Here is a 72089-nt window from a genome sequence, read left to right as displayed (position 1 = left end):
TTTTGAATGAGTCATTGAATAATTTACTTGATTCATTCAAAACACTGGTTCATTCAGGAACAAAACAACTTTTTCCCCTAAAAACATTGAGGCTGCATCTGAAATTGCATACTTCCCTACTATATAGTAAGTGAAAAACAGTATGTGACAAAATAAGTACACAGTACTCATAAAAAAGTAGGCAAAAAGCACCCGGATGACCAACTACTTTGACATGATTCTGAAGTGTGCACCTAATGGATACTTTACTATCCCATGAGGCCACAGAAGTGGACTTATGAATGGCAGAGACGCGACACAACTGACACTGGTAGGTCATGTGATGAATGTAGTACATCCAGATCATACTACACAAATTCATAGATTTTTTTTTGCGGTTGTGAAATAATGCAATTTCAGATGCAGCCTGATTCACTTTGGAATGAAACAAAAGTCACTGAATCATTTATTCAAACTATTCATTCAAAAACACTAATTTGTTCAAAAATTGAATTATTAGTATTTTTTAACAAAACATAGCTAGAAATATTGTGTCTAAAATGTAAGTTACTCTTTATTAAATATTATACTGTGTGAGAAAAAGTGTTAAATAACTGGCATATTATTCAAGTAATTCTAAATATCTAAACCTAAAGAAAAACATTTTGAAATGTATTAATACAGTGCTTTTCACAATTAATGTCTTTCTAGAGCAGTTTAACATTTAGCTTTGACAGTGAGAGTTCTACAAATACTTAGTAAAATCATTGTTTTTTTTTCTCAGAAATTTTCAACAGAACCCTGAAAAGTCATTTCTAGTTCAAGTTTGAAAAACCCTGCATATAGTAAATGTTTTACTATTTTTCCCAATTGTATTTAGATGGTACTTCACTGTGTTCAGTGGACATTTGTGACCCTGGACCACAAAACCAATCATAATTGTCAATTTTGTTAGGTTAGGTTTGTTAGGATCGGACAATATTTGGCAGAGATACAATTATTTGAAAATCTGGAATCTGAGGGTGCAAAAAAATCTAAATATTGAGAAAATCGCCTTTAAAGTTGTCCAAATTAAGTTTTTTGCAATGCATATTACTAATCAAAAATTATGTTTTGATATATTTAAAGAAAAAAGAAAAATTGATAATTGATCATTTTGACCCTTACACACATTTTTGGTTATTGCTACAAATATACCCGCACTACTTAAGACTTAAGTGGTCCAGGGCAGTCTAGGTTACTTTAACGATGTTGCAGGGAGTTGTTTTCATGTCCGCAGGTCAAAGTGACACCAATAATGTCATATTTAGCCCCTGGAATACTAATTTTACCAGGGAACCCAGCGAAAAAAACATTTTACCCCCCAGAATGCAATTTTTACAGTAGGACCCCCTCGAAACGCGATTGGGCTTGTTTTGACTAACAATTAGGCTGGTTTTGTTGTGAAAACCTGGCAACCCTGGTTTAGGGTCACATTTAGCTTTGATGGTCCTACAAATACATTTAGTAAAATCATTGGGGTTTTTTTTCACTCTGAAATTTTCCACAGAACCCAGAGAAGTCTCTTCTGGTTTGAGTTTGAAAAAACCCTGCATATTATAAATGTTTTAATTTTTTTTTTACCATTTGTATTCAGTTAGGCTTAACTGTGTGAAGTGGACATTTATGCTTTCATCCTCTGCTTTTTATAATTTGCTAGTAAAGCACTTCATCAACCAATCAGAGCTGTCATAATGTCATTTTCAGCTCAGGTGATTGGCTCAAAACAACCTGAGCACCTATGAGAAAAGATGAATGATTTCAAATCACATAACCAGCAAGCAGCACTGTTAAATAAATAGGAATGAAAATGGTTAGCTTTAGCGTAGTACAGTATTATGGCTTTTTCTAACCCCAACTTAAGGCTTTCTCATTTAGATTTCAGGCCTGGCATTTCAAAAAGCTGCATTCATGAAAACAACGTCAGTTTATAAAAAAAGAAGAAAGAAACGAATCAGCTGTGGTTGACATTTGAAACTCTGACTTGTCAGACGGTGAATTATGTTCAAGCCGTGTTAGAAGAAGCGCACAGGTATGTTTTTCCAGAACGAGAAGCAGGAATAAGGAGGACCACTACAGCTCTCTGGATAAATTTCTTCCCCTCTCCGTCTCTCCTTGCCTCCCCCCACCCCAGTGTCCCCTGTTCTCCGTGGACCACTGACAGCATGCCTGCACAGAAATGCGGCGTTACCTTCAAATTATGCAGGAGCGACTCGTGCTCGTCCGTGGGTTGGCTGCACGCCGCTCGACATGTGTCAGGGCCGCCACGTCTCCGCTGAGCTAATGATGCTACACCGGACAGCCCACTGTCCTTCTGAGCGTGCGTGCGTGTGTGAGCCCAGACGTGACATCGTCAGTAGAGACCCTCCATCTGATTAAAACAAAACCAAACCAGAAAAAGCAGGCGAAAAAAAAAAAACACAGCGCAGACGCGTGTCAGGTTAAGCTGGCGATGGGGTGGACATGCTCGCGTTGTTTGTAAAGGTGGGAAGGTGGATGGTGTGGAACACAGTTTTGAGTGTCTGACTCTCAATAAAACAAGGGAGAAAAAAAAAAAAAACACTGGACATCTTGTAAGGCAGGACATTGTGTAAACTTTTCTGGATTTTGTCAAAAAAAAAAAAAAAAAAAGACTGGACTGAACAGATGAATGAAAGAAATGGTTGTTTTGTGCGTTTAGACACACTTAAAGGTACAATTCACAATTTTCAAACAGCCTACTTTAACCAAATTAGCTAACAGCTTAAGTAAAAGTAAAAAACATAACAGTAAAAGCACTACTAATTTAGGATTACTACTTCCAAAATAAAACTTTCCTGATAATTGACTCACCCCCATGTCAATCCATGTCTTTCTTCAGGTGCAAAGAAATTCGCGTTTTTTTTTTTTTTTTTTTAGGAATACATAACAGGATTTTTCACCATGGACTACAATGGTGCTCAACGGATTGAAGATTGAAAATACAGTTTCTTAAACCCTCTCAGATCGAGGTTTTATCGTATGGAAGGGCAAAGGTCTGAGGTCTATTGGGGATCTGTACATAGATGGAATCTGCATTTAATCTCCCAGGCTCCGATTTCTTTTTTTTCGGTACTTGCAAGTGAGACATTATGCTCAAACGGTCATTTCATGCTTTATTGACAAACCAAAATCTAATACATTTGAGCAATGTTTTTTGGTAAATCTAAGCTCTAGACATCTGGTTTCACGCTGTGTTACTGCTTTTCAACTGCCTGTGAATACAAACTATATAAAAGGTCTGGACTAAGGAATTTGATGAAGAAGTGCCCGATGAAACCTGGAATGAAAGTCTCAAAAGAATTCAAGACTGCTCAATAAATGCGAGGCACAGGTTGATTCAGTTTAAAGTAATTCATAGGTTGTATAATTCCAAAACTAAATTAAGTAAAATATTAAATTCTATCTCCCCAGTTTGAGACAGAATCAAAATAAACGAAGGTTACTTGTCACACATGTTTTGGTTTTGTCCTAAACTGTTTCATTTTTGGACTGCCATACTTTTATTTTATTTTTCAAAGGTTTTTCAAAAGGAGGTTAAGCCAAACCACTGTCTTGCAATTCTTGGATATTCTGAGACATTAAACACTTTTCCAGCAATGACCTTTATTGATGGGCATGATTCTTGCAAAAAAAAAAAAAAAAAAAAAAAAAGCAATATTTGAGCAAAACGGGACTCTCTATTTTTCAAAGCTTGGTTTGGTAAATTGTTTCATATCATACAACTGGAGAGGATACGTTCCTTGGAGCCCAAGTCTCATCGCCAATTTCAAACTGTATGGCAACACTTTGTGGATTTCCTCAAAACTGAATAGTGTAGCATTGTTCTCACTGTAACGACTGAATTTACTCTAACTGAATTTAATTTACGATTTTGCCTTATGTTAAATATCATTCACTTGTTGTTTTTTGCTTTATGTTTAGTTAAAATTACAATTTAAATACTTTTTAACCTCAAATGCGCATCTTGTCTAGCTCTGTGATGCACATGCATACTCTGTGCACTCTGGTTCAATACAGTTAGGGTATGTCAAAAAACTCCCATCTCATTTTCTCCCCTAGCTTCAAAATCATCGTACATCGCTGCAGAAATACCGACCCAGTGTTTACAAAGTGAACGCGCAAGGAGGGGGGTTTTTTTACAAAAAAAAAGGAAAACAGCGATGTAGGACGATTTTGAAGTTGGAGGAGAAAATAAGATGGGAGTTTTTCCAACATACCCTAACTGTCCTTAACAGGAGTGCACAGATTACGCATGTGTATCGCAGAGCTAGACGAGACAAGCATTTGTGGTCAAAAAGTGAATAAATATTTATTTATTTAGATAAGACACTTATTCTTTAGCTAGGATCGTTTAGAGCCCTTTGTGAAGCTGCATTGAAACTGCATTTTTAACCTTCAATCTGTTGAGCACCATTGAAGTCCACTATATGGAGAAAAATCCTGGAATGTTTTCCTTAAAAAACTTAATTTCTTTGCGACTGAAGAAAGAAAGACATGAATATCTTGGATGACTGGAGTGAGTAAATTTTCAAGAAATTTTTATTCTGAAAGTGGAGTAATCCTTTAACCGTTTTGGCATGAATGTATGTGCTGCTTCCAAAACACAAGCTTTTCCAGTAACAAGCTACTTTTTCCAAGAGTCAATAATCAAACAATCTTTCCTAAACTATTCTTTTGCATTTGTAGCGTTCAAAAGTCAATTCTAATCTTTCGGTGTACCTATTCAAAAAACGATTCAGTAATTTGAGTCCCTACAAGCTGTTTTTTTTTCTTTTATGCCCTTTTATAAATAGCAAAACTGTAAATAGATAAATGCTAGTACTATTATAGTATTTAATTGTTTTACAGTCAAATTAATTAAATTAAAGTTAAATACTGTCACTCCAATCAAGTTTATTTAAATTTATTTAAAATGTCGGTTTTGAGAAAGAAAAAATACAGTAAAATAAAGACATCTCTGGATTTATTTGATCAAAAATACAATAAAACTGTAACCAGTGTTGGGAAAAGTTACTTTTAAAAATAATGCATTACAATATTGCGTTACTTACTTAAAAAGTAACTAAAGTAACTACGTTAGTTACTTTTTATGGAAAGTAATGTGTTACATTACTTTTTCCATTTTTAAATGTGGGCTGGCTTGCTTGTTTTTATTATAAAAAGTAATATTTTTGTCAAATGTAAAAGCCCTTTCACACCAAAAGCGCCAGGCTGAAAGAAAAGTAAATTCACGTCTATACAGTAAAACACAGAAGAAAGTCAATACACTTCAGCAATAAAAAGAAGAACAAATGTTAGTTTATCTTGAGTAATTTTTGCTTATTAGTATGGTTGAATTGGATCATTGAAGATCAGAAGCAATATACATAAAAGAAATACATAAAAGATAGATGTATTATTTTACATATTTAATTATTGCAGGTTTGCATCATATTCTGAGTTGCATTTCACTGTTTTTATTCATTTTGAAGAATACTGAATCCGGTTTTTTTTAGATAAATTAATGCATGTTTACATTCATTCTAAAACTAAAGTAACATCTTACTCCCAATTTCTCTCAACATGGGGTAAATGGGGAAAAAGTAACTTAAAAAGTAATGCATTACTTTACTAGTTACTTAAGTAATCTGATTACATAACTTGCATTTCTTGTAATGCGTTACCCCCAACACTGACTGTAATATTGTGAACTTATATTACAATTGAAAACATCTGTTTCTATTTGAATGTATTTTAAGATGTAATTTATTCCTGTGATGGCAAAGCTGAATTTTCAGCAGCCATTACTCTATATATATTTAAAAATATATTGCACATGCAGCTTCAATGTAGCTTACTGTCTAGCTATTGTACCTTATAATTAGTTTGTAGCTTGCCATAAAAGTAACTTCTCCACATTGAAAACTACTAGTAGAGATATTTGTTGTAGGGTGTACTTTTAAAATAAATCAAAGATGCAGACATGACAAGCCATTTCAGCAATGATAATACCCATCTGCCATTTAAGTCTTTCAGTTGTTCTTGATGAATACTGTGTAGTAAAGAAAAGAAACGCTTTACACTTACTGTACCTGTACGGCACGCAGATAAACAAATGCGTTCAGCCAGTCGAAAGCCTCTGAGAGGAAACTCAGCTGAATCTGAAAGAACAATCACAGAAACTTAACAACAAAGTCAGTTACTTTCTCTCAGCTGCTCGGGCCGTCAGGGAGTAAGAATACACATTTTTCACCGACGAATAATAATGGCATGGAAGCATATTTGTGCTCATTAATTCACACAGATCTTTCTCGTTCCCTCCCTTCTTTTTCTCACTCTGCATCACTCGCTGACTTTTCCCTACATCAATTTAATCTGAAATTGCATACAAATCCCACAGCAACATTTGCAGAAGCTTTTGTCTCATCAAGCAGTCTAGCAAAAATTCAAAATTCAATCATTCACTGTTGAGTGAATGGCAAAAAAATGGCTTCCAGCTGCACACAGACATCTTCATAGCAGGTCAGACATGGGATGAAAACACTGCTCATGATGATACAATAAGATAAAGCCAATTTAAAGTCTTAATTATAGTATTTTAGTGTATATCCTTGATTATTATAATTAGATTTTTCCGTTTATATTCAGAATAAGCTTTCCAAGGCAGTGTCGATATCATCTGAAAATGCTTGACTCTTACTATGCTCACTAAATCATAACATCAAACAAAACGTTACAAAATGTAACACCAGTAATATTTATAAATGAACTATATAGATTATTAATTACCTTTTTTAACAAAACTGGTGCAGAAAATCACCAAGAAAAGCATTTCCTTACTCTGAACTTTGACCATGGAAGGACTTTTCCACAAGTTCTTATATTTTCAAAATACTACTTTTTAACCTTGATAACACCAATTGTAAAATAAACAAATACATATCACATCATATGTGACCCTGGACCACAAAACTAGTCTTAAGTAGCTAAGCTATATTTGTAGCAATAGCCAAAAATACAATGTATGGGATAAAATGATCAATTTTTCTTTCATGCCAAAAATCTTTAGGATAAGTAAAGATCATGTTTCATTAAGATATTTAGTAAATTTCTTACTGTAAATATATCAAAATGTTTGATTAGTAACGTGCGCAATTTTCTCAATATTTGGAATTTTTTTTTTTTTTTTTTTGCACCCTCAGATTCTAGATTTTCAGTATCTGATGTATCAATTTCGAAAAGTTAACCCTTATGACTGATTTTGTGGTCCAGGGTCACATATATGAATGTCATAAAAGTGGGGACTAGAGGCACTTGACAAATATGTAAAAAAATGTGCAAAACACTATAGAGTCAAACTAATTCATTAGTGATGGGAAGTTCGGTTCTTTTCCACGAACCGGTTCTTCCGGACAGTTCGTTTCAAAGAACCGGTTCAAAAAGCCGGTTCACCAGTTCTTTTACGCTATAACGTAATGACATCATTAACGTAAGAAACACGATCAGCTTACTATGCACATGCACAATACATAAAGATTTATTTGTTATAAACATACGTTTCACCAGATCCCCTCATTCAAGTCCTCAGTTAACCGCGCTCATAGCATTAGCACAGAGACAGTGGTAAAAAAAAGAACTAGTTCGGTTCAGATAGAGTCAGTCGTAGCAGGAGCTTGTTTACGTTTGGCAGCTGCACCAGTCATGCGCACAGTATCAGCTCATCGATTCTCAAATCGGATGCGTCTGAAGGAAACCGGTTCTCGTTCAGTGTACTGGTGATCCGAAAGAAAACGGTTCTCGTTCAGTGTACTGGTGATCCGAAAGAAAACGGTTCTCGTTCAGTGTACTGGTGATCCGAAAGAAAACGGTTCTCGTTCAGTGTACTGGTGATCCGAAAGAAAACGGTTCTCGTTCAGTGTACTGGTGATCCGAAAGAAAACGGTTCTCGTTCAGTGTACTGGTGATCCGAAAGAAAACGGTTCTCGTTCAGTGTACTGGTGATCCGAAAGAAAACGGTTCTCGTTCAGTGTACTGGTGATCCGAAAGAAAACGGTTCTCGTTCAGTGTACTGGTGATCCGAAAGAAACCGGTTCTCGTTCAGTGTACTGGTGATCCGAAAGAAACCGGTTCTCGTTCAGTGTACTGGTGATCCGAAAGAAAACGGTTCTCGTTCAGTGTACTGGTGATCCGAAAGAAAACGGTTCTCGTTCAGTGTACTGGTGATCCGAAAGAAAACGGTTCTCGTTCAGTGTACTGGTGATCCGAAAGAAAACGGTTCTCGTTCAGTGTACTGGTGATCCGAAAGAAAACGGTTCTCGTTCAGTGTACTGGTGATCCGGAAGAAAACGGTTCTCGTTCAGTGTACTGGTGATCCGAAAGAAAACGGTTCTCGTTCAGTGAACTGGTGATCCGAAAGAAACCGGTTCTCGTTCAGTGTACTGGTGATCCGAAAGAAACCGGTTCTCGTTCAGTGTACTGGTGATCCGAAAGAAACCGGTTCTCGTTCAGTGAACTGGTGATCCGAAAGAAACCGGTTCTCGTTCAGTGAACTGGTGATCCGACAACCGCTGCAACCGATTCATGACTCGAGAACGACAACCGCTGCTCTGCTCGTGCGCATCATCAGCTCTCTTTTCACAGCCGTTCAAACACTGTTTGAGTAAGTTAACTGAATAACTCGGGAAATTGGTTTATTTAGAATCAGAAGGAGTGTCGGCCACTTTAAAAAGTAAAAACCTTTAAGTTATTTGTGGATTAGTGCTTACTGGAGACGCGAACCGAAACGATTCAGTTCGATTTGGTGAACTGGTTCGACCGGTTCACTAAGAAGATCCGGTTAAATAGAACGATTCGTTCGCGAACCAGACATCACTATATTTCGTATTGATCTTACGCTAAGTTTCTTGACTATATATAATCCTTTTCATGAATGATCTGAAGGTCTTTCCTCTGAAATCCAGCAGTTTATCTGCAGCTTGAAAGCATGTTCCTGACTAAGCTGACTTGCTCTTCGTCCTGTCATACCAAACTTGATGTATTCTGTTCAACATTGGACTTGACTCCTTTAACCTCTATATAAAGACACCAGAAGCGTTGTGGGCGGATTTCAGCTTGGGTTTTGGTGCCACTCCCCTCCGCTTTGCTATCGAGTCCAATACAGCGGCTGAGCGGATGAGGCTGAAGTGAAGCTGGTCGTTTCTGCTCGGCATGAGTGATGAGCAGTAGAATAGACAGGCTGTCACAGCACACCTGTAGGCCTGGCAGCCGAGTCCATCACCGAGCTGAGCCTTCACAGAGATTAAAAACACTGCATCCATTAGGCCTCGTGTCAGCCGTCATTATTCTATAAAGAAGCGATTTTGTCACATCTCCATTCTTCAGGCCGCTATCCGCACGCAGATGAATAAGCGGGACGTTCCATCTCCAAACACGGCTCACTTTTGACAGGAACACAACCATTTGTGATGCCGTCTCCCCAACACTTCACACATCCGTTGGGAAGGAAGCATCAAATAAGTCTTAATGCAATGATCCCGCAGTCCATCACCTGATGGGACTCGAAGTTTTCCAGCCATATTTATTCTCGGAAATGTACGTTTCGTCCTAGAGCTGCCAATCAAACGGGCTCACAATTTATTCTGCCGTGTGCATTTATCTGACAGGCCTTTGTTTTCTGCAATGTTCAACTGTGATTCAATTTTACACATTCTGCCTTGTAGTTTGACAGCTGTCGTTTGACAGGAACACAGGCCTCATTGCGGACAGCTTAAGAATAACAAATTCAGACTAGAAATAGTCAGCGCACAGGGTGTCAAATGAGTTTTTAAAGGCTTAAAACATTTATAATTTAATGGAGGAACACTTTAAGGTGTCACCGCTGGTGCATTTCAAACTGCATGTTTTTAAAGTTGCGTATTTGACTCAACAAATCCAGGCTTTCGGTGAAGGTGAACGCAATAATGAAAAATTCTGCCATCATTTACATCATTTCATTTTCACTTGCTTTCATGTCGCTCCAAACCTGTATGACTTTTTTTCATCCGAAGAACACAAAAGAAGACATTTAGCAGAATGGTTTATACAACGAATGGTGAGGTTCATTATTGGCTTTTGCACCGCAGGAACCTTTTCATGGTTCCTAGAACTACTCTTTTTAGCACGAGGAACTACATATTTAGTTCTAGGAACTCCGTTTGGGGGAACTAAATTAGATCCTACTTCAGAGTAGCTTTTAAAACAAATCTATAGAGGGTTTGCACTGAAGTCAGGATTTGGTCAGTTACCTGGATGCCCAGCCATACTGGCGATACTCGGATGTAAAGGACAGCATTGATTGCATGGTTAATGTACTACTAAACACGTTGATGGATTGTTTTGCTAATGCTGTCTAAACCACGGGGAAAAAAACGTGTGGAAGTTGCTAAATCATATAGAGAAGGACTTAGTAAGCAGGAAAGGGCATATTTTAATAAACTAAAGTTAATAGGTGGTAAAGATACGTACAAGCAGTATTAATTAAGATATTAACTTAATGTTTCACCTACCTGACTGGAAATAAGCACTCTTCTCTTTAATACGTTATAACTTTTGGCAGTCTGTAGTCAATAAACCAACAATAATTAATTTTCACAGCAATAGTCAACAAAATATGCCAGTTTCGATCGATTCCCTGGCATTGTTTACTTTCAGTGTCGCCAATATGAACGATTGATGACGCGTCATGAAAACACTCTATTGGAACTAACTATAGTGACATACGCATATGAAACACCGGCTTCCAGGCATTTTTAAAAAGCCATGTTAAAAATATTTACTCCACGAACATGGTATGCAGCCATAACGGCATTTAGGTGTTGTCTGCAGCGTTGTGTTCTTTTCTCAGCCTTGATGATATGCAACACTGCAAATTGGCATTTAGTCAGATTTTCATAATCTTTCAATCGCGTAAATTGTGCGTTTACATTCCATCTCCTTTATCACAAAAAAAAAAAAACGACACACAACAAAAACAGTTCAGAACATGGCGTCCTCAGCTCACAGCTCCGACCGGAAACTAACAATGAAATAAATTTTTCTACCTATAGTAATGAGATCGGTCTCCCTTCTAGTCTAAACCTGTTGCCAGTGCGAATGCAACCAGAAAAACGGCCCGAGAAGGAAATTGGTTCTCTGGGAACCACCATGCTGGATAGTTCTAGAACTATGCAGTGCGAAAGCCCCTTATGGTTCCATTAAGAACCTCGAACATCCATTCCACAAAAGGTTTATTATTTAAAATATTTTTAATAGAACAGACCTGTTCACAGAAATGTTCTTTGGGGAACCAAAAAATGGTTATTCTATAATATCACTGCAAAAACTCCCTTTTGGAAATTCACACACTCTTAAAAGTAAAGGTCCTTTATTAGCATTGATGTTTCAATGAAAACCTTGAACATCCATGGAACATCCATTTCAAATGCAGAAAAGGTTCTGTATTTTAAATGTTCTTTAAAATGGTTATTTTAAGAACTGTTCACTGTAAGGTTCTTTGAGGAACCAAACAATTATTTTATTGCATCACCGCAAAAACACCCCTTTGGACCCTTTATTTTTAAGAGTTTACCAGCATCAACATTCTGCTAAACATCTCCTTTTTTTTCGATTTCTTCCATTTTTTTTTTAAAGATATCAATGTTTTGTTTTGTTTTTTGTCGAACAAGCAGTCCGTGTTGACTAAAGTTTTCTTTTTCATTTTCTATTCAAAAATTCTGTCATTCACAGACCACAATGTGTCATTTTCCAGATTTCATTATTTTCAATCTGTCAACTTATTCCTCTCAGGATAGAGTGTGCAATTTCGATAGGGAGCATTTAAATTACGTTGAGGTCTCACTGCTTTTCCTTTTGAAAACTGCAAATTGTAACCAGTTAAAATTCATCATAGTCCCACTATCAATGAATTCTTTTGTGTGGCATCATATTTATGCTTCGCCGTCTGTCTGTGAGGTCGAGCAGCAAAGGAACAGGCCGAGATGATTTATTTCCTGTTTGCTTGAAGTGAAATAACAAAACGTGAGACACAAGGTTAAGCTGATGAATTCACAGTGATGAGTTGCATCAGTAATGACACTGATGTTTGACGTGCAAAGACTTATTCAAAATTCTGCTTTCCTTCAAGCCTTCATCCTGTCTCGATATGAAACATCTTAGTACTTTAGGCTGTTGGGGATGTTTTGGTGTTTTGAATTACGTATTTGTTTGATTAATCAATCATTTTGTTCATTAATCAATAAACATGTTACTAGACTTATGAATTTCATTTCAAATACGTACTTTCATCATGATTAATGTACTTGGCAAGGCAAATACAGACAGATGAAAAGTGCTTGTTTACTGCTAAAAATGTTACTGCCACTTCTGACACACAAAGTTGCAAGGCATCCAGGAGTTTCTTTACCTAAAGCTTTGTGTTTGCATTTGCATTTAACTGGAGCTTTAAGGCACAAACATATGCCGTGAAACGCTTCTACAACCTTTTGTTTCTCATAGCATGTGATATCTGCGGATAGGCAGCGAGTCAATTCTTTAAGAGAGACCTGGCACGGCCCCTTTATCTCCATGCGCGTCGGGACCCCAGATGTGGAAGGAAATGGAAGGCTTAATTTTATAATACACTTAAGTCTGCTCCATACTCGAAAGGTTTGATTTCAATAACAATATTGCTTTCAGGTTATTATATTGAGGATCTTCCAACGCGTGGAAAAGTTGCGCCAGAACCATGACTTGAATAAATTAATAGTTTTAAATCTACTCCCGAACATGCTCAAAGCCTAAACCTGCTTCCTTCATGTGTAGAAATAATTCTCTGGATGACAAATTTGGCTATTTATGCAAAAGCAGTTGGATACTTTTGGATTTATATGGCTTAATATTTCCAATAGTTTGCACAGATATCCAGCCTTTTGAATGAAAATGAAAAAGAATTGCAGTAATTGAGGAAAGCAAAACTAGCAGATGGAGGCTCAGAATATTCAGTATGGGACCACTGGGAAATCAAAACATGCCAATTTGAGTGAGAGGATACTCTCAAATAGGGCAACTAACAAGGGGTTTGATACTGCAACTCCCCAAAGCGGCTTCAAATGGAGATTGAGATTATTGTGCAAACACTGCATATTTCAGTCCTTTCCCTTCTTGTTTCGTTTCCCCTCAAGCCCCCTGTGTCCACACGTATAATCACTCAGTAATTGAGCTGAAAAGAGTAAATCTTTGATTCCCACTAGAAATTGGACATTTATTTCTAAGTCTGAAAACCCCCGTGAAATGCTTGGAGAGCGCTCGTGTGAACAGGGGAGAGGAAAAAAATATGCAAATCTGCTTAAACTGCGTCTATCTGCCGATGTTTCACTCTGCTCTGCAGGTACTCACAATGTCGCAGTTGTCATGATTGCTGTAATTTACATAGAATACGTACAGGGACTGCACTAAGATCCTCCAAAAAAAGAGAGGAAGGGCTGGATCAATGCTACAGAATCGGTCCTGAGAAGCCAGATATACAGGCTTTACGGAAAAGCGTTAAATCCACAAGTTCTTTGCCCGTTTTGGCTCCGACGCGAGAGACTGCTTCCTGTTTACCAGCGGGTTTTGTGTCTGGAAACATCTCTCTCATTTACATACAGCACAGAAAAGGCGCTGCATTCAAAGAACAAACAAAGGCAAAAATGGACAATGAACATCCGAATATTACAACTGGTGGAAGTAGAAAGTTTGTTCAAATCCAATTTGTTGATCATAGGGTAAAAAAAAGTAGAAGAGAAAAACACACGAATAACCAAATAGAGAACAGCATTAATCAAGAAATGCTTCAGGTTTTATTTTACAATTAAGGGACAAAAACATTTTTTTTCCTTTTTTTTAATTAAGGGAATTGATGAGACTTTTCACAATGGCATGATAAAACATTGAAATGTACTGTATTTCATGTTTTGCATTGCTTGGTTCCCTCTCATACTCCATGCATCGACAGCGATGCAACTCCTTCAGTCAATTCATATTTACCACATCAGAGAACTTAGTTCAACTTAAGGATGAATCGTGGTTCTACAGCACATATACTGCATATACATCTCTGTACATATTATTTCCTTTTCGTTTACTATATATAAAATGACAATATAAAAGAATGCACACCATACAAACAATGTTGAGCTGCGGCAATTGGCAAGATATGATGATGGAAATTTACACATCTTCGCTGATCATTTAAATATATGTGCTGTATATAAGATTTCAATTAAGTCTTTACAGGTCGAAACCGAAGCGAAACCATAGAAAGAGAAATAGTGGTACCAAAGCATACGTTTCAAATTGCTACTGTATAAAATGATACTTAACAACAAAAAAACAAACAATGATTATTAAAAACAAAAATGCCTTTGAAAAACCAAAGTGTATAATCATAGGCAGCCCGTCAAAATCTTCAATATCCTTCGAGGTTTAGAAGACTCAACAAAATCTACAATGCATTGTTTTCACTTCAAAGGGGTTGCAGTTTTGATTTATGTCAAGCCAATATCTGAAAATCGGAGCTCAAATTAACAAAATAGCTCTGTCTCGTTTTATACATATTCTCATAACATTCAACACTACGGAGTGCTTTAATGAAGTCAGTCTTTTTTGACGTGTAGCAAGAGTTCAGTACAACGCAACTCGTTCTATTCAGAAGTTCTTTTGCCACTTTGTTTTAGACCATGCCCATGGATACCATGTTTGTTTCATTCCCAATTCAACAGAGTACAAATTGTAAATTCTGTTTGAATGAAGTCACTCGGAAAGAAAATAAAGGAAAAACATGCACATAACCGACACATATCAGATAAATACAGTACAAAGCAAGAGATAGAAATCAAGAGACTGAAAAACAAGGGGGGAGAAAAAAAATTCGAAACAGATCATGGTCCAATCAGGCAGTTTCACGACAAGAAGTTGGACTGATTTTGAAGGCTCAGTTCAGGCGCAGTGCAGTACAGTGATGTAGTGCAATGATTCTCAATCCAGTCACTTCACTGCCACCAGCCTGCTTTCCTTAGGCTTTTTCTAACTTTTCCAGCTCAGTAACAAAGATCAGGTGGTCCTCCGGTGACTTTCCGTGCGTTTTGCTGAGGTGCAGTTTCACTGCGTGCTTGCTGACAAAAGTCCTATTGCACAGTTTGCACTGAAATATGGAATTAGAGTCCTCTTCAGTCAAGCCAAGGGCACTGAAAGTCTTATCTGTGATCATTTTAGTGACTGCTTGCTGGTCTCTTATGAGGTCTATTGATAACTTGGAGAGGTCCTTCAAGCTAAAGCCCAAGTGGGACTCTAAGTGGTTAATGTATGTGGAGGGAGTTCTGAACTGGGAGGCACAATCACTACACAGAAACAGTGGCTGGCCTGAGTCTATGTTCTTCAGAAACTTGGTTCCACCTGTCCGCCTGAGTTGGTACTTGACGTTGGCCAACCAGTGGGAGATGGTGGTCATGGAGAGACCTGTAAACTTACAAATATGTACACGCTCCTGAGGACCTAGGTCTGTAATGATGTACTTCCCGTCAGGGGTTTCCCGAAGGCTAGATGCAAACTGAGCCTGAAGGATCAGCAGATGCTGAGGGTTCCAGTTTGATTGCCTGCCTTTCCTCTTCTGAACAGGCGAAAGATCCTCCAGGCCATCCTCGAAAGCACAGCCATCTGCATCCGACTTTTCGGATATGGAGGAAGGGGTTGACGACTTTGGCGTCAGGCGACCTGTGAGGTTCTTCACCATGTCGGAGATGTCCATCAGGGCATTCTCCCGAAGAGGAGACGAGACAGATTCAGCCAGCGTGGACAAGATGGGTCGGGTGCTGTTTGTGATGTTGCTGTTGTTGATAACAGTGGATGAACAATTGTTTGTGGGTCCATGGCCACTTTTGGACTTTGTCAAGTCCATGGGCTGATCGTCGTCATTGTCAAAGTATCTGTTGATGGGCTCAACTTGCTTGACCTGAGCTGGATTGTACATGGGCTTTTCCATCATGTTGTTGCTGATCTTGTACAGCATTGCTAGTGGGTCTAGGAGTGGACTGACTGTTTTGGAGGCCTTGCCCAGATGAGTGTTCATGATAGACTGCAATGCACTGAGGGGGTTGACTAAAGGCTGTTCCGGTGAGTGGTCGGTGATGATTCCTAAATTGCCGCAACCATTGCTGACTTGCGTTTTGAGGACATCCGTTCCGTTCTTTACTGGATTATCTGCATGGCTTTCCTTGTAGTCTCCTTCCCGAACCGGAACGTGCTCTAGGTCTTTATCTATTGTGCCATTTTTTGTTGGCTTGCTAAGATCATCCGGCCTTGGCAGGTCCTTTCGTTCTTTGAGGACAGGAGATGGCAATTCAGCAGTGAGATGTTTGGAGCCACGTTCAGTAGATTTTTCATCCCTGTCTTTCTTTGAAGGGATTTTTCCTGTTACTTTCTCCACCAGCTCTTCCATGGCTAGGACATTGCTTTTATGATTTGGAGGTGGAGATGGGCTGCTTGGAGAGTGGATCAGAGTGCTGGAGTCAGAGGTCAAAGATTTCAAGCTGCTGGCGTTGAAAGTTGGTTGCATCTGGACACTCTGAACAGCAGGTATAGATGGTTTCATAGACCCTTGGAGCTGGTAGGCGGCGTGAATGCTGGGATATCCACCCCAGGTGGGCGTACCAGTCTGAGCCTTGCTGATTGCACTGGAGACAGTGTTTTCTAATGACTTGAGAATATCTAGTCCGCCTTTAGGAGACTCTTCAAGATCCTCTTCTCTTAAATACTTGTAATGGCTGGGTTTCTCAGACTTTTCCACCTTCTCAACAGGATCCTCTTTCTCTTGCTTGATTTTCTTCTCCTCAGGTTCCTCCAGTTTCTCCTCTTCTGACTCCCTTCTTTCATCCATAATAGATGGGTGTACTGGTGATTCGGGCTGGGACTTGATAGTGGGAGCCGGCAGACGTGTTGTCGTGGGTGGAAGAGGGATGGATTGGATTTTCTCTTCCACCACAGGGTCAAACACTAACTGCTTACCCTTTTTAGAGGCGGAGTTTGTGACTTTGAGAAAATGTCCAGTCACCATCATATGGGCTGTCAACTGCTGCAAAGTGTCATGAGAACTCCCGCACTCCATACACTTCAGAATTTGAGCTTTTCGGGCCTCGAACTGCCAGGTGTAACTTGCACCGTTTTGGTAGCCATATCGGTTATTCGCTGTGACGTATGGGTTGGAAATCTTCTGATCTTTGGTGGGTGCAGTCTCTGCCAGTGGAATGCCAGGGGTGCTAGAGAGTGACTCAGGTGAGCATGGAGACATGAGTTCCTGGAACGCTCGCTTTTTGGTGGAGGGCACCAGCTTTGAGGCGAGAGCTGGCATTGGTTCTTTGAGAGGCACTTTCTGGTAGTGTTTAGTTTTGATCATGTGGACACTCAAGTCCTGCAGGGATTCGAACGAGTGGCCACAATACATGCATTTCAGGACTTTCTGAGCATCTTCTTTGCCCTCCATCTCCATTAAGGAACGTTTCCGTGGCTTGGACCACTTCTTACCCCTGTCCTCCTCCTTGTCCTTGTTGTCATCACGGTAATGGCCTGTTTCGTTCATGTGCACCGTGAGACCTACAAGCGTGTCATAGGCTGCACTACAGTCCTTGCATCTGAACTTGCTGGCGCCCGTAAACACAGGCCCATACAGCTTATTGTTTTGCCGGTACAGCTGCACTGTGCTGAAGAGACTTGGTTCAGGCATGAGGTGGTAGGGCGTATGCTGTAAGGTTTTAGCAAGAGCTGCTTGGTGCCAGTCATATGCAACACCACCACTGTTAGCACCATTGATGGGTCCATTGTTGGCATTGTTTAATGGGGTGGCTTTTGTAGAATTGCTGCTTGGCGTCACATTTGTCTTCGTGCTAGCACTAGCGTTGCTGCTGCTGCTAGCTCCGCTGCTTGCATGGCTGTTTGCAACACCGTTGTTCCCCTTGTGGCTGCTTGGAGTACTGTTAGTGCTACTAGCACTAACCTGCTTGCTTTTCATAATGTCCTTTGTGATACTTGACCAGGAAGCATCTGAAATCAGGTTTGCATAGACTGCTTTCATCTGCGCCAGGCTGTCCTGCAAAGACAGTCCAGCGTCTGTGTCCATGTCTTCAACCTCCTCTTTATCCTGGCCTTCCTTGGAGGAGGTGCTTTTGAAGTCAGCCAGGTGATCGCTGGTGTCGCTGAGGGGCGAGGCGTAGCCGGCGTCTGGGTTGGTGCCATTGCTGAGTGGGGAGTTCTGGTAGCTCAGCTGTTCACGGCCATCGTCTTCTTCATTGCACAGGTACTCTGCGTCCTGACCGTCTAAGGAGAGTCCGTCGTCCTGCAGGTGCTCCTCATCGATCTTAGCTGCCTTAAGCTCGTCCTCCGGCACATAGGCTGAGAAAACAAAACAGAGGGGAAAAAACAGATGATGAGACAAAAGAGCCCCTCAAATGTGCAACTTAACATAGACTGTTGAATAAGTGAAATCACTTTAGGGTGTGGAAAACATATCACTGCACGTGTACGTGTGTGTGCATGCCTACATAATGATCCTAAAGAGATTTTTTGTCAATAGTCCTGGCAGAGGACGCAGGTTTGCAATTATAAAGTGGCAAACATCCATATCTTGACTATGATAGATAGCACCCTTCACTGCTGAGACTAACAAAGCTATCCTGTGTAACAGCTCAGCAAGGGTAAAGAGGGCAGAGGAGAGTCCTCCTTTGAAAATCAGTCCTCTAAAGCAAAAAAAAGGTATTAGATTGTAAAAACAGGTAAATTTCATAAAGGACATGCTAAAGAGAAAAAACAATGTAAAAAACTTCATTTAAATCTATTTACATCTAATATTACACAATGTACCCCCCACTCCTTTTGTTTACAAAAAACGAACTCCATATGAACACCACCATATTGACTACTCTCTCTCGCTTTTTCTCTCGTCCTCCTTTTCCCTGTAGTTAGAGGGCACCGACTGTGTGTGACATTGATCCAGTTCTCCCATGCACTAGCCAAGCTAGACTCCTCTGAGTGTGAGATTGCGTCTGAGTTATTGCCAGGGATGCAGCACGGGGTGCAGCTTGCCTCAATGCTGTTGGCAGAGGCGATGGAAGTTCTCGCAGCGAGTCATGCTAAAATGCAAGTGGAAATGGCATGTCATGTTGTCATGGTCCATGCTGTACTATCTCTCGGGGAGTCAAGAGTGTGTGCAGCCACAGGGGAAAAAAGAGAGAGTGAGAGAAAAGACAGGAGGATGCATAACCATCTTTAGTGCACCTTCCTTCCAGTGATAGGCCGGTTAATTAGCCAGTATTTCATTATTGACCGATAACTACGCCTGCTTGTGGGATTTAGCGGGATTTGTTTTCACGTCAGTCTCAAAATCTACTTCCAAATTGTCATTAACCATTTTGTTGTGTGTGTCCATTGTTGTTTTGGAGCCAAATGGCTTTCATTATGTGGACAAAAACTGTAAAATATAATCTTTTGAAAAAGTCATACAGAATGAAATTATATTTTTAAATTGCTTTATATGTACTATATCGCCACCGCTCTCTAAACATTGGCATCGATGTCTTCCTCCCTTGTCGATATTTTGACCAAAAGAGTCCCAGTGGATTGATAAGAACCAGTTAATGCATTGATTTTTAGTGAAAACAGCATCTGCCCACGAGTGTTTTTCAGAAATACACATTCATGCTTATTTGTGCAAATACGGCTGTTTTTTTGCTCTGCGTATTACTGCTAAGTGCACATTTATTTCTCAAGGTAAAAAAAAGAGGATACTGAAAAATGTTGCCTACGCCACACAGCAGAAAATGCTTATTTTCCTCAGCTAAATGTGTGGTAATAAGATGTACTGTCAGATGTATTACATGGGGGAAAAGGAACAGAACAATAATGTTCACAAATGTAAGGTTTCATGTTTCAGCCACAAAAAGCTCCTTCACTCTATTGTGTGCCGACAGAGCTATGACAGAAAAAACAGAGTGATAGCCCACTGTCGGCACCCACAGCTGCGAGACAAAAAGAGCGAGAGAGAGGGAGAGAGAGAACGCTACTCGTTTAATTCGCTTAATGAAAAGAGAATAAAGGTCCATGAGACCAAGTGCTTAATGAGGAGCGGTAGGATTAAATTCCTGTTTCATCAGCTGGTTTCGATCTGCAGTGGGAGATAAACAAAATGAGCTCTCCGTCATCGAAACACATCAAAGTACCTCTTTCGAGCGTGCCTGTGTGTGTGTGTGTGTGTGTGTGTGTGTGCACGAGCGAGCGCGTGTGTGCATCTTCACAGCATGTCCAGCTATAAAAAAGCCTCCTGTTCGCTTTGTGAGAGCGGTATTGTTACTATCAGCCATTTTGAACACAACACGAGAAGAAAAGCCACAACAACAGCCTGCCCAACTTTGAAGGCAATAGGAAGAGACAGAGCAGGAAAAGAGGGGAGCAGAAGAGGAGATGGAGGGAGTAAAGAGAAGAAAAAGAGACAGGCAGCGCTTGAAGAGTTGTTCCTTTATCTCAGCGAGCCACCAGGAGATGTCTGTCCGAGATGCCAAGATCCGTCTCAGTGGTTGAAGCAGATGTGCTGTCAGCTTCAAACGGCGTGCAGCTGAGCACACGTAATCAGAACGGACTCCGTACCTGATGTTTGTAAGGTGCCATTTACAGCTGCGTGGAGGAAGCTGTAGGGGCGTGAACAGCTGGGAACGCGGCGTATGTGGCGTTCCCGCTCTTAAAGGACGGCTTGTGATCCGGAGGAATCGCTGATTCCGCCTCGAGCTCTCTCTCCGACGGATTTCAATCCGTCAATTCCTCGGAGAAATCAAGTAGGCGGCGTAAAGCGAAAAGGATTTGGTGAAATAAACATTACGAAGTGTCAAATAAATCACTTATCCAAATATCGCTTTAAAAGAAATGTTCACGCCGCAACACGGTTCAGTGGATTGAAGCCCTGATAATTCCCTCAAGTCACTGCAGCATTTAAGACAGCTTATCACGTTAAAACAAAGAGAGAAGTTTTTCATCTTTGCTGTAATTACAGAGAGAGTGATCGAGGGGCCGAGAGAGAGAGAAAAGTGAGACGGGGGGCGCTGAAGAAAGCTGGAACGAGAAGGCTTTTTTCGCAAAGAGATGGGCAGAACCTGACACTAAATCGAGCGCATCTCCTCAGCCCCTGACACCGCGTGGCATCTGACAGGCATGCGCGTTGGCATGTCACTGTCCTCGCATCAAGCCGTCAAACACGACTTGGCAATTTTTTGCCATCTGCGTCAAAAAAAGAAACCCGCCAGACGACGGCAACGACAGCTCACACTTAATAACCCAATCAGAAGTTTGACTGCTGACATCTCTTATCGGGGGCCTGCTTTTAAACATCACGCCGAACAATAAGAGAGGGATTAAGAGGAGAGGAGGGGGGGAGGGGCTTGTTGTGTTTGTCAGTCAAAAATAAGCCCGCATTGTACTGGCGGCAGAAAACGGCACAGATAACTTGTTAAGAATACACACAATTAAGCGAATCAATAGTTGCTATAAAAAGACGATGCTTTTGATGCGCCGGGGAACGAGAGAGAGTTTGATTTACTGACTGAAGCAGCCACTTTCCAAGGATAGCATACAAAACAAGGCCTGAAACTCTTTTTCAACTAAATTAATCACATTCAGGAGGCCAAAACTGCAATTCCAATTCATTTGTTTCTAGTACACACCTAATTTACAAATAGAAATTATATACACATGTCTGTCATATTACATACAAATTTACACATATATGCATTTATAAATTAAGTCATCTTTTAAATTAAATGGAACTTCATGTCCTAGTCACATTAAACTTTACTTGCACTACCAGAATTTTGACGTTAACAGTGTAATCAATATTCTATTTTTAAGGCCATGTATATATCTCATCAAGTTAGTGTTTAAGCATTTTACATTTATTCCAAAATATCTCAAGGCAGTAACAATTTAAACAATACATTTTATTTAAACAATGATATGTTTTATTTATAAACTGAGCAGAGATGCATCTTTAATTTCAACAATTCAAAAAAAACCCCACACTGATTATGTTTTTAGGCCATTTGAAGTTTGATTTTGATGTGACAAAGTGGTTGTATCTAAGTGTGTGAGTTCTTTTTTAAATTAGTCTTCACATTAACACCATTATATTGTTCATTCAGACTGATCTGCAAAAGCAAAACGTGCACAAACACAAGAGGCGGGATTTATTGAATGAACCAATCACAGCCGATTATAACCAGTCATATCCAATCATATTGCAATGGAGGCACTGCCTCCTCTCATGTGACTTTCCCCTATTCATTCTCAATTACCCCCTACCAACCCCAACACACACTTAAGGGGGTCTGTTAAAACTTCATGGGCTCAGGGGAGGTGAGAGAAATGCAGACTCCTGTTGTAACTTTATCTGCTGGCGTCGATGTTGGACAGTTTTACTTTAGAAATACGAGTGATTTATATGCTTTTTATGCCATATTTTGTAATATGTGACTCTGGACCACAAAACCAGTCATAAGTAGCACAGGTATATTTGTAGCAATCGATTTTTCTGAATATATTTTGTAAATTCTGTAAAAACTGTAAATATATCAAAACTTAATTTTTGATTAACAATATGCATGGCTAAAAACTTAATTTCGTCAGCTTTAAAGGTGATTTTCTCAATATTAAATTTTTTGCACCAAATTTCACATTTTTCAAATAGTCATATCTCAGCCAAATATTGTCCTATACTAACAAACCATAAATCAATTGAAAGTTTATTTATTCAACTTGATATATAAATCTCAATTTCAAAAATTGACCCATATGACTGGTTTTGTGGTCCAGGGTCACATATTTGCTTTTTTAATTTTGGTACTGTGAATTTTTTAGACACTGCCTGTCTGTACATGTATTACATTTAACATACATATTTTCTAAATAAACATACACACACTTGCAAGTAAAAAAAAAAAAAAAAAAAAAAACTATAGAGACACCTGCTACCTGCTTTGTTGTATTCTTCCCATTATGGCAGCCACTTACATCCATTTCAGTTAATCATTTAAAACTATTTGACAAGAATTATCCCATCTAATTAATATTCATGAGCCAGATAATATTCAGAATGTGCACCCTCCCACCCCACACAATTCTAAAATCATTCTAACGTCCCTGTGCTTGCGTGTGTTCTCTCAAACGCAACACCCCAGTATGGACAGACAGAACAAAGGTGTGTATGTTCTTGAGTGCCCACCAACATCTAAAACGATCAGCCAGAGCACCGGGGCCTTGTGCTCGTGTGCATGTATGAGGTGTGCGAGATGTGAGGTGTGTGCGCGTATGTGTGTTGTGCAGGAGAGCGTGGCCATCTGTGTCCAGAGTGGAGCTGTCACTGTGGCTGCTGAGATCTCACTGAGTTTAGACAGGTGACACAGCAACGGGACATGAGCGGGACATACACACACACGCACACGAGCAGAGCTCACCGTCTCAGCCAACAAAGATCAGCCGCAGAGTGAACCTCCTTGCTATAGACACCCATGACACCGCACACACAAACACAGCCAGTGCCAGCTCTTCGAAACACCGCCCACATACGAGCACTCGAGCGGTGAGATCCGCATGCAGTTGCCCAACAGCCGAGAATTAGCAAGCCGTGACTCTAGACGACATCGAGATCTAGAATACACGAGGCGCAGGCTGGATTCGAACCCAAATTTCTCATATGCTCGCCAGAGCACAATGCTAACCACTAAGCCACATAAACTTACAAGGCTTATGATGCCTGCTTTGGACGAATAAGCTGGCTGGTGCGCTTGAAACGTGCCAGGCCTAAGTGTTCAAACTCGAAGAGGGGAACGAGAACGCTCGCGGACAGAGCGCAGATGCCGAAGGCCTCTCCTTCCTGGACTGTCACTTTCGCGGCCCACCGATGCCTCTCTCCCTTTCTCCCCCGCCTCCTTCCTCTTATTTATTTATTTTATCGAGGAGGAGAGGGGGCAATCACTACAGTCATTTGCACTACTAATGTCCAATTCTGCCTTCCCTCAGTCGGCTGATTTAGCCGGTCAGAGTGGTTTTGGAGTGTGCAGAGGAAAGCCGCGCCGTTTACCCGACATTTTAATGGGAAAACTGGCAAGTCTTATTTGGCTGGCCGATGTGGTTTGTCACTGGGTCTCCATTACATGCCACTCAACTTTGATGCCTTTGGACAGGGCTGATCAAACCATGTCTTTTGACCTACGCAGCACGCTGAAGGCAGACAGGGAGAGAGATGGAGAGAGAAAGAGAAGAGGAGGAGGGGGAGAGGGGGCAGGACACTGAAGGCTGTAAATAAAATGACATTATTATTTCCTCTGTCCTATCATGTAGAAAAGCCAATTATGGTAATGCTCTGCATGTCAGTGAGAATGCAGCAATCTCTCTTTCTCTCTCCCTCTCCCCTTTTTCCAGGGCAGTTAAAACAAGGCTTCGGTAGCATGATGCTGTCTGCCCCGGTCCACTTATGGCCTGCTGCAATCTGGCAGGGCTGTCTGCGAAACTGGCTACGGCAAGTGCGCAGTTTTCTAGAAATGAATGCAGAATGTATGTGTTACTACATATCAGAAGAAGAAAATCTAAATTTACCAAAGTAAACAGAGATAGACAATATGTTGTGTAGGTGTACTGATTTGTGGCGGTTTCTCAGACAAGTTACAAGAGTCCAAAGTGAACATTATTTTTTATTCAAAGTGTATATTTATCAAAACAGTGTTTAGTTTTTTCTCTTGCATATTAGTTATGTAACTTGCATTCTCGTGTATGTTTCTAATATATTCATTTGACTGCATAATGCGGAAATTATTGCATATTAGCGACCAACGTTGCAGGTTATTACATAACTTGCATCCTCATAGGTCTCTAATAGATTCATTGACTGCATAATGCAGAAATTATTGCATATTAGTGACAAACTACACAGGTTGTTACGTAACTTACATTTTAATATGTGATTTTGGACCACAAAACCAGTCTTAAGTAGCACAGGTATATTTGTAGCAATAGTGGGTCAAAAATATAGATTTTTTTCTTTTAATGCCAAAAATCATTAGGGTATTAGGTAAAGATCACGTTCCATGAAGTCATTTTATACATTTTCTACCATAAATATATCAAAACGTAATATTTGATTAGTAATATGCATTGCTAAGAACCTTAAGGCAATATTCTCAATATTTTTTGCACCGTCAGATTCCAGATTTTCAAATAGTTGTATTTCCATTAATGGAAAGCTTAATTTACTCAGCTTTCATATGATGTATAAATCACAATCTCAAAAAAAAAATTTACCCTTATGACTAGTTTTGTAATCCAGAGTCACATATGTTTCTAATTTATTTATTTATTATATATTCCATATGATTCGCAAAACACTGAGTAAAAAAAATAAACTTTTAAACTTTAGTAAGGTAAAGGTCAGGACTGATGTTTTCTTTGATTCAACTGGAACCTAAGAAATCTAACCACTCATTTTACTTCATCAGCGAGGGTCAGATTATCTTTCTCACGATTTAAGCCGTGTATTATGTTGCATTTCCATGCAATTAACTTTCTTTTAATTCATCTCCGATGCCAGTTCTTACTCCCATTTGTCACTTGGCAAGTGTTCATTTTGGACCCTGCCTGTAAACCTTTCTTGCACTTACTTCCTTTATTCGGTTTATTCTGAACTGTGAATAATGATCGTTGTTTCTATTCTGCGGACGCACGTTGATTGATGGCTGCTGTTCAAAGTAATAAGGGCACTGTGGAGATGGACAGATTTCTGAGGGGGGTTTGGCTTGTAGATCTGACCCCCACTCTGTCTCTCTCTCTCTCTAGCCCAATGTGAACCTACAAGGGGAGAAAAGCCTTCACATTTTTCACCATCTTCCACACAATCGTCCTCTTTGAGGACTTCCTTTGTGCTCTGTCTCCAGGCTTTTTTCGTCCCTTTTCTCTGCGAGACACATCTAACTTTATTACAGACTAAACAAAAGAAGGCTTTGAAGTGCAGACGGGCGTTTTACACGGACCCTGCCCACCTCTCCGTATCCGCTGACAGTGATTTGTGCTCCTGCGGACACTCTGGAGTAGGCTCTCTGAATTAATATCTGCTTTGCCTCTTTAAGCATCTCTTGTAAAAGGCTGGCCCAGCCCCCTCCCACCATCCTCCGTGTGGAATAGGCCACCATATGGTGGAATAGCTTCAGGCCCCTGAAGAACTGGTGTGGCATTCCATTCTGCTCTCCAAATTCATCTTTTCGCTTTAGATACTTGCGGACGAGTATAGATGGAGGTATAGAACTAGGGCAACAGACCGAGCCATTAAAAATACGGAGAATTACATCAAACAGAAACAGGAATAAATGGCGTGATAATTGTGCACGGATGACTAATATATAATGATTCCAAAGTTATTACTTCAGATTGCATTTAATTCCCTAGTGATTACACTTTATTTAATTTTTACTCCATTTTAGAATATTTGGTGTGAAATATAAAATAATAAAAAAACAATGTGTGACCCTCGACCACAAAACCAGTTTTAAGTAGCATGTGTCTAATTACATAGTATGTGTCAAAATTTAAAAAAAAATCTTTTACACCAAAAATCATTAGGAAATCAAGTAAAGATCATGTTCCATGAAGATATTTCGTAAATGTATCAAAATATAATTTTTGATTAGTAATATGCATTGCTAAGAACTTCATTTTGACAACTTTAAAGGCGATTTTCTCAATATTCTGATTTTCCGACATCCTCAGATTCCAGATTTTCAAATAGTCGTATCTTGGCCAATGAGAAAGCTCATTTATTTAGCTTTCAGATGATGTATAAAACTTTACCCTTATAACTGGTTTTGTGGTCCAGGGTCACATATATTTTAAAATTTTTGTTGTGTATTTGTACTTGTTTGTAAAAAAAAAAAAAAAAAAAAAAAAAAAAAAAAAAAAAGTCAAAACTACATTAAAATGACAACTGCCTTGGCAACCAGTTGAAATAAAACTTTTTAAAATTTTCTTTCAGTTAACATTTATTTTATTTAAAACAATGAAAATATTTTTAAATGGTTTCAGTTTCAGTTAAGTATAATAACCCTTTATTAATGGTGTTCGCAAGTCCATGAGCCATTAAAAATGCTAAAATATCAAATTTGACTAATGGTTTCTGTATCTCTTTCAAAAATATATAAAAAAAATCAGATTGTTAAGTAGATGAACAAACTAAAATACCACTGTGTAAATGCTTTCACCTCACCTTGCACTGACACACTACAATATCACTCACTCACTCAGTCAGATGCTAACACACACAGACGCGCACACACACGCTCCAATGTCAAGTCCATACTTATGCAAAGTGCGGCCTACTTTGTCATTTAATTTTTAAAAACCCTAAGGTCGTATAACACACTTTCCCTGTCATTTGCAAGTACATTAACTCGGTGGCCATGCGACAGCCAAATTATGCTAATGGGCTGCTAAAATGGGTCATATAGACAGTGCGTTTTACATTAGCTTCAAACAATAGGGAGGGAAGAGCAAAGCAGAGGTGACAGCAGCACCGGGGGAGTGAGACGGGGTCTGTCTCCTTTAGCCGCCGTTACGTCCTCATTCAGAGCAGCCTGTGAATGGAGGTCTCACGGCCGCACGAACCACAACAAGGCGCTCACGTCCCGTCATCCCCCAAGACTGCTGAACACTGATATCAAAATGCTTGCTGAATAATGAAAGGGCTCAATTAACGGATTATTAACAGCAATTTACTTTACTTAGGTAATCCACCCTGCAAGAGTACGGTGAGGTCAGACATATTTTAAGGAGAGGAAGCGCAGGCGAGCAGCTAACGTTTGCTTGGCTACTTAAATACAGCTGGAAGAGAAACCAAAAAAGAAATTTGCAGTTTACATTTATTTAACACTTGACTCTAAATCAAGATTAAACGAAATTACAACAGCCTAGAAAAGTGGATAGCATAAACTAGCAGACTTTACTGTAACACCCTCACTAGGCCAGAGATATAGCTAGAGATATTTAATTTTACATCTTAAAAAAGCAAACTAAGCACATTATATGGTAACTATTAATGAAACAAAATACACTTTTAAAACGTATCTCCTTCAGATGTTTGAAAAGTACAACATATTAAAACTGAACATTAAAAAAATAAAACTCTGATTAAAACAAATCCAGCTTTGGCAAGTAAAGGGTGATTCTTCAGTTAGGAAATAATTCTATGTATTAATCGTACACAAAAATATACAACATAAATTTTTTTTTTTTTTTTTTGTTTAAGTAAAAACTTCTGCTTGGCTACTTAAATACAGCTGGAAGAGAAACCAAAAAAATTAATTTGCAGTTTACATTTATTTAATACTTGACTCTAAGTCAAGATTAAACAAAATTACACAGGCCTAGAAAAGTGGATAACACAAACTAGCACGCTTTCTTGTAACACCCTCACTAGGCCAGAGATAAAGCTTAATCTTAAAAAAAGATGTTTGCAAAGTACAAAATATGGAAACTAAATATTAAAAAACACCCCTGATTAAAAAAATAAAAAATAAAATCAGCTTTGTCAATTAAAGGGTGATACTTCAGTTAGGATAGAACAATTGCCTACATAATTCTTTATTCTAAACAATAACATCTGAAAATTGTTTTTTTTTTGTCTCCATGTATTAATCGTACATAAAAATACATAAAATATTTTTTTGATCAAAAAAATCTTAACCTATTTGGTAATGATGCCTAAAAAGCTAGTCATAGATCATAATGCAAAACAAAGAATCATATTTACAAAAAATAAAGAGATTTTTTACTGTTTTACTGTAGTAGACATGCTCCCCAAGTGAACTTAAAAATATTAAGTTCTTTATAAAAGTGCACAGTAATATTTTCCTGACTGTAACACTAATACTATAAGCTAAAACACTCAAAATTAAAAAATAATAGAATATTTAAATAAAAGCCTAAATAATTAAATTCTAGGAAATTATTTATTCTCAAAAATAAGGAAAAAGCTATAATACGCACAAAAAAAAAAGCTTTGAAAGCTACTGTAACATATCCTTTATTAGAACTAGAATAATTGTTTTTTCTTTACATTCATCCTAGGGGACAGAAAAGTTCCCCTAAGTGAAGAATCACCCCAAGACGTTTCCAGTCTGAGTGAAGCAGCTGTGCTGCATGTTGTTATTGCGCGAGCTCCACACAGTGAATTACGGAGAGCCGAGTAAACAAGGAGAGGCTAAACGAGTGCATGTTAGCTAATTAAACAGCACTCATGATTGCTGAGTAATTGAAGGTGCCTCAATCTTCACCTGAATACTTCCACAAATAATTACCTTCTTGTAATTAGCGCTGTTGATAGAGTGTTTGCGTGCGACACGCATCTGATACACACGTGTGTTTCGGTCGCAATTCAAAGTAGATATCAAATCAAATATTTGAATGGTTCGGAAAATTAATGAAATTGAGGTAAATTAATGTTTGTAAACAGACATTTCGTTTTATTGTTAGTACATCCCATCCGCACACATAATTAAAATGTGTTTTCGATAAGCAGGACTCGCGATTCGCTTGAACCGAGGTGAAGAGCTACGCTAGCAGTCAGCTGAGAGAGGAATGAACACAGTCAGACGAGAGAAGAACGAATACAACAGGCCTGATTTCCAGGGGTTCGGCTTGATCCTGGTATCTGAGGGGGGAGAAGAAGAAAATAAGCCTGCATGTGCGCTGCAATCAATAATGACTTCAATAAGTGATTTTCCAACCATCCATGCAGCTGTCTCTAATAATCTCTTCAGCTGTAAAATAAACACAAATATTTCATATGGTTTGTTTATCCTCAATCTCCTGCTGCTTGTTCCTGCATTGCAGAGCTTTTTCAGTTTCTATATACTACTTGCTTTCTCTCTTTTTTTCTCTCTATCCAGGTTCGGTCGTAGCGGGCCGTTGTGCCGTCAGGCGCAGTCAATAAATCACCTTTCGCCGTTGTCAGAGGAACAGCCCAGCCGTGAGACAATGGCCATTATATCCTAAGCACTGCAGTCTCGTCCCCATCTGGCCCTTTATGGGGGAAACAGTTCTCGCGTTCGGTCACACAGGTTCCCTAATCCTGAGCTAAACCCGGAGGTTTGGAGTCCAAACACGCCGCCCGTATCCAGCGTCTCCCCTACGCCGTGCCCTCGCAGAGAAACAGATAACACGCCATCCACCCTGGTGCTCAGAGACACAACAATGTCAGAACAGACAGAGAACCCCCATGCGGAGGGAGCTATGAAGGAAACTGAGAGCGGGAGAGAGAGAGAGCGAGAAAACGAGGATGAAGGAAGGAATTGTGTGCTGTTTTTTTGTCTCTTTAAATCCCTCAGCACAGTCTCTCCACTAGGCCATCACCTGAGCCGAGTACCTGACAGAAAACTCGCCAGCCCAAACACACATACACACACACACACACACACACAGCAGCTGCTCCCATTGCCTAGCAACTACCAGTTGATAGATGATCCTAAATATGGATAATTACCATAAATCAGGCTGCTCTGAAAGAGAAAAGATGAAAAACAGTAGAGCCTGCAGTACGAACGCAGTGCGACCCTCATCAACACGCTCCTGTCTTCCACCTCATACTCTTCCTCCCTCATTCCTGTCAGAGCGCTGAGAGCTTCAGCTCTGAATACTCTCAGACGTCAACACCAAACGCTGTTGAGGAAACATGAGCATCTAAAAAACAAACTTTACGTCAGAGCTGTGGGTGAGTGGTTTGCGACAGATTGAGCCCTGGTTCTCACATCAGAAATTTGAGTTCGAATCTCACCGGTGACTTTTCCTATTTCTAAAAGTAGCAAAAGAGAAATTGAATTTAGCTGGAATGCGATACACGTTTGTGGTTGATGTCCTATTTATCATGGGCTAAAGACTTCCTGTCAAATCTGTGACTGAAATGCAGCTGTTTGGTGAGAGGTGGGTTGTTTGTAATCTAATCTGGAGTGAATCAGAGGAAAAACAGCCGTGAAGCAAGGCTCCGTTCGGCACCTGTGAGCGCGGCAAGGAGAACGTCCAGCAATCGCTCAGCTTGATAAGTTCCTAACTCGGAGGGGTAAAATATGACTGCAGCAAAGTACAAACAGGGTTTGATAGCAGATCATAGATTAAGGTCTAAACCATAACAAAAGTGATTGCGATGAGAGCACTTTGTCGAAAAAGTTTCTTGAAAAAGGACACTTCTGATGAATGGCCGTAATCAACATGCGACTGCAGAAAATAATTCACGTAAAAGGAAAAAAAAAAAAAAAAATCTACAGGAGGAATCCTGGGAAGAGGGACAAAGAAAACAGTAAAGGGGAGGAGGGAAAAAGAAGATGGTCAGCCGAAAGAAAGAAGGAAAGAAAGAACTACGAGTATTTAATAAAAACAAAGAAAATGGCAAGACGTCACAGAGCGGGACAAGAAAAAGCGAGAAGGACAAAAAGCACCTCCTCTCTTGGGCCGTGACCTCACCAGTTCAGTCTAGCTGAGTCTGGTTGCACAATTACCCATCAATCAAATGTGCCAGTGCCGTCATCCCACCCCTCAGCTAACACACACATACATTCCCAGAGCCTGACCCTTCCCTGACCGGGAAACCCTGCACATGCGAGAGACAAATATGGGCAGCAGCCGTTTGGCGGAGATCCCCGGACGCACACGTATATACACACACTGCAAAACCACTGAAAACCTGTACGATACAGACAAATATGGGCAGTCAGTGTTCACTGGAGAGGCTCTGGAACGTTGCCTTTTGACATCCTGTAATGCTATAGGAGCTCAGAATTAAAAACATTATTCCTGATTTCCTGTTTTATATGATCTGTGATGGAGGCCCCTGAGGGTCAGATCACTGTAAACTTTAGCAGCTCTCTGAAGACCTGAAGACTGTTACTACTGGATATCAGGTTGCGCTCCAAAGAGCATCTCCACGTCGGGGGAAAAAAGGGGCTGGTGTCGTAAATAATCCTCCATACCGTCCCATAAAATGGGCTGCTCTGCTCTTCCATCTACTGTCTACACTTTGCTGCCGAAACGGCTAAAAGAAATAAGTGTCTGATGTCATCCATATTCTCTTGCTTGTTCAATTCATGCCTGGTCTGAGAAAGGCTTGTTGGTGTTGCGTTTGCCCTTGGTCTGCTCAGGGGCAGCTACTGGCTCCTGAGTCAATGACATCAGTGTGGTAGGCAGGGAAAATATGGATGGACCAGTCAAGGTATTTGTTGTGCCAAAATACACACACACACACACACAAAGACACACACACAAAAATGTATTTTAAATGAATAGAAAATAGGGAATAACATATTAAAGATATTAAAATGCATCCCGTGAATGCACTTTAAATCACTTGATAAATGGATCTGGCAAGTGTACAATAATAATAGTAATAACACATTATTATTATTACTACGTAACAGCAACAACAACATTAATAGAAAAATGAATTACACAAATTTTGTAAAATCAAAACTTCCAGAGAAATTAAAAAAAGTGGACAATGTACAGATAAGACAAAAAATAATTTGTGAAAAAGGACCATAAAAGGATGATGATAATAATAAGAATAATAGTTTCAATAAGTAACTACAACAATACAAAAATGCTAAATTATACAAATGTGAAAAAAACAGTAGATAAGACAAATGAATGCAAAAAAAAGACCATAAAAGGTCAAATAAATAAATAATAATAGTAATAATAGTATATTATTAAGTAACAACAGTGAATTAATACTAATTTTGTCAAATCAAAAAGCTTTAAACTTCTAATGACATTTATATATAAAGTTGAAAAAAATACAGTAGAAATAAGAAAAAAATTGTGGAAAAGGGCCATAATAATAATAAAATGTATTAATACGTAACAATTAAACAATTAATACGTAAACTAATTTTAAAATTGCAGAAACGGATCATAAAAAGACAATAAATAATAAAAATAATAATAAATTAAGATCACCAGAAAAAATACTGAATTATACTAATTTTGTAAAATTATTTAAAAAGTTGTAAAATAAAAAAAAATGTAATAATAAATAGTAAAAATAGACAATGATAATTTAAGATATGGTGGATCCGAATCAGTCAAATGACAAATTAATAATCATCATCATCATCATCATCATCATCATCAAAACACACTATAATATACCAGTTTACTAAAATAGAAAAAATGTTACAAATAAATAAACAAATAGTAGAGTTGGGAAAAAAATGATCAAACAGGATTAAAAAAAGGACAAGATCTGAACCTGTGTCGCCGACATGAGCACCATGGCTCAATGTGCCATCTGCTACAACTGTTCTATATTGTTCACACTCCACAATAAGGAAGTTGTGTGTCTTATAGAACAGCACACCTTCCTAAAGAGAGATGAAAGATGACTAGATAAAAGCAGAAAGGAAAACGTATTGCTGTATCTAACAATAAGCCTCACCTCAGCTTGGACACATTGAGAGACTGAAGCTGAGGGACGGAAAATGATAAATTTGTTGCTTGGTGTCCTGAACACTCTTCTCTGACCCTGGGCCCAGCCACACAAAGAGCTGGAGACTCTTTCTTTTTTTTTTCCAGAAGCTTCTGTGACGGGCGTGAAAGTGGGCTGAGAGAGGAGCCGAGTGTATGGAGGGTCCTGAGAGGAGCACTAAATCACACAGAGGCCCACATCACACACAATCAATAACAACACATCAGAGACAGAGAGAGTGAGCGAGTGGGAGAGAGAGAGAAAGAGAGAGAGAGAGAGAGAGAGGAAAAAAAAGTGCAAAAAGCTCATCCCTCAACACAACATGATATTCCCAGGCAGAAGCGAAAGCATAGCAAAACTCGCTAAACCTTCCAGAAACAAACGACCTCTCCTTCCGCTCTCTCTCTCACACACACACACACACACACACACACACACACACACACACACACACACACACACACACACACACACACAATTAAACTTTCACAGCCTTCCAATTGCCCTCTAACAATACGCCGTCCCCCCCATCTCCTCACTCTTGTTCTTCCCCTGCACCTAAATAATATTCACCATGATAAATGATGCCATAACTCCGATATCCACAATCAATCTGGCCTTTAAAGACACATCCATCTTGTGTAATGTTGATGGGGGACTCAGTCAAACGGAGAGACGTGACTGCTTTGCTGACCTGAGAATGGTGGGGGGGGGACCAGCGGCCCCACTGACTGATGCCTGTCAGCTCACATCTGGCTGCAAAAATAAATTAGGCTTATGAAGACAAATGAAAAGGCCTGCCCCGCCACCGCGAGGGAGGGAGAGATGGAGGGAGGGAGGGGAACGTGAGGAGAAGTGGAGGGGAGAGAGAGAGAAAAGAGAATTTGTGAAAGGAAGAGCGGCAACCTGCTGAGAGAGAGAGAGAGAGAGAGAGAGAGAGAGAGAGAGAGAGAGAGAGAGAGAGAGAGAGAGAGAGAGAATTCCTCCTAAAGGAAAGATGACGTTGTACGGCACCACGTACCGATACAGATTTTTATTCATTTAATCTTGTTCTTCCCATCTTTTATTCATAATTTTCATATCCTGAGGAAAAAGAGCTCACAAAACGACCTGCGAATGAAGTATCTGAACGAACTAATTAGTTCTAACTAATTCGTACTTGGAATGAAGATTCGTACTCGGGACGGATGACGAAAAGAACGGGGAATGGCGCAGGCCACATTCGTTTTCACACTATGGCTTAATATATAAATGTAAAAGATTTGCACCCTAAGCAAAAGATTCACATTTAAAGCAGAAGATTCATACTCAGAGTATGAATCTTTTGCTCTGAGGAAAAGAGACAGTTTGTTCAGAGCAGAAGATTAGTACTATGAACAGGCCAGATTTGACATTTCATCACTCAAAAAGGCAACATGGCTCAATGTATCAAAAGATTTGTACTCCAAGCTATTTGCATATGAATCTTTTGCTCACAGCACAAAACTGCCATTCAATCCGAGCACAAATCATTTGCTCAGAGCAGAAGATTTGAACTGAGTGTGAGCCAAATTCAATTTCACATCACCTACATAAGCAGCAGGATGGCTCAATTTGCCAACCAACTTTTATCTGCCAACTCCAACACTTTGTTTTATTGATGTTTACATTTAATAAAAAGAATGTGTCTAATTCAGAACAAAGATTGGTACTCGACACAAAGATTCATGCTCAGAGCAAAAATACGTACGAAACTCACAGTCATACAAAGATGAGTGCTTTGAGCTCAAATAGTTGTCTCTAAGCAGAAGATTCATACCGAGAATGAGCCAGATTTGACTCAAAGCAGAAGATTCATACTTAGAGCAGAAGACTGGTACTCTGAGTAGAAATCTTCTCCTCAGGGAATGAATCCCTGCTCAGAGAACAGCGCAGAACTGAGAGTGAGCCAGATTCAACCTCACATAACAAACATGACTAAATGTATCAAGAGTTGTACTCTGAGCAAGCGATTCACAAACAAAGCAGACAACTGTTACTGAGTATGAATCGTTTCTCAGAGCAGAAAATTCATACTAAGAGTGAGCCAGATTTGACTTTGCATCACCTACACAAGCAGGATGGCTTGATTTGCCAACTGACGTTTTTTATCTGCCAACTCTCATCAACTATATTTTATTGATGTTTACATTTAATAGTAAAGATTCATGCTCAGAGCAAAGATTTGTAAGAAAACTCACACTCATACAAAGACTTAATGCTTTGAGCTCAAACAGTTGTCTCCAAGCAGAAGATTCATACAGAGAGCGAGCCAAATTTGACTCAAAGCAGAAGATTCATACTTGGAGCAGAAGACTGGTAATCTAAGTATGAATCTTTTGCTCTGAGGAAAAGACAGTTTGTTCAGAGCATAAAATTAGTACTACGAGTGAGCTAGATTTGACACTTTATCACTCAAAAAAGTGACATGGTTCAAAGTATTAAAAGATTTGTACTCCAAGCCAAAGATTCACACTCGTCATTTGCATATGAATCTTTTGTTCACAGCACAAAACTGCCATTTACTCTGAACACAAATCAGAAGATTTGAACTGAGAGAGAGCCAAATTCAACTTCACATTAGCTACATTAAGAGGATGGCTCAATTTGCCAACCAACTTTGTTGTTTCATTGACAAATATTGACAAAATGTACTCGACAAATAGTTGCTTCAAAGCAGAAGATTCAAACTGAGAGCCAGCCAGATTTAACTCAAAGTGGAAGATTCATACTTGGAGCAGAAGACTGGTACTCTGAGTAGAAATATTTTCCTCAGAGCATGAATCACTGCTCAGAGCACAGGGCAGATTTAACCAAACGTAAGAAACATGGCTCAATGTATCGGAGTTGTACTCTGATCAAAAGATTCATACTCAGAGCACCTGAGTACCTGTCTGCTTTGATTGTAAATCTTTTGCTCATAGTATGAGCTGTTTCTCAGAGCAGAAGATTTGAACTGAAAGTGAGGCATATTCAACTTCGCATCACCTACATAAGCAGGATGGCTGAATTTGCCATCCAACTTCTTTACCTGCCAACTCCAACACTTTGTGTTATTGATGTTCACACTTAATAATAAGGACGTGTCCAATTCAGAACAAAGACTGGAACTTGTACAAAGATTCATGCTCAGAGCAGATTTGTACAAAAACTCACACTCATACAAAGACTAATGCTTTGAGCTCAAATAGTTGCTTCCAAGCAGAAGGTTCAGAAGACTGGTACTCTGCCAACTTCAACATTTTGTTGTTTTATTGACGTTTACATACTAAGGATGTGTCTAATTCAGAACAGAGATCTGTATTTGACAAATTCATGCTCAGAGCACACTCATAAAAAGACTAATGCTTTGAACTCAAATAGTTGCCTCCAAGCAGAAGATTCATACTTGGAGAAGAAAACTGGTACTGATAATAGTAGAAATCTTGTCCTCAGAGCATGAATCTCAGCTTAGAGCACAGAGCAGAAGATTTGTACTGAGAGCAAGCCAGATTGAACCCCACATACGTATCAGATTTGTACTCATAGCAGACACCTACTCCAAGTATGAATCTTTTGATCAGAGTACAAATCTGATACTAATGTGGGGTTCAATCTGACTCACTCTCAGTACGAATCTTCTACTTTGTAAATCTTCTGCTCAGAGTATGAATTGTTTCTCAAAGTAGAAGATTCGTACTGAGAGTGAGCCAGATTCAACCTCATCTAAACAAACATGGCCCAATGTATCAAATTAGCAAAAGATTCACAATCAAACCAGACAACTGGTAGCAGAGCATGAATCATTAGAGGAGAAAATTTGTAATCACCTACATAAGCAGGATGACTCAATCTGCCAACCGACTTTCTTTTTATCTGCTAACTCCAACACTTTGTTGTTTTATTGATGTTTACATTTAATAGTAAGGATAATAGTAAGGACATGTCTTTAAAGGATGGTTAGAAATCTTCTCAGAGCATGAATCTCTGCTCAGAGCAAAAAGGAGAAGATATGTACTGAGAGGAAGCCAGATTGAACCACATAAGTGTCAGGTTTGTATTCTAAGCAAAAGATTTACAATCAAAGCAGACAACTGGTACTCGGAGTATGAATCTTTTGATCAGAGTATGAATCGTTTCTTAAGGCGGAAGATTGGTACTGAGAGTGAGCCAGATTCAATCTCACATGGCTCACTGTATCATATTTGTACTCAGAGCAAAAGATTCACAATCAGCGCAGACAACTGATACTCAGAGTATGAATCTTTTGATCACAGCATGAATCGTTAGGGCAGAAGATTCGTACTGAAAGTGAGCTGGATTCAACCTCACATAAGAAGCATGACTCAGTGTACTCTGAGTATCAGTTGTCTGCTTTGATTGTGAATCTTTTGCTCAGAGTATGAATCTTTTGATCAGAGCAGAAGATTCATACTGAGAGTGAACCAGATTCGACTTCAACTGACATGACTGCAACACTTTGTTATCAAGATGTTTGTTATCAACACTTTGTTATCAAGAATGTGTCTAATTCAGAACCAATTCAGATTGGTACTTGGCACAAAGACTCATGCTCAGAGCAAAGATTTGTACAAAGAGTCATACTTCGTAAACTCACAAACAGGATCTTGCCGTTCTCTGTGTGGGGAATGTGAAGATTCCCATGACAGTCTCTGCGTCATTAAATGTTTACAGCGCGAGGATCATTACACACCACATATTCAGAGCTCGTTTAAGGGGTCGAAGGTCGGCCGCGCAGCGCTGGAACCCAGAGCTGAGAGTCTGTGGAATTCATCTATTCCCGCCCCTCAGAGTGAGAGACAGAAAGCACATTTTGAGTGATGGGTGAATGTGCCCTGTAGAGTAGTACACAGCGGTGTGAACTATATTTGACCCCTCTCCTTCCCGCTCTCTCTCTCAGCTGGTGCAAGTAGACTTAAGAATGAAGTTTGCTCGAAATGATGAATGGATTCCAGCAGAGCAACGCTCGCGCAATATAGGATATCTGAGATCTTCAGCTTCATTACGCCGGGTTTAATCACTTCAAATACACACGATTCTGTAATTAACGCAGGAATTATGCGGATGAAGGGTTGCTACTTGCAAAACAGCTTTCGAGAAGAATAACACACGGCTAAAACTTTGAAAGAGAGCGAGAGAGAGAAAGGGGAAAAGAACAGCAAGTTGGTGTGTAGATGACAGAAATATTACAGACCCATTTTTTGGCAACAGGCGAGCGCCGAAAAGGTGGGAGGGAATTGTGTGTGTGAGAGAGTGAAAGAACGAGAGAGATGGATTATATGTGTGTGTGCGTATGTGTGTGTGTGTGTGTGTGTGTGTGTGTGTTGTGGATAAGGGGGAATGAACTCTCCCAGGCTTTGTCATATGAGTTTTCCCAAGCTCTGGCCCCTTTGATAAATGACACATGTCATTCTGTCAGAGTGTGACAGTCCAGCTGGGAGGGCCTCTGATGTATGGCCGCACTGCAAAAGGAAATCAGGCTTTTCTGGCATGGACGCAGACCATGCCCTTTATATAAGGTCCCTGCTTTCCTACACGGCTGTTTTTTTTTTCTTCTCCCATTCTTTTCTCCTCATTTTTTTTTGAACGCGAAAGGAGAGTCTTTTATGAGCAGGGACATGGAGCTGAATTTGTAGATTGATTTAAGGTTTGCGGTGGGGGAATAGCAAACCCAGGTCAGATGGATTATGGGTAAAAGGCTTTAATTCCACAGCTCTGGGGTTTCTCTTTACCTGAGAGGAGACAAACAGACACAATATCACTACTGAGAAACTACCCAACTGTACTCTGAGAGCGATACGCTACGATAAAAGCATCAAATGCAAACGTGTCTATTTGAGTCTTTGCTGACAAAAACCAAACATCAGAGGAAGTACTAGAGAAATACTCAAATCAGCCTCATTGTCTTTACAGCTGTGACCTAAATTTAGTGTGAGAAAAGAGGATACTCTGGAAAGGAAGAGAGAGAGAGGGAGTGCGGGAGGGAGGGAGAGAGGTTTCATTTTGTATTTTGTTAGTTGACAGTTCGCAGGAAAAGCTCAAGGATGGACGTAGGCGAGCCTCACAAAGATTGTTCACGCAGACCAAACCCGAATTTGACGACAATTTTAACATTTCTGATCACTGATGTGGGAGGAAAATGGATTTTAAATGGATTTAACTGTGGAAGCATTTATTATACTCTTATTGGTAGCTGAACGCATAATCAAATTAGTCAAAATATCCAATAAATGAACAAGGGGCGGGGCTTATGTAGAATGTCGAACGCCGCATTTTAAAATCATACTACAAACAGCAAACGTACACGAGGCGAGCGCTTCATCTGTCATCTGCGATCCTGAACTTTATACAGCCAGTGGGTTACAATCAACAGACACCTTAAAAAGACGAAGGAAAAACATCTGACATATTTTAGTGACAGGATCAGACAGACACTTTTCAGCTCTTACACCACAATAACAGCGCAAAGGCAATAAATCTGCCACCAGGCTCAAAAAACACCTCGCGCGCACACATGCCGCGAGACTGACACCAGACAAACAGGCGGCGAGACAAAAAACAGAGCAGCGGCGATGAAGTTGAAGAAATCGGCACCTGGACAACAGTTTAGGCAAAAACATACACAAAGACACACGACCGTCAAACGGACCCTCGAGGGCGTGGTAGTGTTTTCCTGACCACCTGGGGGTCGTGAACTGCGGATGACCCCGCGTTTGATTTGTGAAGGGTTAAAAGAAGGAGGGAATGGGAGAATGGTGTGGCTAAATGAGAGGAGAGTATCATTAACCAATGAGTGATGGGTTTTAGACAGTGCTGGCCCCTCCTCCCTCCACTGTGTGTCCCACAACAGTGTCCTAACATTCGGGCTTGAGAGCCGCTATTCACTTAAACATCAAAACACCGCCATTTTGAATACAAATGGCTGGTCGTACTCAACCTGCAAAGTTGCTCAAGTTCCTCCCTGTCTGGTAGTGAACGCCAACTTCTTCAAGGTACAGTGATTTTAAACAGGCATATCAAGGAAAGCTTGAATTTTCCTAGTTTGCATAATGGATACTATATAGACATACTCCAACTTGCAAAACTAAGGAACTAAGAAAACTACAAAACCAGTCATAAGGATCAATTTTCAAAATTAAGATATATACATCATAAATACGAATAAATAAGCTTTCTATTGATGTATGGTTTGCTAGGATAGGACAATATTTGGCCGAGATCTAACTATTTGAGAAAATCGCTATTAAAGTTGTCCAAATGAAATTCTTAGCAATGCATATTACAAAAAAAAAAAAATTAGGGCTGTCAAACGATTAATCGCATACAAAATAAAAGTTTATGTTTACATACTAAATGTGTGTTTACTGTGTATATTTATTATGTATATATAAATACACACACATACATGTATAGACTTAAAAAAATACTTTTATGTATGGACAGTTATACTTGTATTTAATTTAGATTATATATAGAATTATAAATATTTTATATATAAATCTAAAACAGTTTTCTTTAATATACATGTTTGTGTGTGTATTTATACATACATTATATATACACACAGTACACACACATACAGTATGTAATCATAAACTTTTATTTTGGATGCGATTAATCGTGATTAATCGTTTGACAGCCCTAAAAAAAATTAAGTTGATATATTTACAGTATGAAATTTACAAAATATTTTATTATTACCCCTGCTATGTAAGACTGGTTTTAGGGTCCAAGGTCACAATTTGGCAACTTGGCCCATCCTAATAACTGAAAGTGACCAATTTGCAATGAGGTTAGACAATTGTAAGGTCCCTTACATTTACTAAAATTCAAAAGTTTGGGGTCAGTAAGATTTATTTTTTTAAAGTATTTATTTTATTCAGCAAGGATGCATTAAATTGGTCAGATTTGACAGTAAAGACATTTATTGTGTTGTAATGGATTTCTATTTCAAATATATGCAGCACAACTGTTTTCAAAATTGATAATAAAAAAAAATGTTTCCTGAGCAGCAAATCAGAATATTAGAATGTTTTCTGAAGGATCATGTGACACTTAAGACTAGAGTAATGACTGCTAAAAACTAATTAAAATATTACAATAGAAAAACAAAATATCTAAAATTGTAATCCAATTTGAATTAAATTATCTTTAAATTATAGAATTTTTCATTTTAACATTTAAACTTTTTTTAATCTTATTGACCACAAACTTTTGAACTCGTTTAAATTTTAAAGGATTTAAAAATAGGAAATCACAATTATTACTAGTATGAACAATTCTTCAGTGAATGTAATTCACTATATGGCTGTAACTTTTAATCAAATCAATAACTAAAACAGTTTTCTCAGCTGACGCTTCCTTTTTTTGGATATATATTTGTTTGTGTTGCCTTTAATTCTCTGGATCTGAGAGAGGGTGGAAAATGGTCATGGAAAACTAAATTACAATTTGTTGGTGCAAGAAACCATGACAAACATGCTAAGTAAAGTTTAGGGGGGAAATGCTTAAAAAGCAAAGAAAAAAAAACACCTTATATACGCCCCCTTAAAAAAAAAGTGTTTCTTTTACTCCCAGACAAAACTAGGCCTAATAGGAGCTGCTGCAGTTTTCCAGAGCACACACTTTGTGCAGCAGCCAGATATCTCCCCCCGTGTGCAGTATTGACGGACGATACTTGAAACAGAGGTATATTTACATGAAAGAAACGACACCTCAGTATTTATGACACGTCCTCGCTGAGGCTCGTCACACAGCGGCTGCTCTGACGGCTCTAAGTAGGGCTGGATTGCGCTGCCATAACCAATTTAACATGGAGACGGTGCGCTAGCGAAGAAGAGCTACACACACACACACACACACACACATTCACGCACATACAAAAACATACGTCAACGCTACATTTCAGCAGAACACTGAAACCGCTCGTCTCCTATTGTCGGTCAACGAAAAAAAATTCCCTGGCACATTACCTGTGTTTTTACCAAATATGATTGACACATCTTAATGTTTTGGTTTAGAACCGGTTTAGGCCTGAGATACTGAGAGATGTCTGAGCTGACATGTCAAGACTTTCAATCTGTACTAAGATCTAGAACCTGATTTAATTCTTCCCTTGGTAGAGTTTGTCTTGCTTTTATAGAGCCCAGATTTGTTAATGGAAGAGTAAATGTTTGCGTTGCTCGTTTTGAGTCACCTGACTTTTCTTCTTTACAGCACATCTGTTCATCTCAAGTTCCCAAGACTTCAGGGGCCGAGCAGAACGAGTCAATGATCAATGATGCGTCCCTCGGTTAAAGTTCCACCAACCGTATGGCTTTCAGTCAGCTGGACAAGGTTAATAGTTGATCCTCGTATGTGTCGCAGCCTCGGCGTGTGTATGCGTGCACACGCAGAAGTCTAACTGGGAAGCATATGGCTTTTTCAAGAAAGCGGTGGCCAGTAGAGAAGAGGGCAAAAGCAGGAAGGGGAGGGGAGGTGGGGGCAGATTTGAAGAGGACACCCCCCGCTGGTTTCTCAGACAGAAGATTCAGAGCAAGGCTTAGCAAAGCTATGATTGACACTGTCTGGGCGAGTCCGTCTCCAAACAAGCTTTAGGCCTCTCAGAACATGTGGCATTTGGCATTTGAATGCGATTGTGTCCAAATCACTATAAATACCTATAAAGTTGAGTCTGGGAGACTAGTCACGACATGCTTGCCTGTCTATTAACGGATATGAGGAGGATTCAAATACAGTTCACGTCCCTCAGGGCTTCTGCGCGTGAATGAAATGAAAACCAGACGTTATTTTAGTTGCATTAGTTATTTTAAAACCGTTATTAACTCGGCATGTGTTTATCAAAGACCCTGAAATATAAATGCCAGAGATTCATATTTTAAAAGATGATTCGAAGACAAGATTGAATGTATAAATCAGAGCATACGCAGCAATGATGTATAGTGAGAAAGGAAACCATCCTGCCGGTTGTCCATCTAAAAAAGAAACAGTACCGTTTTCCCCAGATGCCTTATCAGTGCCATAAAACTGTGGACAAAGGAGGAAAAAAATGATATTCATTACTTTCCAGTGTCCTATCAGTTAAATAAAACATCCAGGAAAAAAAAAAAATACAGCCACTTGGAGGATCTACCAGCTATTGTCTAACTGTGCAGACAGGCTTTTATCAATGAAGCTAATAAAAGTGACCCTCAGCAGGAGATGGGGGTGACACGCGGCTCTTTACCTAGCTTTAGGGGTGATGGACTGCAAATGCGGTCTTAAACACCGCACGAAAAACGAGCAATGAAAGTGTCAGGGTAAAAACACAGAAAATCGAGGCATTTTGTGCGAGCGTTCGAAGATGGCTCGTAAAAAAGGGGAGCAGTGCATTATGGGGCTCAATGAGAGTGTCAACACAAGCTGGAGGCTTATCTTTATCCACTCATTGTGTGTCCAGTGGCTTAGCGCTCATAGAGGAGAATCGTAACGCCTCTGATCAAGAGTGGAGGGAGAGGGATCTCCGTTCTTACATCGCCACATCAGGGGAACCCGGGGATTAGGTTCTCTTTTTAGTTCCTGTAGGGCAAAGGTCGCACTCGAGCAAACACGAATCCCACTCTCGAGCATAAAGAACATAATCCACCACTATGTACGGGTGAGAGGGCGATTTCAGACTAGGGAGTTTGTTGTACTCGCCTCGACCTAGCACACACGCAAGCTTTGTTTTCACAGGTGACATGATAACCTAGTTACCTCAACGCTTGTGAAAGTACAATATTTACAGGGATAGTTCGCCCAAAAATAAATACTTCGACATCATTTACTCACCTTAATATTGTTTCAAAGCTGTATGACTGACTTTGTTCTGTGAAACATTTTGATGACTGTGCTGGTCAATCTTTTCTTTTTAATCACAAAACATCATTGCTGAAACTTACACATTTTTGAAAAAGAAAAAAAGTGATATTTGTAGCAATAGCTAAAAAATTATTAATTTTTCTTTCAAGCCAAAAATCAATAGGATATTAGGTAAAGATAGCGTTCTATAAAGATATTTAGTAAATTTCCTACCGTAAACATATCAAAACTTAATTTTTGATTAGTAATATGCATGGCTAAGAACTTCATTTGGACAACTTTTAGGTGATTTTCTCAATATTTAGTTTTTGCACCCGCAGAATCCAGATTTTCAAATAGTTGTATCTCAGCCAAATATTGTCCTGTCCAAACAAAACCATACATGAATAAGAAGCTTAATTCAGCTTTTGGATTATGTAAAGATTTTAATTTAAAAAAAACTGACACTTATGACTGGTTTTGTAGTCCAGGGTCACATATATGTGCACACTACCATTAAAAAAAAAAATCAGAACTAAGATTTTGAATTGCAGTAAAACAGCAATATTATAAAATATTATTACAATTTTAAATAACTATGCTCTATTTTCATATACTTTAAAATGGGATTTACTCCTGAATTTTCAGCAGCCATTAATACAGTCTTCAGTGTCACATTCTGATCAATTTAATGCATCTTTGCTAAATATTTCTTGCATAAAAAATACTGAGCCTAAACTTGAAGGTTGAATGGTAGTATTATTTCAATTATAAGCTTGAAAGCTTCCATTCCTGTTCTGTGTAACTGTATGCTGTATGAGACAAATTTCTCATTTCAAGATCTACAGAAGTTCTTCAAAACAACCCAAGGGTGAGTAAATTATGACAGAATCTACATTTGAGTGAAGCGGCCCTTAAACAACTAATAAATCGCAAAATTTAGATCTCGCTCCGCCACACTTGTTGCAGACGCATGAAGACACCTACAAAGCTCTTGACGACGGCTTTAAAGTTGAGTATTAAATAACCGCAGGCATGAAAATAAATGTAGCGAAGGTTCAGTGCTCCTTCACACAGACATTACCCAGAAGCCCCCTATCTGGTCAGCCATAACTCTCGGTAACCAGGAGCACCTTCTACAGCAAAGGGCCATTCATTTAGCTGAAACAGACCACGACACCTCACTAATACTCTTGCCTTTTACAAGCCCCTCTCTCTCACACACACATACTCAAACCCTATCAGCGTTCATCCAGGGCCGGTCTGAAATGGGGCTGTATTTCAACCCCCACAGAGGTGTTGTACATGTTTGTGTGTGTGTGTGTGTGTGTGTGGGTGCATGTGGGGCCTAAGAGGGGCCTGTCTCTGTAACGGCCACGGGTGATGGAAGGCCCAACAGGGCCACTAAGACTGTGCACTAAGATTGTTCTAGACCTCGGGGCCTCGGAGGAAACATATATCCACCTGGCAACAGGGCAGCATGCTATGAATGCGTGTGTGAGTGTGTGTGTGTGTGTGTGTGTTCACGTGTGCGGGCAGATCTAATCAAGGGCTAATAACAGCACAGAAGTCGTCGTTGGCCCTCGTAAATCAATGTGCAAAATAATTGCTAATACACTGGTTATCGATTAGCGTTGGGGCGACTCATTTTCGGAGGCTATGGCTACGAACTAACAAAGTGACAAGGGTAAAGTGTTATTTCTCTGCTGCGCAGACAGCTGGGCTGCGCAGAGGACTGAGGCAGGCAGTAATTCTTAATTGACACCTGTCAGGATAATGACTGCAGTCCCAGCTGCTGCGGGAGAATTTCTCCCCACTCCTGTTCATCTGTCAGCTCTAATACCTTTCTGAGCACCACTCCTTTCTTCTATCGCTCGCTTTATTTTTTTTTCACTTCTTGCTTTTCTCCCTACTTCCTGCATTTTTGAACATCACCGTTTTCCCACTAAACCCCTTAGTTTTGCAGTCTTGTTCCCAAGTCCCTTTCTTTGAGTTAAACACGTAATTTTCTGACATATACCAGTTTAACACGCGGAAAGTAAGATTAGGTCTCATTCACCTGCACAAGTGTGCATAAAATCTGACATTTTCACTAGCAAATTTAAATGTACAAAATATCTAGATATTTTTTAGAAACTTTTGTGAGAAGTGTGAAATTATCAGCAAATGAAACCCAGTACTTTGTTCATTTGAGCATCCCTAATAGCCCAAACAAATGTTTGGAGGCGGGACTACAGTTTTTTTCTTACCAATGACAGAAAGGGAGGTGTTTTGAAACTTGTTTGAAAGCCATCAATATTTTTGCATTTTTGTTTGGCGCAGACGCTACTTTACCTTATGATCTTAAACAAAATAGCCCTGCAGACAAAACTACAAAGTGTGTTTTCCCTCTTTCATCTGTCTTTAGCTGCTCTTTTGTGTTCAGACAGGCAGGATATTTTGAGTTGCGAATACAGTGGTTGAGGGGAGGAGGAACAGTGAGTCCCAGGACGTGACTTCCCCGAGTTTGAGGGGGCTTCGTGGGTGTTTACTTAACATCATCAAAGAGCTTCCTTTCGTTTCATGCTCATCTGTCAAAATGAATGTTGCTAAATATGAATGTATGACCGCAAGGCTTGATCCTTAGTACGGCAGGCCGTCCTTGATAAAATGATGTCAACCATTGAAACATCCCGTTAACTAAGCCATCTATAAAAATATACGCAACTAATCAGATAATGTCACAAACAGCATCATCCTGTTCGCGACGCCACACGCTCCTCAGATCCTATAACACAAACATCAAAGCTCAATCTCCTGCTGGCCCGTTATAAACATCGGCACGGATCTGTTGGCCGAGCCGTTTGTGTTTTATCTGATGAGGATGTATAAGGCGCACCATGAGGAAAGCGGCATACTGGGATGAGAAAACTCCGGCGAGCCTCTAAAAACACCCCATCCTTCCTGTGAGCCGGGGAAAAAAAAAAGCAAGGGAAAGCAGCAACAGATGAGTGCAGGGCAGGACAGAGAGAAGGCAGACGTGGGCTCCCCTGGGTACACGTTGACCTCCGTGTACTCCTCAAGCTTGGAGACTCCCGTTGCTGGGTCATGACTTGAGCTTTTCTCTCTTTTGTCTTTCTTCCCCCTCCCTCTCATCTTTCTGACTCACTGTGGACTAAATTAGCTGAGAAATGAAACATGGGGGATCAAAACAGACAGGACGAGAAGAGAGAGAGGGAGCAAAAGAAAGAGTAAGAAAAAACACAGCTGGCCCATTTGATAGTTTTGAGTTCCCATAATGCTACAGTACCTCTAATCCAAACCTCTTCTGGTGACACGCTAGCTTTTTGTGGTCCTCTGTGTGCTCGTTTTTCAGCAACTATCAGCAGACGCGCTCGGTTTTTTTTTTCTCACAACAAACACACGTCTGGAAGTATTCTTAATTTTAGACTTTACAAAACTTGCGGAAACCAGATAACTCCCAAATGTGTCTAAGCTCATTAAAACCGCAGAGCGCTGTTTACCGCAGACTGTGTACCGTCACACTTGGCTCATGCAAAGTCCCAACATATTTTCATTTTGATCCACTCTTCCCATAAAACCTGTCATCGATCTTCATTAATCAAACTCAACCTCCACCATCTCGGACAAGGGGAACGGCAAGCTCGGGACTCAGAATAACTGGATACGCTTTGATTTCCTATAGGCCACTGGCTTGATCCCCAAATGCAAATTAAACTATTAGTTGTAAGTGGTGGGTCCCAACATGAATATTGACTAAATGGGTCAATGTCACCTGTTAATGACATGAGAGCGGATGAGTCTACCCTCCAGCGAAGCCAACACAAGGTGAGCCCAGATGTCACGCTGCATTCGCACGTCTTACGGATAGATTTTTTTTTTTTGCTAGCAGGCATTAAAAAAAAGAAACAGATAGAACATGACATGTAAATGTACCCCTACAGATTTATTTCTGTAATTTGCGCCGTACGCACAAAACAAATGATGGCCGTCAACTCCTATCTCTTAATACAAATACGTCCCAAATTGAGAAATGATAATTCAGAATATTTCACATTTCTCACCAGATATGAGAATGAATATGGAGAGGCACCACGCTGTTTAACAGACTACAACAAAACCTCCACATCTTTAACGCGATATAATAAATCTGTGAAAGGTATTAGCCTCGTACGCGTGCTACAAAAACATATAAATCACAACTGAGCTGTAACAGCCCTGCACACGAAATAATCTGTAAATTCAGCTCTCAAAGCAGACTGATTTGTATGTAACGCTGCACTGAGAGACTTAAGCAAAGCGAGCCGCTCAACAGCACTCAAATTCTGACAGTATTTTCAGATTTTGAGAGCGTGGTGGTGCGATTATTGTCAGCAGGAGCACGGTGTGTCGGTACACTCAGAGCTCGAACGGCAGTGCGACCAATGACACAGAACAGTGGTACGTCCATCAACACGGAGACAGAACGATGGCGTGTTTGCCGAGCGCTGGGCCCAATTGGCTAACGCGGGGGCCGTTCTGATTGGCTGCCTCAAATGCTTTCTGGGCCCAGCGGTGCGGTTAAGAGCCTGGATTACTGAGGTCATTAGGCAGCATTGCCACGGTGACGTGATTAGTCAGGTAGCAAAGTCCATTTGTCACCTGCACCAGAAAATTGAGTTAATTCAGCACTACAGGCTAAAGGGACTGTATAATATCAACTTGATTACATCAAGGCAGCTGCAGACCTGACACTTCGCTGAATTTGTCAGCTTTAATCGTTAGAGCCTGTCACAAATCCATCAGGAGCTCAGATAATTAGGGTTCCTCCCTAATGAAGCCAGCAGAGGAACCTTTACCTTTATGTCGGATAATTAAGAAGCCTCTGGTGCTGAGGACAGAACGCATTTTAATGACTCCCCGTGCTGGTTCCTCCCTCCTCACGTTTTATTTTTCTTCTTTCGAGTGTGTTTGTGTGCTGCTGCTGCGTTTTTTTTTTTATGGGAATATTGTGAATAGAAAAAAAAAAAGTAAAAAGAGAAATAGGTTAAAACAAAATGAGTAAAACTGAAGGAAAAGCAAAAGCAGCAAAAAATATCGCAAACCACCTCATGGCGGTGTTTATGCCCCAGCTATCCAGAGGACAGAGGTGCGTGGAATGGACGCAAACCGAGCGTGTCTCTGTCTGCGTGGGAGGTTGTGAAAACACAAAACCAAATGAAACCTGGAGCAGCGGAGAGATACCGCATTCATCGCCGAGTCCTCCCCTGGCTCCTCTCCTCTCTGCTAGAGCTCAAACTCACAGACACAGTCTGTGCTCTACGTGGGAGGCCCGTGTCTGTTTCAGAGAAAAGCCAGCAAATAAATACAAATGACTGCAGCAGCCCAACACAGAGAGGGCCACTCCGATCCCACTGCACCAAAACGACCTGAGCCCACAGCCGACGCATGTAAATCACTCAGAGCAAACAATGGCAATGATAGCAACCAAATCGAGGCAAAGTCATCCGTTAAAAGAGGTGGAGCATAACGGAAGAGTGGAGCGTTAGAAAGTGCTTTTAGAGTGCAAAATTTTAAAAATACTAAGACAGCTCGAATGATTTGGAAGAACCGTTAGTAAAAACAAATCACCTTGTCACGTTAAGCGGCGTTTCTCTTTATTCCCTCAATCAATAATTCCTAACATTTTTATTTTGATGGAGAGGGGGAAAGTGTCAGGCTCTGGGAAAAAAGGAAACAATGTGCCTGCCAACTTTTGAATGACCATTAAAGCAAATGATGAACATGCCTGTCAGAATAGAGAAAATTAAATCAATATTCAGCTGAGGTGGAGGGGGGCTGATGGCTTGTTTTTGTGGAGGAGCTGCCAGGTCAGATTACCAGGCGCCATCTCACCTCTGTGAGCTTTCGAACTCCCCATGTCAGTCTCGCCATACAGCCGGGGAGACGAAATAATCCCTTAAAAATACCATTTCCCTTCGCTGAACAGAAAGGAATAATACATGTTATTCAGTGCAAACGAATGAAACGTCAACGACGTATCGCACTTGTTAGTCGACCTCGGGTTACAGCAGTGTGTTTGGTATGTCGGCTGTTCTCTCATCAGTCAAATATCAGGGCCTAATTCTGCAGATCTGTAACTCTGCTGATGCTTGAACTTGAAAGAGAGCCTTCATTCGCGAGAGAATAGACATGTTAGTCACAGAGATTAAATGAGGAGAAAAAAGAAGGGAAAAAAAGAAAGAAAGCCACTTTCTCCCTTAGTACAATACACTAAAACGGTTTAAAACATAATGGCTATTTTATGTTTAAACACCCCAACAGCATTCATCACAAATCAGAGGTTCGCTCTCTTGCTCTTCATGGAAGATTAATTAAAAACTGAAATCGGCTCTCTCTGGTAACATCAAAGAGCACAGGTACATTTCACATGAATAAATTGAGCCGAGAGGAAAACAGATCTTAGTACAGAGGCCTTGCTCAGTGACATCTATCAGGGAAGAGATGTTCTCTCAGCTACATTTTGTGCTCTCGACACGCCCCAGCAATCCCTTATCCCCCTTTTCTCTCCCTCTCTTTGAATGACGAAAAAAAGTAGCGTATAACCCTGGCGAAAACTTCTTTCCTTTCTCTATTTTCCCGCACGACGGGGGCAAAAGTTGTCCTTTGAGTGGCTGCGGCCGCACGGCGCATGCGTGTTTCCATGGTGAATGATTTACTGATGTTTATCAGGAATGAATAGATCAAAGGCGGCCACATGACAGGCGATCAATCAAGCATCAAATCAAGGATGGCAATCCGCATCTAAATAGACGAAGTGGAGCACTTTGAAACTGCATTTTCACTCGACTACATAGGCCACAGTGGAGTGTTTTAAAGTTTTAATTTGGCACAACTTCAAAAAAAAGTTACTCGCGCGGTAGTTTTTAAAACAAATCCAATGCGTTCTAAAGAAACTACCTTTGTTTTGACATTCTTTGAAAGTTATAAAAAATGGAAAAAAGAAAAATATTTGCAGGTAATATTTAGATTAAGCATTTCAGACAACACAATAATAAAGTGTAAGTAATTCTAGTTTTTTTTCCTCCCTACGCACTAATATTAGTAAACAAACATGCATGCACCGCTTACCTGAAGATCGCCTCGGCGCTTGCTGCTTTCTCCGCGGCATGCTGTCGTCCCACCCTCCGCTTGACTTCTCATACAGAATCAAAATGCCAGTGACGGAGGAAAAGAATTAATTTTAAAAAATGTAATACAAAGCATGTATTAACGCGCTCCTCTTCTCTTCAGAGTCTGTTCTTATTCCACCTCTTTAAAGTCACTTTGAGCCGATGCAAAGTCTTAGAGGGGTCAATAGGTCTTGAGAGGTTGTAGATATTTTTACAGACTAAAAATGTCTGTAAGTAAAAAAAAAATGTAGGTGTATCTGGCCGACACGTTTAATAATTACAAGTCATAGCATGATTGCAAAGAGCTCAGATATATCTCCCGTCCATGTCTAACGGCGCAGAAACACACAGGAGGAAAAAAACGCTTCCTTAGGTTCTCCTCAGATTGTGGCAATAGTTTGTAGCAAAACGGAAGAAACTTCCAGTTATGGAGAGCCCGTCCAACTGTATTTCCGTCCTCTCGCTCGATGGAAAGCCTAAAAACGGGACAAAACCAAGGGAAGAGACAGACAGGCAGACAGGAGACAGTTAATGTCAGTCACAAATGGGGCTCGATCTCAGTGCGCATTTTCAACGGACTAAATTCCCCACGCTCGCAGTGGAGAGTCTCTGCTTGTGCTCCTCCCGATATTCACCAAACACACTGTCCGTCCATGCTCAGGGAAACATGTGGACAGTTGATTCGGGCGAGCGTGACGCGTTTACTACAGAGCGATATATAAACAAAAAACACACTCTCTCGCAGCGAACGTGAACTAATTACTCTTTTCAAAAAAAACAAAAACTCCAGGGAGCGAAACGGCGTTCTTGGTGTCGCGGCTCTTCGCTGAAATATGTATCGCGCGTTCAGGATGCGTGAGCGGTTCAGACAGTCTCAACTGATAGACAGACACATCGAGTTGCCTTTCCTGCCTCTCTCTCTTTACTCCACCCCTCCGGAGCGTCACTCTGACAGTGAAAACCCACCTGTCAATCTTTTTAATTGTTCTGTTTTTTCCCTCCCCACAAAACAGGAGCGTTTCAAAGACAACGAACTGCCTTTTTGGAGAAGACATCACTTGTTTGGATGTTGTCCATTCACACTCAGTGTGCGCTTTTATTAAAAACAAACATGAAGAACACTGGTATGAAAAATTAAACTATGATTGTACTACTCTTTCTCCACTGTTCTCGGCGTCCTCGCGAAAATAAATTAAGTTTCACGTCACCCGCAAACATTCAAACGCATAAAGGAGGGGGTGTCCGCTGTAAACATTTCATTTTATTTCTATGCATATAACATATTTCCACGCACACAACAACATTTCTTTGATCCGTTCAGTTTGCCGGGGCGAGCAACACCGCGAACTATTTCATGCGTTTGGCCGCTCAAAGGAAATTATTTGCGACCTTTTTCCATCGCCGAAAAAAGGACAGTTGGAAGTTACAGATTGATTCGTTACACCTTACTAGGAAGTGAACACTTTGCACGGGAAGGGGAGGGACTCCTGGAACAAGTTGAGTATGACCGTAACAAGCCTCTCTACAACGCTTACACATTACTTATTCATCAATTGCAAAACATCCACAAATTAAATAACGAGTCCGCGGTGTTAGACATTTCGGATCCTATTAGGTTAAGACCCGTAATAAATCCAGCGCGTATCTGCTCTTCAGTACTTTGTTGACACCGGTGTACCTGGCACCCCCCAAAATCACGCTTAAATCTCAACTTTGTTTTTGTCCTTATACCAGCGTTGACGCAATGTCCACTCTTTCTGTAAGTTGGCGAGTGGGTGGGTGTGTTTTTTAAAACCGCTCGGAAGGGGAACGCGAGAAATCCGACTGAGTTTTTTTTTTTTTTTTTTTTTTGAGGTGGCCTTGGCTCGCTCCGGTCGCCTGATGTTTCTAACGGATTTTAAGAGGTTCTTCGTCGCGCCGGGATTCTGCTGTGATTTGAGCGGATGATTCTGCCTATGGACCGACGCGAGAGCTTATCGCATCCCGGTGAGTGTAACGTTACACATTTGTTAGTATAGTGTAAACGTACGAACAAGCCAGGCTAGGATATTATACATCACCACCGCCGCCAAAGCGCTGATATTTCCGTACGCGACGTTTAAATCATGTCCTTACCTTTGACGGTGCTGCGCATCCTTGAGCTATTGCCAGTTGCAATCTAACTGATCATTTATGCTCTACGCCTGTCGGTAGGGGCTAATAATGTGGAAATATGTCCAAGTTCCGCCCCAACATCTGTCCATCTATCCATCCTCGCGACTACCTCGATCAGCCTGTCGCTGTTGATGGCTCTTACGTCACCAATCTCCCATCAGAAACTCATCGGGCTCAAAGAAGCCAAGATTTCTCCCGCTGTAGGGCAGGAACATCGCTGGGTTAAAAACGCTACGCTTTTCCGAGATTATTGCGTGTTAACAACACATCTCTCTCGGTCTCGGTGCAAGACAACGGCACAACAATAATTAGCTTGTCATATTCAAATAAACGTCCGATTTCTGTTCAGTCCAATTCTTTTGAACTTTAAATAAATTGATTTGATATAGTACTACTAGCATATTTATTATTCTTATTATAATTATTGATCCATCTGATTCTTTTTATTATCGCCGTGAAAAATCACATTTGAATAAGCAGCTCTTCTCTGTTCTTCCACTTTTCTTAAACCGTTGCACCCTGTGCAACTGTCCCACTGAAATTCATTTGCATTTTCCTAAAATGCTTTGTGTTGTTCTGTCGCTTTACTTACATCACTGTTCATTATTAAGTCTATCCAAACAGACCTAAAAGTCAGTGACTTTTTTTCTTTTTTGTTTGGAGCAGTTCTAACGGCGTTGTCTTCCAGAATAATTTGAGCTATTTAGCATTGTGACGAAGTTCCCTTCGGTGTTAGTATGCACTTAAAAGGATTTAACGCTTTTTTATTACTAACATAAGTGCTTATAAGCAGCAACAATAACAGTATGAATTAACAAATGAATCCACGAAATACATATTAAACATATTTTGTTAATCTGTAACAGTAACACTAATGTAGTGTAAACAAAAAAATATAAATAAATCCATGCTGGGTTTCTTATCATTCTCCAAACCTAGACGAGAGTGTGTTTTGGCATGGTGAATAATGCACAGCTGTGCTCATTGTATGTTGATGAACTGCTACAAGCCGGTAGAAATAATTTTAGATTAATAGATATACAAACAGTTACAGTATTTTCTATTAATGTGTTAGAGAATTGTAATGGTCACATCTTCTTTTTTGGAATTTATGCACTTTGTATTTTATTAATATATGCCAGCACAAATCAGTGGCAATGCAAATTTTGGTACTGAGCATTAGTTAGTGTTGACAGGTCAGCGTATGCTTGTGTGTGTGTGTGTGTGTGTGTGTTTTATGTCTGTTTTGGGAATGGTTATCCATATATAATGTATAAATGTTTGTGTGTACCTATCATCTTATTTGGTGTAGTACAAATTATTCTTTTGTAAAAGGCCATGCTTGAAGGTATGCCACGCAAGCACAAGCGTAAAGCTCGAGATGCAATGCCAACGCACTTTGAAAGGTTCGTGTGGAGCCTGAACTGTGCCATTTTCAGCTTTACATTCCTAGTTAAATCTCTAATAGGAGAAGTGTTTGTGTTTGTCTTTCCCGCACATGTAGTTTCTTATTAAATGAATGACTAGAGAAAAAAATATTCGAAAAAAGAAGAACATTTAAGCAGTGAACTGTTAAAAAAAGGGTCCCAATAGATATTTACATTTTTAATTTAACATTTAAATGTATTATAGACTTTATGCCTTTTAAACATATTGTTTTTAAGTGTGGATACTTTATAATGACTGACAGTTATGTATTTGGTTCATCTCCCTTATGTTATCAAAAAAATAACCTCAGATGTATACGCTTTTTGATCTGATCGGCTATTTACTGTAGATGTTTTTGTAGAAGATTTGCATTAAAATGCCAGGATATACTATAATGCACATTATATGTTGTAGAATTGCTTCATGTCTCAATATTACGCTGTCTGCTTAAAAGACCGCAGACGGATGTTACAAGACTGGAACTAAAAAAGCAAGGGAGATTTGAGGTGATAGTCTTTGAAGTAGTTTTTTTATATGTAGCATGTCACATCGCATCAACAAATTATGATCCAAATTGCTCGCACGCTACACGAGGCGGGATGCCGTCATACGTGTCCACAGATATGTATAGCGAGATCTGAAGGTTTATAAACAATAACATAGCATGCTGTCACTGCTGTATTTTCAAGTAGAGAAACTCTATAGCCTGTCAATGACTGTTTGTTTATTTTAAAAAAAATGTTGGAAATACATATACTTACTAATTCTGGACTGTGCATTTCAGTGCTGATTTAAATAGTCTGTAAAGTCTAAATCATACAGTAGCATTCTCCAAAAACTTCAATTAACCCTTCTAATTCAAATATGTGTATGTCAAGTCATCTTTTTTTAAAATAATTATGCATTTCACAAAATCAGCAGGCAAGATAAATACCAATTACAGGATCCAGCATTTTTCAGCAACATATCTCCCCCGTGGGGTTACAGAAATAGCTTTGTGAATCTTGTGAAAAACTATTCTAACATCGCATGTGACTCAGATGTATTGATTATGCTTCCAAACTGTTGTTCTTGTCTTGTAGGTGATGTTGCCGTTCTCCAAAAAGGACAGTATTGCAGCTCACAGGTCAGAGGTCAGCAACTCTTGTATTTAGGATAATTAAGATTTTTTAAAAACTAAACACACGAAGCTGGGTGATAGCGATGGCCGCTTGGGTATTAACGTCAGTACTGCTAAAATTATAACTGCGCTTAAACGCAGCAACCCAAATAGTAGTAATAATACGCCACATCGGCTCTGCGGTGTAACCTTACGTCTGTGATCATGATCAAAGCCATTTCACATGCCACCACTGCAATTATGTTTATTAAAACCAATATTACAACATCTCTCCATTCTTTTATATGAAATGTATGCAGTATTACACTTATAGTTTTCGATCGCTAGAGCAGCTGTTGTTGTTACTGATTCTTGAGTTTTTTTGTACATTTAACTGTTAACACAAGACATATTTTTGTATTTAATGTTTGAAATAAACACATTTAACAGTGGAAATAAAAGCTAGTGGACAAAGTTCTGGTGTCTTTTTGGTGTCATTTGAAATTATATATGAACTGTATTTTTATTAATTCATCAAAAAAGAGAGTGAGCAAGTTTTATATTACTCAAGTCAGAAATCTATTCTATCACAATTATTCCTTCACTTCTTTTTGTCATAAAAGCAGGAAACACTTCTCACACCGAAGAGATTTGAAGCTCTTGATAAAAAACTATTTTATACCATATAAAAACTCGCACCTTCAATCAACGGCTGGGTCAAATGAATTTTGTACAGTCACTGACAGGCGAAAACTAAGAATATATAACACCAAAAATAATAAAGAGGAGGCTTTTACTGGGAAGAATATCTCGAAATCCATCAGATAAGGCAGGGTAATTAAAATGTCACCTTTCTGTGGAGGAAGGAGGCCCATCACACAGCTTTACGTAACTCATTACTTTTGTACTTTCACTAAATGCTGATCACAAAAACTTATTTGACTCCAGAATCTGACATTTGGTGGAATCCCTCTATTTTTAGTCTTTTTCTTCATTTTGATAATAGAGAAAAATGAGTTGTGTTTTGATTAATAATAACTGTAGGAATTTTTTTTATTCTTTGAAATGTTCTTTTCTAAACTACAAAGGATTTAAAATTCCTATTGTTATATAGCCAAATGCATTAAAGTGTTTTAAAGTTCAAATGCTAGCAAAGAAATTTGATCAAATCCAAACAGGATTAGGCATCCGAAATAAAAATGTGGTTTTATTTCGATATGTACGTATGCAACAAGTCACGCACGTGAAAATCAATGACCGAGACGTGTTAGGAAGGACTAGATCAGTATGTAGTCGGACCTTTCGGGTTTCTCGGAGCAGATTTTCATACTCTGTGTGACTGCATCTGGTTATTACCTCATAAACGTCTCTTCCTGCTCCGCTGCACCTCCACATTCAGGAGGGGCTTCCGTTCCTCGTTTCTCGATCCTCCCCTCCAAAGCCTGTGCGTTTCAGCAGAAGTTAAGTGACACATTTCACATTTCAAAATACCATCCTCCAACATGAGTCCCGCTGCCTGCCATACCACCTCTTTTGTTTTCTTTGACACATGCGGTCTTCTTCCAATTAGCATTTTTCAGCCATTAAAGAGGAGAGAGGAGTGCTGAAATGTTTTCCTGTTTCATTACCACTGACTGCACCTCTTTGATTGGTTGCAAAGGGAAATGTTCTGTAAAAACATCATTTTCCGCAGAAAGAGAGTGGCCAGAAGACGTGGTGCAGATAAACTCCCGGAGTTATATTTAAGCATATAGGATTACTGGAAACATCTCTCTCAGCGCTTTATTGACTGGGTGAATTGTTATAAAAAGTGAAAGAAGCGGTGCAAAGATCGAGATGAGACACGAAAGCTACACGGCGTGATTTATATTCAGTTTTTAAAAAGGATATTTCCTCTCTTTCCACATCTTGTCATTAAATAATATAGCAGCGCAGTTCTGTCGGTTTTTATTTATTTATTTGTTTGTTTGCTCCCTACCAAGACGGTGAACAATTTCGAACGATACCGGATTCTTTCATACAGCCGAACCGTAATTATTAAGATGTAACCGTTTTAGATCAAAGATATGCATGAGACGCCCTTGATAATGTATGGTTTTTAAGAGAAACAAAATAGGATGGTTTTTTTTTTCCGCTTCAGTCAAACTCATAGCCTGAGGGTTTCGGTTAGAGAGAGATCTCTCCTCGCTACTGATGCAACAAAGAGAAAAACAGCCCCCTAAAGCTGCTCCGAGTGCTCTACTTCTGATGCTTACTGGAAATGTGTTTGTTTTTATAAAAGATCTAAAAGCATTAATAAGAACAACAAGAAATGTTTTCCTCTTTTCTCTATTGACCGGCTAAAATATCCCGTACGAACTGTTATGATAACACGGCGCGTTCGAGACCATTCAAATTAATGTGTTTTTTTTTTTTACTAAAAAGACGCGGGGGAAACTATCTTTAGAGTCTTAGTAAAATGATATGATAAATATAACCAGAAAATTTTGCCTAGAGAATCCAGCCAAACCCTGCCATTTGTGTTTATTTTAGCAGATATGGCTGCCTATCAAAACACAATTCAGTAGTCTGGAGGTGTTTATATAGGGGCTTTGGTTTATGTAACACTGAGGAGGCTCCGTACGCACCATTTCAGTCCACCTGTCTCCCACACTGAGCGTCCCTTCACTCTCACTCTCAGCCAGAAATAGGTTGATTCAAACAAACGGCTCTATAGAGTCTCGCTGCCTTTGATCCGAGCGTTGAACCGGGCCAGGTTTTCCGGCCCTGCGCAGTCCCTCCACGCCCTGGCAAGAGCCTGAACGCCGTCCCTGTCTTGCCGAAAGCCTCGGCTGGCTCTGGCTGGCCTCTGCAGCGGGAGCGACTGATGACGCCAGCCTCAAGGCTATATCAGCAAATCAGACGTATACGGCCCTGCTCCACCCTCAAACTACCCTGCAAACGTTCACACGTAGCACATCTTTCTCAATGAGAGCTTTTTTTGTTCCTCACATACTGGCCAGGTCACAGGCTGGAGAGTTTCCGACATTTTTCTTTTTCTTCGAGGTCTCGTCAACTGAAATTCTCTTTCATTCATTCCTGCTTTAATGCAAATACACACACGCACGCATATGCAGAAGTGTCATGCCCATGTCAGTGCATGTCAGATTTGTAGGTATTATACTGTAAAGGCAAGGTAAAAATTGTATATATAATTATGTAAATAAATAAAAAAAATATATATATGTGTGTAAATAATATATGATATATAATTAATAGTTCACTTCTTAATAATTGATAACTATAAATTACAGTAAATGATAATTATTAATTGTTAAACGTATTTCTACTGTCTTCATATTTTAATATTAGTGTTTTAATAATTAATAATAATTAATACAATAAAAATGTATATGATGTAAGCATTATACTGTGAAGTCATGTTAAAAATTGTATATATAATTATGTAAATAAAAAAATAAATATATGTGTGTGTAAATAATATATGATATATAATTAATAGTTCACTTTTTAATAACTGATAACTATAAATTACAGTAAATGATATTTATTAATTGTTAAACGTATTTCTACTGTCTTCATATTTTAATATTAGTGTTTTAATAATAAATAATAATACAATAAAAACCTATATAATGTGAGCATTATACTGTAAGGCAAGTTAAAAAATTATATAATTATATAAATAAACAAATACGTGTGTGTGTGTGTGTGTGTGTGTGTGTGTGTGTGTGTGTGTGTGTGTGTGAATAGTACATGATATATAATTAACAATTATTGTAAAAATGGATATATATAAATTACAATATATGTTAGTTATTAATTGTTAAATATGTATATCTACTGCCTTATTATTTTACTGTTTTAATAAATTAAAACAAAAATATATATGATATAAGCATTATACTGTAAAGGCAAGGTAAAATTATATATATATATATATATATATATATATATATATATATATATATAATTATATAAATCAACAAATAAATGTGTGTGTTAAGAATATTTAATACATAAGTTCTTAACATTACTAAAATGTTAATTATTAACTGTTAAATATGTATTTCTACTGTCTTATTGTTTTTACAGTTTAACAAATTATTACAATAAAAAAATATATGATGTGAGCATTATACTGTAAAGGGAAGTAAAATATATATATAACTACATAAATAAATGTGTGTGTGTGTGTGTGTGAGTGAAAATTATATAATATAGAATTAAAATGTATTTTATTAATTGATAAATATACATTACAATAAATGTTAATTATTAATTGTTAAAAATGTGTCTCTATTGTCTTAATATTTTAATATTACTGTTTTTACGGTTTTAACAAATTAATACAATAATAATATATATGATGTAAGCATTATACTGTAAAGGCTAGGTAAAAATTATATCATAATTATATAAATCAACAAATAATTAACTATTTCAATAATTGCTAAATATAAATGATCATTATTAATTATTAAATATGTATTTCTACTGTCTTACTATTACTGTAAGCATTATACAGTAAAGGCAAGTTAAAAAATATATAAATAAACAAGTGTGTGTGTAAATATATAATTAATAAAATTTGTTGTAACTGATAAACAAATTACAATGTTAATTATTAATTGTTAATTATGTATTTCTACTGTATTAATATTTTATTACAGTTTTTTCTGTTTTAATAAATGAATACAATTAAAATATATATGCTGTCCATAATTATATATAATATGAACAATATACTATATAATTTTCAATCAATATACTGAATACAATTTTTTGTGTAAATTATAATGTAAACAAATATCTAATTAATAGTTATTATAATTATTATCATCACAATTAAAAACAAAAACAAAAAACAATGGCCTAAACAAGGCAATTCAATTGTAATTGATGTATATGTCATATGTATACAATTTTTTATATATATTTATATTTGTTACACTATTCTAACATTTTATTAGTGATAACCAGCTCATTAGAGTCATGTATATCCATATCTATCGATATCTACATTTATATATCTATGTCATTATATTTATTTGAATGAGAATTTTATTTCTTTTTTTAAATGAGAACAGGCTATAATCTATATTTTTTATATTATTGAATTTAACAGATTTTTTTATATAGTAAATATTCTGAATTTGCAGTTATAATCCACTATATTTGTTTATATAAATTTACTCTAATTTTTTTAGCTTTCTTCCCACAAGTAAGAAGTTAAAAAGAAAGAAGAAGAAAAAAAAAAAAAAAGTACATGACGTCCCTGCACATATATACACACAATTCTGACCTAATTGCTCAATCTTACTAAACTAATTAATCACAGCAGCCTAATCACAGTGACAAGGTTGGCTGGGTGACATTCTCCAAAATCTCCATTTTGATTTTTTTCAGCGAGTCCCACATGATCTGGTTCGCTCTCCGTTGCCCCGCTCATTCGGATCTTTTCTCAAGGTTAACAGGTAGAAAATGTTTGGAGTGTGAGGGGCCGGCGGGCTGGGGTGTGGTGGGCAAAGAAGGAGGCGTCTCTCCGGGCCGCATTAATCAGAGAGAATGACAAAACCATATCTGTGACGACAACGACGGCTCAGCTGCCCGACATCGTCTGTAACGCGGGAGGAGGAGGAGGATAACTTTATTAATCAACATCTCTTGATTAATTGTTATAAAGTGTCATCCATAAATTTTCCTTCGATTTAATAATTCTTGTGGAAGACTTAACAATCTCCCTCGTGATTTGAGTTTTATTGAGGGCTGTACCGAGCGAGGTGCGCTGACATAAATAGCATCTCAGTGGCCAGTCTCCTCGTCACTGACAGATATGAAATACAATTATCAGTGTGATCTGTTTAAAAATTCATCATCAGCCTACTGTCTACAGAGGAAACACACTCGCTCTCAATCTTCCGCTTTCTCTCTCTGTCTCTTCTCGGCGTACGCGTACGCACACACGTACGGCGTATATGTAGAGGGGTCATAACTGATAAGCTGTTCTATCCATTTGAAATTTCATTGTTTTTGCTCTCCCTCCAGCTCGTTAAGTTATTTTAACTGGGGATATTGTATTATGTGCTCTGGTGCGGCCCCCCCTTTATATTAAAACATAAATCACCGGATAATCAATCAGTAAATGACAATGCTGAGGCAAATCGCTGCTATCATTGTTCCCACACAGAATATCATTAATATGACTCTTATCAGAGATGAAACACCCAAACACACTCCAAACGACTCCACATATGGCACGCGATCCATTTTGTAAAGTGACCTCATACGTTTTTAACCCTTTTCATGTTAAGCTTCAAGTACATACTTCGCACAAGACGTGTTCTTGAGTTCAAGAAGGTAGGCGCCTCGAGGTGTGTTTATTTAAGTTGAATTCATTTTAACTTGGGACACGTCTTAAGAACATGATGCAAAATGCTGAAAAAACAAGTCGAAATGGTAAAGGATGTTTGTGTGATACATGTTTCCACAGAAAAAGTTTGAAAAATAGTGCCGGTATGAATCATTGGAAAAAATTTCAGAGAACATTTATATTTAGTGCGTTACAAAAATAGTCATTTACAAACGTAATTCTGTTGTGATTTATGTCTTAAATGTATGTAATCTTTTAGTTTTTATTAAAACATTACATTTAAATATATTTAAAAAATCTTAATGATTCATTAAAAAAACGTAAGACTGACTTATATTGGCGCTCTCTTTGCTATGAAACCTTTTAATTTAGTACAAATTAAATTTACAAAATGAACAAAACTAAACTAAACAGTTGAATTAATTAATATATAATTTTTTGCAAATATATCAAAATGATAAATATTAAAATGATATATATTTCAGGAATCTTTTTAAATGATTCATTAAAAATAACCTGCTTATAAGACTTTTTTTTTTCTAAACCAGACTACATTTCTCACACCGTGTGGATGGTTCACTAGGATTATAAAAAAATTGGTTCATACGAGTCAATATCTTTTTTTTTTTTAAATATCAAAAAATTATATATTAAATCAGGAATCCTTTTGAATGATTTATTAATATAACATTTGTTCCTAAATCAGACTACACTGCTTACGCTGTGCAGATAAAGATTCACTAAGAATCAAAAGAACTGGTTCATAAGAGTCAGTTGTTCCTTTTTTTTTTAAATCATATAAGTTCATGGATCTTTTTGAATGATTCATTAAAATAACCTGCTTATGAGACTCATTTGTTTCTAAATCGGACTACACTGCTCATGCTGCGCTGATAATGATTCACCAAGAATCAATAGAACTGGTTCATTAGAGTCATTTGTTCTTTTTTTTTTACATTTTAAAATGATATAATTTCAGGAACCTTCTTGAATGACCTGCTTACACGACTCATCTGTTAAATTATTGAAGTATTACATTTATATATATTTAAAGAATCTTAAATGATTCATTAAAATGAATAATCTGAATCAGACTACACTGGTCACACTATGAAAATAATGATTTATAAGAATCAAACGAACTGGTTCATAAGAGTCTTTTTTTTTACATTTTAAAATGATATAATTTCAGGAATCTTCTTGAATGACCTGCTTATATGACTCATCTGTTGACTCTATGACTACACTGCTCACGCTGTGAAAATAATGATTTATAAGAATCAACTGGAGTCATTTGTTCCTGTTTGATATTACAATGATATACTATTTCAGGAATCTTTTTGAATGATTCATTAAAATAACCTGCTTATAAGACTCACTTGTTCCTGAATCAGACTACACTGCTCTTGCTGTGTGGATAATGATTTACTAAAACTCAAAAGAAAAGATTAATTCACAAACAGACTCTTTTTTTTGTACAGAATCAGACTACACTGCTCGTGCTGTGTGGATAAAGATTCACTAAGAATCAAAAACAACTGGTTCATTAATCATTTGTTGATTTTATTTTAAATATCAAAAAATGTTTTGTTTTTTTAATGATTCATTAAAATAACCTGCTTATGAGACTCATTTTGTCCTGAATCGGACTACATTGCTCACCATGTGCGGATAATGATTCACTAAGCATCAAATGAACTGGTTAATAAGAGTCATTTGTTCCTTTTCTCCATTTTAAACATCATACCATTTCAGGAATCTTTTTGAATGATTCATTAAAATAACCTGCTTAAAAGACTGATTTGTTCCTGAATCAGTTTACACTGTACACGCTGTGTGCGTAATGATTCACTAAGAATAAAAAAAACTGGTTCATAAGAGTCAATAAATTATTTCAGGAACCATTTTGAATGATTCATTAAAATAACAACCTGCTTATAAGACTGAATTGTTCCTGAATCAGACTACACTGCTCTTGCTGTGGGGATAATGAGTTACTAAGAATCAAAAGAACCGATTCATTCACAAACAGACTCATTTTTTTTTTTTTACAGAATCAGACTACACTGCTCGTGCTGTACGGATAAAGATTCACTAAGAATCAAAGACAACTGGTTCATAAGTCATTTGTTCATTTTATTTAAAATATCAAAAAATGACATTTTTAAATGATTCATTAAAATAACTTGCTTATAAGCCTGATTTGTTCCTGAATCAGACTACACTGCCCACACTGCACAGTTCATGATTCACCAAGAATCAAAAGAACTGGTTAATAAGAGTCATTTGCTCATTTTTAATGACTAAAATGATATATTATTTCAGGAGTCTTTTCTAATGATTCCTAAGACTCATTTGTTCCTTAATCCGATTACACTGCTCACGCTATGCTGATAATGATTCACTAAGAATCAAAAAGAATGGTTCATAAGAGTCATTTGTTCCTGAATCCGACTACATGGTCCAAATATCTAAATGAAATCTGTATTTCCACTCAACCTTAGTGTGACTTTGATTGGCAGTCTTACATCTGTATTTGAAACAAAAGCAACTTCTGCAGATGTTCGCAAAATACGGAAGTGCAGCAGAGACGCCCGGCTTATGTCTTTAATTAAAGCTCTGGCCCGTTACATCTCCATTGTCCCGCGGACTCCTTCAGCACAGCTGTACGGCGAAGACGGCGCTGTCCTCAGCAGACTGCTGGTTGCCAATTAACCAGCGAAAGGGACTCTGCGTCCACACCCACCTCAGCTGGCAGCGGCCCAATTTACAACCGGCGTGTCACCGCGTGTCTGTAAGTGGGCTGATCTACACGTGTCACGGCTGAAGTTTGCAGTCTGCCGAGACCGCGGATGGACAGGTAGTGCCAACCCCACCTCGGCCGGCCCCCCTCCTCCATCTCTCTCTCTGCCGCTCTCTTCCTCTGCTGATCAAGGACACTCCTATCAGCATGAGCGCAGAGAGGGGCCATCCATCAGGGCAGATGGGTAATAGAAACACTGTGTGACAATGGTCATCAGCGTCGAAAACAACAGCCTATAAACATCCAGTGACAAGCGCTCCGGAGTAGGAGGTGGTGGAGCGGGGGTGGTAAAACCAGGAATTGAGACAGGGAGAGAGACAGCATGAAAGATTATGGGAGAAATGATTTAGAAACGGAGGGAAGGTAACAGAAAGGCATTTGTGTGTGCCAGCGCATCTCAAAGTCCAACGCAAACAAAGTCAAGGTCCGTCGTCAAGCCGTGACTGTTTATTCCGCAAACCAGACAGAGAGTAACAAATTGACAGAAGTGATTAAACGGCGAAGGAGATGATGAAGAGAGGCGATCGTACGGCAGATCCCAGGCCTTCGCGAAAACACCCGTTTTGTCCTCTTTCAAAGGTCTCTGTGCGAAACGCCGCAAAATCGGTTTGACTTTTGCCGCTCAAACGCTTTTATTTATTTACCTCGCCATATATTTATTTCATTCTTCCGTTTGCCAAATAAAGACTAATTAGAGGAGCAGAGACGTTTGGAAATAGGAAGCATGCCTCACATGGTGGGATTTTTTTTTCTTCCTCTTTTCTAATTTTTTGTCAGCTTTTTTCTCTCCCCCATCAGTTTAATTAGCCAACATTTGTCTCAGTTTTCCTGAGCAGCGTTTGTTTATCCTAGTGTCACGCCTGACATTGGCCAATTAGTGCAGTGAAATTGTTTAGCCTCAATAGCACAAGCAGTGGAAAACACTCTCGAGATGTTTCCTCCGAGCTCACGGGGAGATTCAGAGGGAAATTTGGGGAAAGCGAAAAGGGATGTCAAAGCATTTCGCTTGATTATGAAGAATCATGACCGCATGAGGGTTTTGATTATGGCTAATGTTAGGGAAGATCTTATTGCTCGTGTGACAACATTGAAATATGGATAGTGTTTAGGCAGAAAGTTCATTCTTAATATAGTAATTACTAATTTTATTAAAATGCGAAAAATTATTTGTTATTATATCATCACGGTCTGTCGCCCTACAGCTACAAAAATCATGTTAATCAACATAAAAGCTCAACTGAACTGAACTAATACACTTGGGTGTTGTTAAACAATTTATTAATGCACAATTTTCTAAAGAAAAAGTTGATAATATTTCCTAAAATTATTTTTTTAAAATACACTCTTAAAAATAAAGGCTCCAAAAGGGTCATTTTTGCTTCCCCAAAGAACCTTTCAGTGAACAGTTCCTAAAAGAAACATTTTGAAAAACATTTTAAAAATTTAAAGAAACTTTTTAGACTGCATTTGAAAGGTTCCATGGATGTTCAAGGTTCTTCATGAAACCATCGATGCCAATAAAGAGCTTTTATTTTTAAGAGTGTAGATATTTTTTCAATTTTTAACTTGCATTTTTCTGTCAAATACTGACTTTTAACAATCCAGCATCGTATTTTTCTCTTAAATATGCCACATTTCTGTAGTTTTAATAGTTTTATAAACATTTCATGTTTCTGTTAATATTCTGCATATACTTCAAAAATCCAAATGCCAAAAATCATTAGGATATTAAGTAAAGATCATGTTCCATGGAGATATTTAGTAAATTTCCTACCCTAAATATATCAAAACATAGAAAAACATAAATTTTGATTAGTGATATGCATGGCTAAGAACTTCATTTGGACAACTTTAAAGGCGATTTTCTCAATATTTAGATTTTTGCACCCTTAGACTCCAGATTTGCAAAATAATTGTATCTCAGCCAAATATAGTCCTATCCTAACCATACTTCAATGGAAAGCTTATTTATTCAGCTTGATTCATTGGATTGTTCAGATTATGTATAAATCTCAATTAAAAAAAAAACAAAAAACACTTATGACTGGTTTTGTGGTCCAGGGTCACATATAAAGATATATCTAAATAATGTTATGTTTCTGTTAATATGCCAAAGTCATTTGGACTGTCATTTAAATAGTGTAATCGTTCAATGACAGCAGTTGCTAGTATTGACTTAATATTGGCAGTTTTATTGTCTGAAGAACTGTAGTACTTGTAACTATGGTATTTTTGTGGAAACTATGGTTACCATGGTGAATTTTTGTAAGCGTAGGCTGTACTTGGCTATATGCTGAAACTCAAAAACTGCCATATGTACTACATAAAGAGAAAACAAAGCAGCAAACAAGCATGCTTTCTATGCAGTACAACATTTCAAAGGTTTTGGATGCTCTGTAGAAGGAGCTCACACACACGCACAAACACACACACACATGAACAGAGGCTGTAGGGTACTTTAATATGAAAGGCCTCCACTATTAATACTCACTTTAGGTCTTTCAAAGCCATTTTTGTCCTGAAATTGGAATATTTATTTTGTGTTGGTGCTCCATTCTGACTGATGGGCTCGACATGACATGCTGCAGGTTTGAGTTTATGGATATGAAGTGTTAATACATCCCCCGCTGGATAAGTCATTTTGACTCATTCTTGCATGCACACGCGTGTCGGAAAGAGTGAATCTATGTGCCTCAAAGAGAGAGAGTGAGGGAGAGAGAGAAAGAGAGAGCGATTGACTCGGCACACCGCCTGCCCTCACACAACAATTACCGCAGTCAAGGCCCACTGCAAAGATAAATTAATGCCTCCTCACAAGACAAAAGATTTTCTGTTCACTAAAATACAGAAACTATCATGTAGCGGTGAGTGTTTAGAGCATGTTTGCCATTGAAACTGGCTTTTAGAATTAAAGTAAACACCTTGTTTAATCTAACAAGCTCAGGTGAGACTAAATAAAAAGCTGCTTCTGCGCCTTGAGGAACTGTGGTGGTCCTGATTCCTAAGATGTGATCAAAGAAAAATAAAAACATTTTTAATAATTTTTAAAACAATTTTTTTGTATGTGTCTAGGGGTAAATTTATAACCATGTGGCCCTGGACCACAAAACCAGTCTTAAGTAGCACGGGTATATTTGTAGCAATAGCCAAAAATACATCGTAAGGGTCAGAATTATTGATTTTTCGTTTATGCCAAAAATCATTAGGATAGTAAGTAAAGCTCATGTTCCATGAAGATATTGTGTACATTTCCTACCGTAAATATATTAAAACTTAAGTTTTGATTAGTAATATGCATTGCTAAGAACTTCATTTGGACAACTTTAAAGGCGATTTTCTCAATATTTAGATTTTTTGGCACCCTCCAGACTTTCCAAAAAATTGTATCTCAGCCAAATATTGCCCTATCTTAACCAACCATACATCAATGAAAAGCGTATTTATTCTGCTTGATTCATTGGATTATTCAGATGATGTATAAATCTCAATTTAAAAAAAAATTACACTTATGACTGGCTTTGTGGTCCAGGGTCACATATAAAGATATAATAACTGAAAAAATCATGTATATAAATACAAAAAAACACATTTAAATAAATCACAATTTAAATACCAATTTATATTTTTAATAATAACTGAAAATGCATGTGTATAAATTTGTACGTAATAAATAAAATACAAAATATAAAAGAATATTTCAATTAAAATAAATGAAAAATAAAACTCACATAAATATCAGTTTATATTTTTATAATTTATTTTGTATTTTTTTAAGTTTGTATACAATTAAATGAATAATTTAAAATGAAATAAACAGTGAAAAATAAAATAGAAATAATAACAAAAATATTTATAAAAATAGGTAAATAATCAACAATGCAATTTTGTGTATTAATATATATATATATATTATATATATATATATATATATATATATATATATTGTTTTGTATAGTTTAAAAAACAAAATTTCATAATTTACTGTTTATAAAGTGTGCATATTTATTTATATATATGTGACCCTGGACCACAAAACCAGTCATAAGGGTCATTTTTTGAAATTGAGATTTATAAATCATCTAAAAGCTAAATAAATAAGCTTTCCATTTATGTATGGTTTGTCAGGATAGGACTATATTCCTTTTCAGAATCTGCAAAATGTGAATTATTTTAGCAAAATAAGAGGGATCATAGAAACAGCACAAAATACACACAAATGCTGGAACGCTGGAACAGCAGGCAGTTCAACTGTTCAGAACAAACAAGGGACTCATGAACAACCATCCTGAAACAAAAAAAAAAAACAAAAACAAAAAAAAAAAAAAACAGCTGAGAATCATTCAGGTAAGACAACAGTATTAAAAATCAAGGGGATGTAAACTTTTGAAAGGGGTCATTTTTATAAATTCAACTATATTTTTTTCTTGTGGACTATATGTAAACATCTTTTAGGTGAAACATCTTATTCAGGTCAGTACTAAATAAACAATAACATGCATGTTGTATGATCGCTCTGATTTTGGTAAAACAATTAACATCTTGCAGATTCTGAAAGGGGGTGTAAACTTTTGACCTCAACTGTATATATATACACACACACACATATTAAAAAGACCCCCTTGTTATTCTGTGCATGTGACCAGAATATAATGTGTCGTATTCAATTTATGCACTCCTCTCTTTGGTCTATTATTATATCTATTACTGTTGCTGTTATTATTGCACATAACTATCTCTGCACCACATTACATCTAAATGTGCACTGTATATATAGGCCTCTTCCTCTTACAGAGCCCTGAAACAGTTATATAACGCAAAAGGTGAGGCCGACTTTGATGTGTCGAGTTGGCAAGGGAGCGTCGAGTTAGGACGTTAAGATACGTCGAGTAGTTCACACTACACGGAGCACAGATTCAATTTAACACTTCCTCCGCGTCACCAGAAAGCACGCACGAGGCGTTTCGAGCCGCAGACTCCCAAACAGCGGCCGACACTTCCTCTCCAGCCTGCAGTCTATCTTATCTATCTTCTCATCTGTATCATCCTCGTCTGACTGGAACAAAGACAAGCGGCATCGCTGAAGTGGCACTGACAGCTTTGCAGGGAAGAGTGAGGCTGCTCTGTGGGGAGAACTGGGAAAGTGTGCAGCCTGTGGCGGAAGGGAGACGCCAGCGTATCTTTCATGCCGCCCTCAGCCTTTAGCTCCGGGCTCCCACTCAGAATCACACACGCTCATGTCACCCTAAGGCAGCAGTCTCAAACACTTAGACTCAAACCCAGAGGTGTTTATGGAACTCTACTGCTCAGCCCAGTGTCTCGCTCATTCAATCCCAGCGACTGGCAGTCTGACTGCTGGTTCGGTTGCTGAGGTCTAATTATGTGTAGACACACTGATATGTTATATGTAGCGCTCACACATACATAGCCACAAATAGACAAACACATAAGGCACACATGTTCCTGGAGCTAGTGAGCTGTCGTGCTGCATATTGCCTACATAGGCAGCTGACTTCTAAGACAGCATCCCAACTTACTAATTGAGAACGCTCTAAATAGGAAGTGCTACATGAATAGCATGCCTCCCAGTGTTTTCAATGGAGCTTTCCATTAGCATTAGCTCAAATCGTAGAGCCATAGTGCCAGCAACGCAAAGGTCATGGGTTCGATCCCAAAGAAATGAGTGGAGTGATACTGTAAACCATAAATACAAATCACTTAGTAGAGAAATGTCAATTAGCATGTTGCTAAACTAACTGAGCTCAAGAATACTGGGTAAAACAATCTCTTTTTTTGTACAACTAAATATTTTTAAATAAATACTGAGTAAAATAATCTATTAAATAAAAAGTGTTACAAATAAGTTTAAGTAGAAGTGTTCGACAAGTCACTTAGCAAATAAATGTCAATTAGCATGTTGCTAAACTAACCGAGCACATGAATACTGGGTAAAACTATCTCTTTTTTGGTACAACTATATATTTTTAAATGAATACTGAGTAAAATAATCTATAAATTAAATAATAAGTTTAAGTAAAGTGTTCTGCAAGTCTCTTAAGAAATAAATGTAAATTTATTTTTAAATGAATACTGAGTAAAATAATCGATTAAATAATAAGTTTTAAAAAATAAGTTTAAATAGAAGTGTTCTGCTAGTCACTTAGCAAATAATTGTCAGTTAACATGTTGCTAAACTAACTGAGCACAAGAATACTGGGTAAAACTATCTCTTTTTTTGTACAACTATTTTTAAATTAATTCTGAGTAAAATAATCGATTAAATAATAAGTGTTAAAATAAGTTTAAGTAGAAGGGTTCGACAAGTCACTTAGCAAATAAATGTCGATTAGCATGTTGCTAAACTGACCGAGCACATGAATACTGGGTAAAACTATCTCTTTTTTGGTACAACTATATATTTTTAAATGAATACTGAGTAAAATAATCTATAAATTAAATAAGTTTAAGTAAAGTGTTCTGCAAGTCTCTTAAGAAATAAGTGTCAATTAGCATGTTGCTAAACTAACCGAGCACATGAATACTGGGTAAAACTATCTCTTTTTTGGTACAACTATATATTTTTAAACGAATACTGAGTAAAATAATGGATTAAATAATAAGTGTTAAAATAAGTTTAAGTAGAAGTGTTCGACAAG

The 72089-nt window shown here is 38.5% G+C and overlaps 1 protein-coding gene and 1 long non-coding RNA gene across 2 annotated transcripts; one reads left to right on the top strand and one right to left on the bottom strand.

The window, feature by feature from the left end:
* Window positions 1–13848: 13848 nt before the first annotated feature.
* On the bottom strand, window positions 13849–51679 carry tshz1 (teashirt zinc finger homeobox 1). Its single transcript, XM_073821619.1, has 2 exons — window positions 51539–51679; window positions 13849–18453 (listed from the first exon to the last, which is right to left on the bottom strand). Exons 1-2 carry the CDS (start codon window positions 51576–51578, stop codon window positions 15086–15088), a joined length of 3408 nt encoding a protein of 1135 aa, XP_073677720.1. The 5' UTR covers window positions 51579–51679; the 3' UTR covers window positions 13849–15085.
* A 369-nt stretch (window positions 51680–52048) lies between these two features.
* Window positions 52049–56723, top strand: LOC141289511 (uncharacterized). The gene is made up of 3 exons (XR_012339936.1): window positions 52049–53338; window positions 53434–53565; window positions 56244–56723. It is a non-coding gene; the product is annotated as an uncharacterized lncRNA (long non-coding RNA).
* Window positions 56724–72089: the final 15366 nt, after the last annotated feature.

This window comes from Garra rufa, chromosome 17 (genome assembly GCF_049309525.1).
Source record: "Garra rufa chromosome 17, GarRuf1.0, whole genome shotgun sequence".
In the NCBI taxonomy this organism is placed as follows: Eukaryota; Metazoa; Chordata; class Actinopteri; order Cypriniformes; family Cyprinidae; genus Garra; species Garra rufa.
This window is presented reverse-complemented; position numbering and strand designations above follow the sequence as displayed.

Bases quoted from the DNA above. Each gene is read 5' to 3' on its own strand.
- tshz1 (XM_073821619.1), bottom strand. From the start codon at position 51,578: ATGCCGCGGAGAAAGCAGCAAGCGCCGAGGCGATCTTCAG. The intron at 18,454-51,538 runs GTAAGCGGTGCA...TTGTTTTCTCAG, and splicing joins AGCGCCGAGGCGATCTTCAG to CCTATGTGCCGGAGGACGAG.